This window comes from Erigeron canadensis, chromosome 9, assembly GCF_010389155.1.
Source record: "Erigeron canadensis isolate Cc75 chromosome 9, C_canadensis_v1, whole genome shotgun sequence".
In the NCBI taxonomy this organism is placed as follows: domain Eukaryota; kingdom Viridiplantae; phylum Streptophyta; class Magnoliopsida; order Asterales; family Asteraceae; genus Erigeron; species Erigeron canadensis.
In genome coordinates, this window is record NC_057769.1 from 32,805,938 (window position 1) to 32,866,885 (window position 60,948).

Genomic DNA, 60,948 nt, shown 5'->3' on the forward strand with positions numbered 1-60,948 from the left:
CTTCTTTTAGTATTAGTTATGTTATTTAAAAGTTGATATCAACATACTTAAATCAAACGTCATTTCTATGTCGCATGGAGGAGGTTTTATTTCCCTTAATCTTACAAAAAATATATTTTAATGCGGAAACCATATCGTACGAAATGCCATATCTTATATCTATTCAACCGCTATTTTGCCGCATTGGTGTATTTAGGAATTCGTCATTGCACTTTTTGGAAAAAAAATTCGATTTCTGTATGATAGATTTTCGACTAAAGTATTTCCGTTGAGTTTTTAGTAAGGTCTAAACTGAACACCAAATGAGACATTGTACATGTTCATTTCATGAGTCTAGTGTCCTTCAAGAGGGGTATTCTATGGGTCCATATCAATTTCTCTCCTATCTGATGTTGGTATTTCATAAAGAAATGAAAGCATAAAACAATATTAGAAGTGAAAAGTAAAACTTAAAACAATAGTATTGAATAAAGTTCAATCTTTAACATACTGGTTATTTGGATGTTACTATTAGGGTTTGAATCAATCTAAATTGTAAGTTTTAAATGCATAAATACAATGCTTCTAAAACATGATTTGAGTAGATTTATAATTATATCTCAAAAGTAGGATATATATGTTCATCTTACACTGTTACTTATTTGCATACTTAAGTATTAAAAAATATAAAATTTACTAAAAAGGAGATAAGCTAGCAATCACAAATTCTAGCTCCGAGTCATTGAAGAGATCAACGAGCCATTGAGGAAAGTTATTTGTAGCACATGTACTTTTTATATTACATGTGTAAGTTAACTTACACACTTCTTCTTCCTTCTTCCTTCCATCTCCGACCACCACCACCACCACCACCACCACCACCACCACCACCATGATCATCTCTGACCACCACCATGATCCCCCGGCGACGGCAACCATCTTCGGCGAGACTTACACATGTGTAAGTACAACTTTTTTTTAGCATTTTAGGATTTAAAATTTTTAGGTTTTTTCCTTCGCGAGACAACCACCAGCCACCATCATCTCTGACCACCCCAACCACGGCGCCGACAGCAAGGGCTTCACCCGTACCGTAGCAAATCGTCACCATCTCTTGGATCGCCGCCCATCAAATCCATACGATTCCCATATGCGTCCCTTGACGGTCAGTTTAGAACGGATAAGGGCCTCTGGCCCGTACCGTATCCACCCGAAAATGAACCTGATTCTCGCCGGAAAGTTAACTTACACATGTGTAAGTCTCGCCGGATGATCATGGTGGTGGTCGGAGATGGAAGGAAGACGGAAGAAAAAGTGTGTAAATTAACCTACACATATACTATAAAAAGTACATGTACTACAAATAACCCACCCCACGAGCCATTTTCACTATCTTTAACTCTTCAATATCACTTTTCCTTTCATCAGAAGTCAGACCACTTTAATAAATCATCATCATCGTCGTCTTCTTCTTTTCCAAATCAATCATTATATAAGTCATAATTAACAGATGTGTAAATTTTAATTTTTATGAAATGGGGGTTGTTAATACGTTTGAAGGCAAGGCATAAGAGACAATTAGTGTAACAAATATTATTCTTATATAAGAAATGTTGGAGTTACAAACAAATTATAAATAAAAATTAACACATATGTCACTAATAAAATAAAGAGGAGAAACAGAAAATAGAAAAAAAGTCTCTATTTTCATTGGTCCACATCACCTAACAAATCAATTTGTATATTTGTGTTTGTAATATGTTTGTATATTTAGCATTTCTTCGATGACGTCACATTTTTCAAAAAAGACCTTTTATATTTTACGTAAAAATATATAGTACATTAATTTTATAAGGTTGGTTATTGTAAAACAAATATTAAAGTAAAACAAATGAGACAAGATTTGAACCCCTAGATCATGATAAGATTGATGCACTGAGATCACGAAACACAAATATATTTTAATGCACGATGATTTTCATGATGCATGGTAAATTTAAGTGAAAATAAACTTATTGTTTTTTTCTTACACATTAATTTTTTTTAAAGCGAGTTAGTTGTTAGTAGTTATTAGTTAGCATTCGAGACACCATAGTGACATTCAATTGGGCAATATCTGGAGCTCGAAGTACGTACAATGGTTGTCGGCCTAGATAAAAAGAACATATCCGAACAAAATAATAAATCACAACTTCTTACTAATATATAGACAAATATTTAATTATAGAATGCTGATTTTCAAAATTATCCGAACAAAAATTGTATAAACAATTCAGATGTAAACACTAGATATCGCTCTGGTATATATATATGTATGTATGTATTTATGTGAAAAGTTAATTTGAAACTAAAGTTTGTGAGAAAACCAGAAAACTGATCAAACACATCGTGATTTGAAACTTAACATAATTTGTTTATAGTTGTCCACCACCACCACCAACATCATCTTCGACCACCACCAATACCACTATCATCTCCAATCACAGTTGTTCTCTTTCTCTCTCTTTCCTCCTCCTCTTGGGACACCATGAGCCATGACAGTAAGAGGAACGCCTGTACTGTATCAAACGACCACATTATCTTTTGAACCGTTGCTCATTAAATCTACGCCATTCCCATATGCGTCCGATATCCAACCCCTTTATAAATGCCTTGAGGTCGGCGACTAAGAAAGGGCAAAGCTTCCCTGAACCGTGCAGTTGTTTGATTAAGGGCTTCGTCAGTATCATATTACAATTTTTGAAAATGGTACTAGTGGTGGTTGTGGGCATAAAAATATTGTGTTAAATTTCAAATCACAGTATGCTTAGTCAGTCTTTTAGTTTTCACATGAATTTTAATTTTAATTGATAACAACAACAACAACGATACTCAATCCGGTAAAGCAGCCGGGTTTGAGGGAGGTAAGATGTAGACATCCTTACCCGTACACAAAGGTAGGGAGACTGGTTCCGAAGGACCTCCGGTCTAGGGTTTTACCCCCTGTAAAAATTCTCGACGGCTAGACGGAGCCAAGGCGAAGAGGGAATAGTCTCAATCTCAGATCTACTCTCGATCTCAACGTAGAGAGAGCTCCCAACGGCTCTCTAGAGAGAGAGAGAGAAGAGAGAGACTTTTATTGCTCGGAAGTTTTAATTGATAAACCATGTATATATATCAATGTTCGAAATTAAAGTGTTAAATTAAGACGCCTGGTAACCCGACCACCTTTTTGGTAACTCGACCAGACTTTTTGCAGCGACCCTGATAGGGGGTCCGCTTTTATTCTGCCATATTTACCATTATAGACATGGGGGCCCGCATGTTTTTCACTTTTTGCAGCGACCCTCGCTGCAAAAAGTAGGAATGGTCGGGTTAAAAAAAAAGTGGTAGGGATATGATGGGGCGTAAATTAAACTGATCATAACAAATTAGTAATAAATGAGTGAGTGTCTGTATTCATCACTGACACCCACTATTTGGATCCATCATAATTAAGCTTGCAAATTAATGCTCGTCGACCACTAAGGGTCAAGCGAATAAATAGAATTGTGTATGCGAAAAGGAGTATCCAAAAAAATAAACCTGGATTGGTCCTGAGGAAAATCAACCAAGTTGTTTTCACTGTCTCTTTCCCACCACCCCATCTTAGATAGCTAGCTAGCTGCTTCCTGTATATCTACCAATAAATTAAAATAAAATTAAGATATTTTTGAAACGATACATGGTGTATTCATTGATCAACATGTGTCCTTTTAATTTATTTATTTTATTAATTTAGCTTTTTTTAATTATATATAGATAGAATTTCCTTATTATACTTAAAATTAAACTTTAACTCTTGACTTAAAAACAAATTATACCCTTATTTGATTGATGGTTTTTCATTAATAAAATTGTCTTTTTTTTTTCTTTCTCAATTATTCAACTTTTATTACTTACTTATAATAATAAGTTATTAACATGAAAACTTCAAAAATTTGTGTGTACGTTCCGAAACCACAAGGCTATTTGCCGCATTTCAATATATTTACAAGTTCCGATTTTAATGCGATTGTAAAACTTTAAGGTAGATTTAAAACTCTAACTAAATATATATTATATTTATCATTATTGTTTATTATAATTTAACTTTGATCATCGGTTTATTTTAACCACAATTTATTTCAAATCGATCACGAATCATATAAGAGACATATTCGAATTTCTTTATGATACAATTTATATAGCTACCGTACATCGTACGGGTATTAGGACTAGTATATATATAAAACCACCAAGTGTGCATGATTAATTCAACCTTAAAAGAACAAAGTACATACACACTGAGAGAGTTAGTTAGAGACATGGTGTTCAACATAACCTCTATTAAGACTTCATCAGACGGAGTGTGGCAAGGCGAGAACCCCCTACATTATGCATTTCCATTGCTAATAATTCAGACTACACTCGTCGTTTTCATCACTAGGTTGCTTTCGTTCTTCCTCAAACCTCTGCGAGAACCTAAAGTGATCGCCGAGATACTTGTAAGTTCCTTTATTTCCTTGAGTGGCAGATGAGAGTGCATAGTAGAAAAAGCAAACATAGTTTTCATATATCCATGCATCAAATAATCAAACATGTAGTTGGCAAAGTCCTCATCTGGCCACTTCACCTTTTTATGCATGTATTAATTGAGTTTTAAGAATTGAATATTCAAATATCTCTAATTTATAGTTCTGATTCAAATAAAATTAATATTAATGTAAAATAAATAAGTTAATTCTTTTCTCTTCATTGAAATATTATGCATCAATCTATATATAGTTGTGCTCTATAAATTTTCTTATATCAGTTTTATTAATTATGGTTTAGTAGTGAAGATCTTACTCTATTTATTTTACTTTAATATTAATTGAATTTATATTAAACAGTCCTCTAATCTATACTAAATTGTAAAGTACGAGTATATGATGTGTCTTACCACTTGAAAAGTTAGATACTTACCATTATAGTCATATGTTTAATACTATGCTATCATACATGGTGGTGGCATTTAAGTTGAGTGAAGTCTTTCTCAACACAATTTTTAATATACTTTTGAAAATCAATATGTATTTTTGTTTTTTTTTTATAATTAAACTATTGTCTCACGTAATACGCGAGTGAACATATATAATTACTGCAGTGCTTCGAGTACTACAGACCCTTTGCCATCCATTGCAGCAGAGCCCTTTCATGAGTGGGGGAAGGCTAAACACAGTTGTTTAAATCAAACGTTGAATAAAAAAGATTCTTTTTACAATATCAAAATAGAAATCGGATAAGATAGATGGATCTATCTTTCTATTTATAAATATGACTGAAAAAAGTTTTTTATAGTGAAGTTGCTTATCAAAAAGCCCCAAATTTAACTTAAAATCAATATGTAATTTTGTCTTTTTGGATAACATGTATTAAAAAATTAAGATGTAAAGGAGTATCCAATTTAAATACGTAACAACATCATTTTCACTTTTTCCTAATTATTATATCTATATTATATTTGATACAAAACCGTTTTTTCAAAGCATATGTTCAAATTAGTTAAAACTCACATTTATATTTACTACCATGCATAACAATACATGTAAATAAATCAATTAAAACGAGATTAAGTATCCGCACATTACGGCGGTGAGATGGTGGGGTGATAGGTCATAAAGTGTGATAGGTCATAGAGTGTGATAGTCAAATGCCTTAACCGCAAGTGTTTCGCCCTCGGATTTAAAAATTCGTCAAAAGTATATCGAATGACATCTCTAATGAAAGAGCATGAAATTTTAAGAACACCCATATAATTTTTATAACTTATCGATGTACGGTTTTTGAGATAAAAGATTTTGAATGAATTGGATGAATAAATGATTTATGGAGAAGAGAAAAAAAAAATGATTGGTTGAGATTTGAGGAGAGAGAAAGAGTATTATAGTTATTTTAGGTAAATATAGAATAGATAGGACGACATTTTGAGAAAATAAATATTGAAACTTAAAATTTAGACAGAGGGAATTTGCTTTATAATATAGTATACGTATAGATAAAAGTTAACTTTTTAGCATATATAATACTCCGTGACACTTTTCTACTTCATTTCTAACAAAATCATTATGGACCGTTATATAAAACTAGTGATCGACAAAATCAATAGCCAATGGGCTGAGATTGGGTCAGTTTTGACCTAAAACCGATACCCGATCCGATGTTTTTGTTTTTTGAAAACCAAAAACTATTGGATTCGGTTTTTGTTCGGTTCGGTTTATTGGTTTCCGGGTTCGGTTTATCGGTTTTGAAGGGGGCATTGTACCGCCATTACATCGCCACCATCACCCGGCACTGCGACTACCGTTTCCTCCATTACACTGCCATGTCGCCGCGGGGAACCTTCTAGCCAGTAGTTTTAAATAAAAAACATGCAAGAGGTCTATTATGTGTTAAAAATACACATTTGATTGACGGGGGATCGACTAATTAAGTATGGCCCATTTCTTTCATGCCTGCCAACCCTTTTTTAGCTTTCCTAAATGATCTGTTATATTATACAAAATGATCTAATTTGAAAAATACATTATGCAAGACTTTAACCTGCAAATGATCACAATGCCCACTTGCTCTTGATATACTCAAAGCATTTTGGAAATTTTCAGGGTGGAATCCTGCTAGGGCCATCAGCTTTAGGCCGAAACAAGGAATTTATGTCGTGGATTTTCCCATCTTGGAGCACCCCTATTTTGGAATCAGTAGCGAGTATCGGGCTCTTGTTCTTCCTCTTTCTTGTTGGCCTTGAACTTGATCTCACCTCCATTCGTCGAAGTGGAAGGAGAGCATTTGGTATTGCTGCATCTGGGATCTTGCTACCATTCTTGTTTGGTGTAGGAATCACGTTCCTACTCAGGAAAGCAGTCGTCGGAGCAGACAGAGTTGGTTATGTTCAATCCTTATTATTCATGGGAGTTTCGCTCTCCATTACCGCCTTCCCAGTGCTTGCTCGAATACTAGCAGAGCTTAAATTGCTAACAACTCAAGTAGGAGAGACAGCCATGGCAGCAGCAGCATTCAACGATATTGTCGCCTGGGTACTGCTGGCTTTGGCAGTGGCTCTCGCTGGCGGGAGCCACCAAAGCCCGTTGGTGTCACTATGGGTCTTACTTTCCGGCACAGGATTCATCGTTTTTATGGTAGCTGTAGTCCGTCCAATGATGAAGTGGGTGGCCAGCAGGTGTTCAAACTCGGGCTCTAATGCAGAAGAAGGCTATATATGTTTGACACTTGCTGGGGTGATGTTATCAGGATTCATGACAGACCTTATCGGGATTCATGCCATATTTGGTGCATTCGTTTTTGGTCTAATGATTCCAAAGAACGGGGAATTTGCTGGAAGGTTGATAAGAAGGATAGAAGATTTCGTTTGTGGCCTTCTGCTGCCACTTTACTTTGCTTCAAGCGGGCTGAAAACTGACGTGAGTAAGATACACAGCGTAAAGGCATGGGGGCTGCTGGTGGTAGTAATTATGACTGCTTGCACTGGAAAGATCCTCGGTACATATCTAATGGGAGTATTGTGCATGATTCCAGCACAGGAATCGTTAGCTTTGGGAGTACTGATGAATACCAAAGGTTTGGTTGAGCTTATCGTTCTCAACATTGGCAAGGAAAAAAAGGTTCATTTGTTGCACCATTTCTCTAAACCTTATATGGCAAAACTGGGAGAGTCTTATATGTCGGGTGGACAATAGGTCAAAACGGGTAGCATGATTCAGGTGCTCCTATGCATCAAAAATACATGTAGAGCTTGATTTTCTTGTTTCCTTTTAAGCTGTTTTAACCCAATTTATATGTTTAGAGAGCAAACTAAAGACACTACTATCTATTAATGGACTCCTTCATAATTAAATAGGTCGAAATTGCCAACTCTAACAAAACCTAAAGTCAAGTAAGTTTTTGACATTTTTGAACAGGTACTCAATGACGAAATGTTTGCTATACTAGTGATGATGGCTCTAGTTACTACATTCATGACTACACCAATGGTGATGGCTGTATATAAACCTGCCCGGAGCATCTACTCCATAGTCCACCATCGTTCACTTAAAGAGTCATCCTCCCACTATTTACAGACTCTTAAAGGGGAGCTTCGGGTCCTAGCATGTGTCCATGGGTCAAGAAACTCGTCTTCGGTGATCAACCTAATATATTCTATCCAGTCTCCCAACACCTACTCCAACATGAAGCTCTATATCATGCACTTAGTTGAACTAACCGAGAGGTCCTCATCCATAGTGATGGTGCAGCAGGCCCGTAAGAACGGAGTCCCATGGTTTGATTCAGCGATACTGAAAGCAAACAAAGTCAAGATTCGGTCCTCAACAGCTATCTCAGCACTGCCGACAATGCATGAAGATATATGCCATGTGGCAGATAAGAAGAAGGCATCAATCATCATTATACCCTACCACAAACGGTGGAGAAGGGGTGACATAGAAGAAGAGGTAGCCGACACTGGATTGGGTTGGGAAGTGGTTAACCAAAGGGTCCTTACACATGCCCCATGCACCGTTGCGTTGCTGGTGGAACGTAACATGGTTGCTAGGATCCTTAAAAGGGTATGTGTGGTGTTCATAGGCGGTCCTGACAATCGTGAAGCCCTTGAGCTAGGCAGCAGGATGGCAGCGCAACCTGCTACCAAGGTGACCATCATTAGGTTCCTAATGAAACAAGGGGGCAATGAAAATGGTCTTTCTGAAGAGCCAGAAGTTGCAGATATAGAAAAGGTAAAATTATAATTCGATCTGTCATCTCTAACTAGAGGCGACAATTTTGACTCTCAGTTGGGTCGACTCAGCTTATGTTTTCCTCTAGCTGTTAAAAGAGAATTATAAAGTTAGCTCGAAGTTGAAAATATCTGAAAATGTAAAAAACAACTTATTTTTTAATCATATTTGACATACTAACTCTATTAGATACACTAACTATTTCATAGGAGTCAGCCCGGCCAAGCTGATCCAGCATAATAAACCCACACCAATAGTTGCCTGATTTAACCCAATACCTAACCGGCCCATTTTGCATCGTCTATTTACAAATTGCTCGGCTACTTCATCTAAACAGGAACTAGATGAGATATCATTAGAAGAATTCAAAAGTCAACGGGAAGGAGAGGCAGAGTACATGGAGAAGGCAACTCACAGAATCAAAGAAGAACTACTCGAGATAGGGCAGAGCAATGAGTTTGAGCTGGTGATCGTTGGCAGGGGTAGGTTTCCGGAGGCGTTTGTTTCAGGAATCCTTGAACGTGAAGCTCAAGATTCGAGAGAATTGGGACTTGTAGGAGGCCTATTAGCATCTTATGATCACGGGATTGCATCTTCAGTACTAGTGGTTCAGAAACATGAGCTAGCTAAAGAGGACCAAGGCCGAACCATGTTTAACCAACATTCGGTCTAAGAACATGATGACAGAGCTGTAATGAATAATTCCATGATGGTTTTATATAATCCCGATCATCACAAGGAAAGTGTTGGAAACATAAATATGTGTGTATTAAGTGTAAATAAATAAAAGGTTAATGACACCTGGGAAGAAACACGGCGGAAAGGAAAGGATGCGTTGGTTCGCAAAGGGTCATGATCAACGTACGAACCTACACAATGGATCACTACTATCGCCGCCTTTTCGTTATGTGTGTGTTTGTGTATATACATGATCAACTATCAATAAAGTGTGTATGTTATTATGTTCTCTCAATTCATATTAGTTTCATTACAAATCCGAAGACGCTCTTCAGTTATCACAGATACATTTCGTTTTTTATTATATTTTGAAAAAGGCCGGGGTCAAAAATGCCACGTTTAATTACTGTAGGGATCTAAAAAATACAAAAGAAATAGTGAAAAGACTCACCGACTCCTAGTCTTCTTCTTCGTTGTTCCTATAAAATTTGCTACAGTTCCTATAAAAAAGTGAGTCCAGAAATGAAAGTACCATATGTCCAGTTTAGTTTAGGTAGAAATTTTTTTTGCGCGTATTCAAAAGTGGGTTGGGTCGGGTTTTCACAATACATTATATTAAATCGAAATTCATCACAAACTAAATTAAGCACCTATTAACAATCAATCAAATTTCTCGTAAGATTCGTTAATTCTATCTTGCCATATCATTAACTCCTTCTAGTCCAACTACTATCTTTTTTTGTTAATTCTGATCATAATTAATCTCACATTCTCACTGTCATTTAGTATATTACTTTCGTATTTATCATATCATTAAAACACTTTTTATCTTCATTTAAAATCTAATAAGTTTAATACTAAGTTAAATAAATTATAATATAACAATGTCTGCAATCTTTCAAATATACAATACTAGCTTAGTAACCTGCGTATTACGCGGGCAGATAAAAATTTTTTACTTTAATTTACCGAAAAATGTTTGTAAAAAAATTTATATATATAAAATTTAAAAGAAAGCATGTAATCCATTCCCATGTAGCAATTTAAAATATTTAAAAGTGAAAATATTTATTGAAGGAATAGAAAATCAAAATTTAATTAGATATGATGTCATTCATTAATTAAATAAAAACAAATAATTAGTAAAAAAATATCTTACAATGACAAGAAGATTTTTCTTTAATAAAGATGATATCATCGCAATTTTCCTTTATTTATATAAGAGATTTATTATATAGTGATAAATCAAATGATTAAATGACCGCAAAGAATGATATATAGTAACAAATTATACAAAAACTTTTAACATATACATGCACATTCTAGTAGTAAATTTTTATAATGTTTTTTTTTTCTTCTAAATATTCGATTTAAAGTTCAACTAAACTTACTTTTAATTACGCAAAAGCCAATGGAAAAAACAGCTAATTGAAATACTATGCTCGTCAAAACCAACTAATAATATTGGGTCCATAGGCAGGGGCGGAATTTGAATTTTTCTAATAGGAGGACAAAAAACAATTGAGCTATAAAAATGATCTTAAAAAAACTAGTCAAGAGTAGAATTATGATTTTATTTTTGCCTTTGATAAACAAACTAATGTTATTATATAAATTTATAAGGAAGTTTAATGAAGTTTAATTTAATATGAAGGACCACATATGTACATAAAACTAAAACATGATGAAATTTGTGGGCTCAACTCTTTGCTTTATACTTCATTTTTTTTGTTGGGCTTCTGCAACTTTGAAAACTCCTTCACCGTAATATAGTTAAGGCACAGAAATATTCGTAAAACGTTAATAATATATATTATATTCACCTCAATTCTGGGATGGCCACAGCCTTCTCTGGTCTCTATTACCTTCCGCCCATGCCCATAGGTAATTGAAAACGAAAAGAAAGTAAGGAATATATACATATATTTTTAAAGGGACTAAACTAGACATACATATATTGATAAGGGGTATGAACATAAAATACTAATTAAAAGTCTTTGACCATCTTTTTCAACATATTCTTCCCCCATTAAACCACTCTCACTGTTTGTAACATTACTTTGATATATAAGGATGATTTATAATTAATCCACTTAAAATGCCTTAAAAAAAGCTTACCTAACAATTTACCTATGTCCAGATCTTTGTTTAACATGTGTCCAAACATTACTTTTCATATACTTGCAAAAATAATTCTAATTTAACCTAAGTCCATGAACCTATGTGGTAACCATATAGATCCGCCCTTGGGTACAACCCTAACGATTTCATTCACTACGCAACCGGTTCTGGATGGGCGGGCCGTATTTTCTCCGGTACCTATTCGTTCCCTATCTTTTCCTTATAGCATACCGTCTAGCCTTAAAATTTCATCCTTTACATTCACCCCAACATAGGTACTGGTTTGACGGTTGGTTCAAACTAACTAATATGTCCCTTGGGACAATAACTGTCAAATTATTTATAATTTGCTACCACAACTTTATTTACATACACTTTAACACCCATACTTTGATATTTAATCCAAATGTTAGGTTAACTATCAGTAGCATTCTCCTAATATGTAGTTAATTAGACCGGTCTTAATAGGGCGTCTGCGACGTTCTCTTCCTAATGTTAGCCTAAAATGCTAGTATGATTGGCGCTTCTTGGGTGTGGCGTCGTGGTGAATGTCTTATTTTTCGACGGGGAAGGCACGCATAAAGGTAGGGTCATTCAGTGCCGAAGCTAAGATTTTAAGTCTCGGGTGGCTGAACAGTTTTTAAGACACTAACAAAGGTATAAATAGACGAGTAACTTTAAATTGAGCTGGGATTAGCGTATGACATTCTATGTTTTGTTGGTGGTCATTTAGCTTTGAACTACACTAATATATAGTAATATTATCAGAAATATGGAGTTTTACCAATCCATCAATGTGGGTATACGGATTCAATCCTTAAGGATGCCAAGATCATATGTGGGTATTAAGGATTTACTGGCATAAAAAACCTTACGGAGTAATCATGATGGGGATTGAATGTAGTTCCGGGGACAGGGTGTTCTATATAAAAGTTTTACAAACATTGTGGGGTTGCCACGACCACGCTTAGCGTCCATGTAGCTCCACCACTAGTTCATTTGTTCGATTTTTCGACCGTTGCCAAAATAAATAAAAAAATAATAAATTTTTTTAATTTCTTTCAAACCTAATTACTATGTGCCATATTTTTGTTTTTTTTTTTTAATTTTATACTCCTATTTAAACAACTAATTAAAGCACAACCATTTGAACTCACAATTATATTATCACAAATCATTTTATATAAAATCTTCAAACCATATCATTCAAATAAGACCAAAATTATGTTGAGCTCATTTTCAAGCTAAGACGATTACGAAGTACCAACTATAAGAAGGGTCCTTACGCAAATCAATACGATTTGCAACCCGCAAGTAATAAGCACCTTTGTGGACATCATCAATGTTGAAGAAGAAAAGTTGAAAAGGAAACTGCTTCAAGTTCAAGGGTTCAGTTAAGAAGAATGATCATAACACGAGATCATAACATGCATGATGAGAACGCTTGGAAAACAAATATGAAGAGATACATCGGTAGCATTGATTGTATGCTCTGGTTTGGAGAAACTGTCCAGTAGCATGACAAGGGCATTACACACGAGGCGACACATCCAACAATCATGCTTGAAGCGGTTACTTCATATGATTTGTGAATTTGTGATGCTTACTTTGGCCCTGCAAGTTCGAACAATGATATTAACCTCCTTAATGAATTTGATTTTAGTGTGAGCATGAAAAAATGATTTATGCATGCTAAATGTGCACAGATACATATAATTTCATGAGTTATAAAACTAGAGGTGGCAAGATGGGCAATCATGTTGGGTAAAGGGTATGGGTCAAGTCTTATCTCGAACCATACGACTTATGCCTACCCCCACTTTTGATATTTTAGAGGTGGTGATTCAAACAGATGTACATTTGAATCAGTTACTCCGTGTTGTGCTGTATTTCTAACGGGTCAAATGGGTAAAACAAAATAGTTGGCTAAAAATGAAACGGGTCAAAATGGTAAATACCTTTGGTTTGAAATTATCTGGGCAGTGCATTTCGTTTCAAGAAAGAACATCACTAACTTCCTGTAGCAGGAAAGGCAGGGGTGGGGTACGGGAAAATACAACATATTTTGCACATAAAAAATGTAACAATGTATAGTATATGGCCCGTAAACTTTGTAAATTTTTCCGGTTTGTTGGGTGGGAATTGTGGTTTTCAGTATTCAGTTATTTAGTTAAAAATGAATTATTGATTTAGGCACAATTGTGAAGGTTTATGAAACAAACCAGATCATGCAACTATTTGAAGCTTCAGGTTGGTGTTTCCAGTCCAGGTCAAACCTTTATATCATAATACTATTCATTTTGTACAGCATGACTATCTGATGCTTAATAAAACATCATAGACAAGCCGGAATACTTCGTTTTAAAACGCAATGCTCATTACTGCTTTACTGAGATTGACCGATTCGTCGCTAATCCATGACTGTTACATTACTTGCAAAAGCACTAAGAGAAGGCATATGAACTAAACATAAAGAATAATAAAAAGGTTGGCTTAAATACGAGCACTCAATTATATCATTGCATTGTTTCAAGCAAATACAAGAACATTAGCTCTGGGCCATTCTTTTCTGATATTGCATAAAATACATTTGTTATACGATTTAGTGATATTGATCTTAGTTTATATGTATTTTTGCTAATACTTTTTGTCTTTTCTAGTATTATCTCTGTTATTTAAAAGTTGATATTAACATAGTTAAATCAAACGTTACTTTTATGACACATGGAGGTTCTTCTTCCCCTATTCTTACAAAAAAACATATTTGATTGTGGAAACAATAATGTATGAATTGCCATGTCTCATTTCTAATCAACCACTATTTTAGTGGCACAGTAGTCATGTATCCAAATATTTTTGTAACTTGTAAGAAATCTTAGATTTGGATTTCACTAGATATAAACGTTTTTAAGGTAGCCAAGAAAATAGTATAGGAATAGTCTTGTAGTATTGGGACATTCGGTTATAGGGTATACATCTAAATCAAAAATCCGCCTTCCTCAAATAACATGGAAAAACAATTATCCGTTATCTCTATATATGTCTAAATCCTTTGTAACAATATATGGGAAGAGAATCCCCATTTTTTTTTAATGTTGCCTCTAAGTGGGAATTAATTCATGTTATTCCTTTTTCCATTTTATTTCTTGATCATCTAAAAGAAAGTAGAATAGAATCATGTTAGTGTTAGATGATAACAATTCATTATCAAGGTGTTCTATATTTTTGGTAGATTATTCCTACATTCTTTTGACTAATTTTTTAATTTATAATCAATTTGTTATTAATTGGGAATTATATATTTTTAGACAAATGTAAGATGATACTAAAGTTTACTAGAAAAGGACAAAACAAGTAGAAGTGATGGCAAAAGAAGTAAAGAAGGGAGTCTTATAATTTAATACTATCTTATGAAATATTTTGATTTTTTTTTTTTTTAAGAAAGATATTTTAAACTACCTAAAATACCCTTATTTTTTATTTACTAATTTAAACATTTCTACCTTTTTTTGAAAGGTGAATTTCGTTGAAAATTTCGTGTTGCGATTCGACAGTGAGAGGTCTAACATACGTTGTCTAATTTAAACATCTCTACCTAATATACCTATAATAACTTTAAATCTCAACCACTCATTTTTTCCCCTTTTCAAATCTCAACCATTTATTTTCTTCTCTCTCATCCATAAATCATTTTATAATTTATTCAACATCTTTTATCTCAAAAACCGTATATCGATAAATTATAAAAATTGTATGGGTGTTCTTTAAATTTCATACTATTTCATTAGAGATGTCATTCAATATTTCAATATATTTTTGACGAATTTTTAAATCCGATGGTGAAGTCCGTACGGCTAAAGCATTTGGCTATCATACTCTATGACTTAACCTATCACCTCCACCATCTCACCGTCACAACACGCGGACACTATCTCTCGTTTAAATAAAATTTTGAGAGGTGTAATCTAACAAGCATGTTAGATCAGTTGAAAAATAACTTCTTTTGAATTTTAGGTTTAAGGTTCGATTCTTGCTCCTAGCTCTTCAAGTAAGAATAAGATTGTAAACGTCTTACCTCCTTCATAACTTGTGGATGACAAGATTGCACCGTTGATTTATTGAGAGATGCAATCTATACCAATTAATGGAAAATTAGGAAAGCAGATGATTTGATGTTAGATCTTAGAAAATCATGAATTTTGATACGTTTTCCAGCTGTTGAATTTGATAAAAGTAAATAGCTCTTGAATTATAGCTTATGTACTCGAATGTAACTATTATGTGTGTACAATTTTTTTTCAATACTGCTACTGTTTTGTACCCGGTGGTAATTTATCTAAAGTGAAAATTTATATAAACGGCAAGTCAAAAAGTACCACCATATACATAAAAATAACATTACTTTCAAAAGAGGCTTGAGTTTAATAGACACGATAAACTTTGTATTAAAGTCGAATGATTGATTGCATTCTCAAAGAGAAGTGATATTCCTACAACACATTTTTGCCATCTACAATAATACTTGCATCATGCAGTTGTATATTGTACATAAAAATCTATACATTCGTTGTAGATGACAAAATTCTGTTGTAAAAATATCACTTTCTGAAACTCTAATTTGCCATATCAATTTGAGATTGTTAAAACGTTTATTCGGACTTATGGATCATACTAGTAAAATAAGTTAAACGCTATCTATTTGTGCAACAATATAATTCGATCCACCTTATCCACACTCATTATGCGTATAGAGTACGAGCCTCTAAAATTGATCATTTTGGCTTTTGCTCATAATGTTTAGACTTCCTACATTACAAAAGGTAGTTGATTTGCACCAAACACATTGATAGTGTGATACATATACTAAAAGTATACCAATAACATGCAATAAACAATTGTACCATATGCATAAATTATTATACCTTATGGTAGAATATCAAAAATAACAGTATCAAACTATCAATATCACTACCAATGCATAAAGGGTGTGATAACATGTGCATCGATATAATGGGACTTTTGTTTACTATTCAACCTATTTGGTTTAATTACAAGTAACGTTTTCCGGTTTACTCCTATCTGGATCTTAAAGTGTCGGAAATTTTCGATCATAATAGAAATTACAAATTTCTGGTATCAAGTATGGACAAGGCACTAACATTTTTCCTATCATAAATCTAATGAACATATAATATTAGCATGGAATCACGGTAGGCCTACAGCCGAATAACCTAATCCTTTACGTTCGTTCCATTTCTAGATACACTTACAACGACGATAAAAATCCATGTTTTCACTACCTCTTCCGGGCAAAACACTAGAATCATAAAATCATCAAAGTAATGAATAAAAAACATATTTATACAAAGTATTCTCAATGAAGAAAAATAGAATAAACCACCAAAAGGCAAAACCAACCTTAACACATCCTTCTATATATATGTTCACACCAATCTCTATTCCCACCCAAGTGTGCTTCATCCTCAAAACAAGTACATACATAGAGTTAGAGACATGGTGTTGAACATAACCTCTATCAAGACTTCATCTGATGGAATGTGGCAAGGCGATAACCCCCTGCATTATGCATTTCCATTGCTAATAATTCAGACTACACTCGTCATTTTTATCAGTAGATTGCTTTCGTTGTTCCTCAAACCTCTACGACAACCTAAAGTGATTGCCGAGATACTTGTAAGTTCTGTTCTTTGAAAATTACTCTACCGAGAACCCATCTTTCCTGATGGCACTTTAACTATGACAATAGGCATATGCCCACATTTGTATCTGGTTAAAAAGTTATTTTGCATACATTTACAGATAAAAATTATAAATGTTAAATTTATTTTGACACTATTTATATGTTATAAAACATACTTCAATCATCTCATTTATAAGTGAATGATCAAATTGGTCTCTTGCTCTTGACATACTCAAAACATTTTGGGATTTTTCAGGGGGGAATCCTGCTAGGGCCATCGGCATTAGGCCGGAACAAGGAATTTATTTTGTGGATTTTCCCCTCTTGGAGCACCCCGATTTTGGAATCAGTGGCGAGTATCGGTCTCCTGTTCTTCCTTTTTCTTGTTGGCCTTGAGCTTGATCTCACCTCCATTCGTCGAAGTGGAAGGAGAGCATTCGGTATTGCTGCATCTGGGATCTTGCTACCATTCTTGTTTGGTATAGGAATCACATTCTTACTCAGGAAAACAGTTGTCGGAGCAGACAAAGTCGGTTATGTTCAATCTTTATTATTCATGGGAGTTTCGCTCTCCATCACCGCCTTCCCAGTGCTTGCTCGAATACTAGCAGAGCTTAAATTACTAACTACTCAAGTAGGAGAGACAGCCATGGCAGCAGCAGCATTCAACGATATTGTTGCCTGGGTACTGCTGGCTTTGGCAGTGGCTCTTGCTGGCGGGAGCCACAAGAGCCCGTTGGTGTCACTATGGGTCTTACTTTCCGGTACAGGATTCATCATTTTTATGGTAGCTGTAGTCCGTCCAATGATGAAGTGGGTGGCCAGCAGGTGTTCAAACTCGGGCTCTAATGCAGAAGAAGGCTATATATGTTTGACACTTGCTGGAGTAATGTTGTCAGGTTTCATGACAGATCTTATCGGGATTCATGCCATATTTGGTGCATTTGTTTTTGGTCTAATGATTCCAAAGAACGGGGAATTTGCAGGAAGGTTGATAAGAAGGATAGAAGATTTCGTTTGTGGCCTTCTGCTGCCACTTTACTTTGCTTCAAGCGGGCTGAAAACTGATGTAAATAAGATACACGGCATAAAGGCATGGGGGCTGCTGGTGGTAGTAATTATGACTGCTTGCACTGGGAAGATCCTTGGTACATTTCTTATGGGAGTATTGTGCATGATTCCAGCACAGGAATCGTTAGCTTTGGGATTACTGATGAATACCAAAGGTTTGGTTGAGCTTATCGTTCTCAACATTGGCAAGGAAAAGAAGGTTCATTTTTTCACTATTTCTCTAAACCTTATATAGTGGGTGGAGGTGGCAAAACTGGGGGAGTCACATACTCACGTCAGGTGGATAATAAGTCCCAACGAGTCAGAGTTAAACCAACACCTTTTGTTCAACATTAGAACAAAAACAACCATATCATGTTTCAGGTGTTTCTATGCATCAAGACTACATGTAGGGAAACTTTGGACTCGTTTGGCCAAATTCACTTGTTTCCTTCTATGGTGTATTTAACCCGTTCTGCGTTTAGAAAACACAAAAACACTACCTATAATTGACTCCTCCATAATTAGGTGGGTCGAAATTGCAAACTCTAACTAAATCTAAAGTCAAGTAAGTTTTTGACATTTTTGAACAGGTACTTAATGACGAAATGTTTGCTATACTAGTGATGATGGCGCTGGTTACTACATTCATGACTACACCAATGGTGATGGCTGTATACAAACCTGCTCGGAACATCTACTCCATAGTCCACCATCGTTCACTTAAAGAGTCATCCTCCCACTATTTACAGACTCTCAAAGCGGAGCTTCGGGTCCTAGCATGTGTCCACGGGTCAAGAAACTCTCCTTCGATGATCAACCTAATATACTCTATCCAGTCTCCCAACACCTACTCCAACATGAAGCTCTATATCATGCACTTGGTTGAACTAACCGAGAGGTCCTCATCCATAGTGATGGTGCAGCAGGCCCGTAAGAACGGAGTCCCTTCTTTTGAGTCAGCTGTATTGAAAGCAAACAAAGTGAAGATTCGGTCCTCAACAGCCATCTCAGCACTGCCAACAATGCATGAAGACATATGCCATGTGGCAGATAAGAAGAAGGCATCAATCATCATTATACCCTTCCACAATCAGTGGAGAAGGGGAAACATAGAAGAAGAAGTAGCAGACATTGGTTTGGGTTGGGAAGTGGTCAACCAAAGGGTCCTTACACATGCACCATGCACCGTTGCGTTGCTGGTGGATCGTAACGTGGTTGCTAGCATCCTTAAAAGGATCTGTGTGGTGTTCATAGGCGGTCCTGATAATCGTGAAGCCCTTGAGTTGGGCAGCAGGATGGCAGCACAACCTGCTACTAAGGTGACCATCATTAGGTTCCTAATGCAACAAGGGGACAATGAGAATGGTCTTTTCAAAGAACCAGAAGTTGCAGACACAGAAAAGGTAAAACTAAATCTCGAATTCTCGATCTCCCATCTATAACATTGAATTATATTTTAACCATTTTGACCTAGAAGGAGGTCGACAGGTTATGTTTATCTCTAGCCGTTAACATTGAATAATACGTTCAGCTAGAAATAGATGAGTCGAAGATATCCTACGATATGTAGAAACAACTAATTTATTTGAATTATATTTGACACATTAACTATATTTGATCCACTATTTATTTATAATAAGTTGTTTTGAGTCAGTCCAAGCCGATCCAGCAAACTTAGACCCGCACCAAGAATTGCCTGATTTAACACATTTTCTAACCCACCCATGTTGCATCAACTATCTATAACTTACTCAGCTACTTAATCTAACGATCATCTAAACAGGAACTAGACGAGATATCATTAGAAGAATTCAAAAGGCGATGGGAAGGAGAAGCTGAGTATTTGGAGAAGGCAACTCATGGAATCAAAGAAGAGCTACTCGAGATAGGGCAGAGCAATGAGTTTGAGCTGGTGATCGTAGGCAGGGGTAGGTTTCCAAAGGCGTTTGTTTCAGGAATCCTTGAACGTGAAGCTCAAGATTCAAGAGAACTGGGACTTGTAGGAGGCTTATTAGCATCTTATGATCATGGGATTGGGTCTTCTGTACTGGTGGTTCAGAAACACGATCTAGCTAAAGAAGACCAAGGCCGAATCATGTTTACCCAACATTCCGTCTAATAACATGATGACAGAGCTGTAACGAATCCCATGATTGACATGTGAAATAAACTTACAAAATTATACTACATGTCGACATGTCGTATGACCTATATTCACCTACTCGGATAGAGCCATAACCTATATTGGCCAGGGTTCCACTCAATTACTCAAAGTTAATTCTTCACTTATTGACTAATCACTAATCTTCACTTAGTTCTATTGTCAAATGAATGCCCTATGATTCAATCTACTAAATAAGCACACATATTGAAGACCATTAACAATTTGGGTAAACCATCAAAACTCCCATAGTCCCATAGAAACTCTAACTGACAAAGGTTTATAACCTACAAAAGCACAAAACCAGATTCATAAAGTTTTCAAAAACTGAGCATGACAAATCTGAAGACGGTCTAATTCAACCCAGAAACAATTAACTTCAGTTCTCTTTTACTTGGGCAATTAGCCCACATTGTTGACAATCGTACAATATAAACATTTTTTTGACCCACAAACCCTCACTAATCATCACAAGACGCTCTTACATAAAAAGAGGAAAACTTTTACAAGTAGATTTTTTTAAGAGTGAAAAACGTACAAACCTTATAGAAAGCCTGCCCCAGACCAGTTTCCATCTGATTTTCCGGTTGCAGTTTTACCATCAGACTTGTAATAACTGTCGTATGCATCATCTTTAGCATCATCCCAACCTGCCCAGTCATTCCCGTTACTGGGTGCGGTCCCGGTGGTAGATGCATGCTTCCTGTTGCCATCATTATCCCAATCATCCCAAGAGCCAGAATCCACAGAGTTGAAGTTTCTGCCTGATGAGCTGACAGAACCACCATTCACGCCAGATGAGGGGGCAGCATTGGAAGTTCCATTGGAATTCCATCCTTTCCGTTCCTCCCCGAACTCCTGATAAAACCCATTTCCCTGTTTTTCATTTCTCTGCCAGCTGTCACTTTTCCAGGTGGGGTTTTCTTTGGCCAACTCTTCAACCTTTTGTGAAGCAAATGCCATGACACCTTTCATGAGGCCCCATGTCTTTTGACCAATTTCTGTAGTCTTTGCTGTGACAACATTGACAGTTTCATTCACCTTGTGATCATATCCCCCATCTCTGACCTGTGCAGAAAGTTGCATTCAAGTGAATTTGGTGTATTAAAAAGTACTCATGGTAAACATAGCCCCAGTATAACTGGATATGGTAGGATTAAAGGGTAGTGTTTATAATGTTGCTCAAATCAGAACCATCATGGTTATCATTGGATAACTCTTGCATAATATATTAACTAAGGTGGTGTTTGTTTGAGACTTAATAAATTAAGTCATGACTTAATCAAAAATACTTAATCCATTAAGTCATGAAAAATGTTTGTTTTCTTGACTTAATAAACAAAAAACAATTGTATTGACTTAATTCATACAAACATTATTTATCCATTCAGTCACTTAGTCAATTCAGTCCAAAATATTTGATTAGACATGAACAAGATCAAAAGAATACAGGCCAACAAAGTGGCAGCCGAATATGATACCTTTGTAGTGAATTCTTTCGTGCCAGCTTGGACGACACTGGCAGCTGACTGTGCAGCAGATGCAGCAACAACGGATAACTTACCAAGTCCCTGTACCAAAATATATGATAGATCAGAAACCAATTAAACAGTGAACAAAAAACTCCAAAGGTTCAGGCTTTTAACAGTTATGTACAACCAAAAAGTCCATATTCAAGTCACGTGTTTTACGATTATTCAATACATCATTAGTGCCGATATGAGAATGTCATTAACTCATTATTCAAACCAAGCATAACTACATAATAGCAATAATAGCTTATCTCTGATTAAATTTTTAAGTCATCATCCGATGTCACAAATGGCTGGCTCAAAGTATTTTGCAAGGGAAGTCCATCTTTAACCAAACTCGAAGACAACTTCATCAACCCATGTGTAATCCAAGGATGACAATATGTCTAATGACTTGGATACTTTTAGTGCATCTAAATTTCACCGGAAATCGATTGTATATATACAACTTTAAAGCTTAGTAAAGTATAATTACAATAATCGACATTGTATGTATCTAACTTTATAACTCATATCACAAGTGAGCTGTTTTAATGAGCTCACAATGTGTATGTCTGGCAAATCAGCACATATATCGCCATATCGGTAACCTAACTAATAGATGCAATTTTATGCACATAACGAACTAACACAATACAAGCATTCTTAAGTAACTCCTCATAAAAGACAACAAAATCTACCTGCGTAACCGAAGAAAGCACATCCCCTTGTGCATTACTCCTCGGTACCGGATTCGGACTCGACCCAAACCCAACATACCTCCCTCCTTGCGCAGGCGGCAACCCTTCCGGCCTCGCCTCATTCTCCGCCATTTTCCTAGCGAAAAACCCTTCTTTCCCCGCCGCAGACCTCTCAAGCTCCGCCTTACTATACATATCCTCGTTCGATCTCGACCTAACCGGCCCCACTCCCCCACCCCCACCCCCACTCCTAAAATCCCCAACACTTTGATTCTTCCTTATATTATCAAACCCATTATTATCACTATTATTATTACCCCATTCATTATCCCAACCACCCGCCTTTCGAGGCGGGTGCTTGTTAATATTATTTTCTATTTTTACAACTTTTTCTTTAGGTGGGTCCCGCCACGGTTTACCATCAGCCAGGGTCTGAACCCTGTCACGGTAAACCGAAGCGGCGGGACTGTTATATTTTTCAACAATATCACGAACAACAACATCGTACTTTGCTAAAAAGTTATTAAGGTTGTCGTTACCGCCGCCAGCTTCCATTTTCTTGAGCTGGGTTTCAGACCAAGAATCCATAGTAACAGATCTGACAAAAGATATGTGGACCCCAAGACCACGGTGCTTTCCAGAACATTCTAAACACATAAAGATTCCGTAAGATACGGATGCCCATTGTGGGTTTTTCTGTGAACAGTCTACACAAGTCTTGTTTCCTGGTTGGGATTGGAGCTCACGAAGTCGCCGTGATGCTGACGGTGCTGCTGTTGATGACGTCATGTTTTGAAAGGGTTTTCAGTGTGGTGAGCGGGTGGCGGTTGCCGGAGATCTAGTGGACTAGTGGTGGAGAGTTTGGGTTGGGTGGTGGTTTGTTTTTTTTTTGGTTAAAATGGGTTTCGAGTTGGAAGTCACAATCAACGGTGTGATACTACTGGTACCGAATCTTTTCAAAGTTAAAAACTTCAGGATACGGAAAATGAAAAACTTTTTTCATTTTAAGTTTTTACGCGTGTTTAATTACGGAAAATATTTTTTTGTTTTTCATTTCGAGTTTTATAGAAGATGAAAAAAGTTTTTAAAAATCTAAAAGCAAATGAGAATTTTAAAAATTCTTTGAAAACTAAAAAATGCTATTTTCATTTTAAAAAAACGTGTTCCACTATACCTGATCAAGTGGAGAGTTGGGAATGAGGGTGGGATGGGGAGTTTGGCGAAGGGGGCAAGGGGTAGGAGGTGGTTAGAGACGTTATGCGAAAGTTATTTTAATTAGTTTTGGAATTTTATATAGTGATCTTGAGTTTGGATTTTTGATTTTTAGACTACATACCAATTTAATTATCGTATATTTTAATAAGTTTAAGAAAAAAAATATACAACACTCAAGTTTAAAATATACATTTCAATGGGGTTGGTAACTTATTGGTAAGATCTTTGACCTTGGAGGATTCATTTGGGTTCAAATCCCACTTCATATATTTATGGAGTGGATTAATAGGGATTTTTTTTAGAGTACTGAGTTTCATTCCAGACATGCGTATAGTTTAGAAGTAGGAGTAAATAATGTTATTTAAAAAAAAACTCAAGTTTAAAAATAGGGCATGACAATATTATCATTACACTCAACAAATAAAAGAAAATAAACAACTTTATTTTGTATTTTTTCATAGACAAATATATAATATAGTGTTACTTTTTAATTTAGTTTTTTTTTTTCCAATTTATATGTTAATGTTAATATTTAATAGACTAAGCCCTTAAAATCGATGTGTACACAATTTGCAATTTGCAAATGGTTTAGAACTTTTAATATATTCAAGAGAATAAATTAAATTGTTATAAATTTCATTAAAAAAAAGTCATCCAATTTGACTTAGTTTGTTACATAAAATCTTGGCATAAAACTACATTGTAACTACTTTTGCCATTTTATAACTCAGTGTAGCTTTCCCGACTTTAAGGTCATTTATTGCCAAGTAATTTATAATGAGTTAATGACTAGTCCAACTAGTCAGAAGTACTCTCAAGTTTTACCTATAAGGTCTTGAGTTTGATCTTTAAGGATGACAAATATTGGTTTTTTTTTATCCAAATACTTGTAACGGCCTATAGTCAACATCTTGTTGTCTAGACTATGTGCAAAACTTTATCATTATACGGTAAAGTTTTCCTGATGTCGTCTCCTCACGAAAAAAAAACAGAACTAATTAAAGAACCAAGTTAAACAGCGAGACACATAAAATCATGGGTATATTTGTAATCTTGATAGTATTTTCTCTCAATTTAAACTCCTACGTATAAATAAACCCCACTGCGACTGCATAGTGAGTACCACGTCACTCATATTTTCGCCATTTCCGGACTCATTCTTATTCCTCCGCTTATTTCATCTCCGGGTTGGTTTTTATCAGCGAATGCAATGTTTTAAATTATTGGTTAGCTCTTACTTCATTTATAGTTCGTAAATAAAAATTTAGGGTAAATTTTAATTTTTGGTTATTAGTTGTTAATTAACAATCTAAAACTTTTGTTATGATATAGTAATCTATATATAAGTACAAACAAATTAAAAATATGTAGAAAGCATGATGAACGATTCTGTATTTTTTTTATAAAATGGAGACAATTACAATAAATGCGTTAGGTTTATATATATATAGATATGCTTGTAATGAAAGGGGTAAATAGGTGGGAAACCTCTTGTCTCATAGCGAATATCGTCACCGGTGAGTCACCATCCTTACACATGGATCACAAACACATAGATCACAAGATATATTTTCTCCACTCACCTGAGTTTCAAATATATTTGGTAACAAATAAAAAGTTGCTTATTTTATTCATAATATAAAATAAAAACGGTTCATTGTCGTCTTCCGTGGGTTTTAAGCCGATAGTGTATGGGGGAGGTTATGATGTAGACACACCTTATCCCTATCGTAGAGTGGCTGTTCCAGGTTCTACCTAAATTATTGGAAAAAGAATGTAACTAAATTATTGGAAAAAGAATGTAACATACCCGTGATTTTCTATGAAACCCATGTAGCGAACTTTCTGACAACATATCCCAAGTTGTAAGCTTTAGGTAGGCTAGGTATACAAAGATACCCCAAGGACATACTTGTCCGAATCTCAAAGACCACAATAACCCCTTGATTACTTTCATTTCATTTGCATAAACATAATAACAATATCACATTATGCTTTTATACTCATGGTTTGTAGAGGTTTTTGCATAGATATTGAATATATCCTATAATAATGCTAAATCTTTCACAGAATTTAAGGACCGGGTCAATTCATTTCTGAAAAGCAAACATTCTCAACCATATATCTGAATATGTTTCCCACAAGAACATTGTATTAATTTAAATTCAGATTTAAGGAAACTTTGGTACTTTATGTCTACCGATACATCCTAAATTGTAATAACTGAACTGAGCAGTTATATTACGATTAAACAGGCTTAAAAGCTAAAAATATCGTCACGTCTAATCTTCTGAATGCATCAACTTATCTCTCTTCATCTATTTCTTTTGGTTTCGATTTTTCCATTTTTTTTATTTTTCTGATTGAGATTAGTGTAGTATAGATATCATCACATACAATTAATGTCACGCCTATTATAGCATCATCTTATAGACATCATCTCATAGAGATTAATGTAGTATAGACATCATCTCATACACAATGTAGTATTGATAATGTCTCATACACAACGTCTCATACATAATGTCTCATACACAAATAGACAATATAGTGCGGGTGAAACTCCTATAGCCCATCTCCTGAATTGCATTGCAGCGGACAATAACAGGTGCACATAAACTGCACCAAAAGTTGACCCAAAGTTGATCGGTTTACCTGTGATAGTCGGTAATATTGGTCAACCGTGTACAAAAAAAAAGTGAGTGGGTAAACCTCATCAATAAAAAAGTATAATAGGCAACCGTGTACAAATGGGAAGTACGTTGATCTTCCCGTGATTAATCCCTATAAAAGAAGACAGTTGCTCTAATAACTTATTAACCAATCACAGTTTTCGATTTTTTGTTTTTTTATCATAAAAATAATAACTAAATTTTAAATCATAAATATCTAAGCTTGATAATGTCTGGAGTCCTGTATATTGAACACGGGCCTAAAAATCGATATAACTTCTATTTGAATGTTTATAGAACATATATATCAAGTTCCAGATGAAAATTTAAATACTAAACTAATTTCAATTTAGACCACTGATGAGAAGAAAAATCACAAATTAACAAACATAATATTGTAGTAAAATAGAAAAAGGTGAGCAGAATTACATAAGTAAGTTGCTACGTTTCTATTCCTCAACATAACCTAACAAAACGTTAGAATCATTCTCCCAGCTTCTTTCTCACACGGATTCTACTTTTGTACCAAACAATGCAATGCATTTTATTTCACAAGTCCATTCTCTTTCTTGGCAATTATATTCTCAGCAATTCATTTTTACCAAACAGCGACTAAAATGGATTTTTACCAGCAATGCATTATATTTCACAAGTCCAGTCTCTTTCTTGGCAATTCATTCTCAACAATGCATTTTTACCAAGCAGTGGCCTTCTTGCACTGACTTTGGATCATACATGGATTGTCATTAGCCCCTAAAACATTCAGAGGATGAATTTTTTTCATCCATAAGGGGCGAATGGATCAAGCAGGTTGAATGTGCTAAAAAGAATATTCTTGATGCATACAACCTACTATGTTGCTAAAAAGACTAGTAAATTGTTTGACAAGGCAATGATCATTTATATTTATATTTTTCAACAAAATAGAACAAGAAGTGTTTGGGGAGCAACCCAATTCAACATGTTGGTTTTGACCTGGACTATATAAACAATATCCATTCCCTCCGAAACCTGTTATTACAGTTTGAAATCAACCCAACCTGTCCGCCTTTCCACCTCCTAAATCATCATTCATAACTAGTCACAATCCATCCTAGTGGTTTTCTGTTGTAGTGCCCTATAATGGTATAGAACATACATATTTGAAATTCTAGTGCATTGCCTTAAAAACATTCGACATAGTGCTTCTGCAATCTGGTCGGAAATCCAAGATTCGCCAATGTCATTGGCCCATTGTAATTTTCTTTGATTTGAGGATGTATTGAGGTCTTAAAAGATTTATGATAGCAAAAGAATAAAATGGTAGTAATAGTGTAAAACTATGGAAGAGACTGTTAGCAACTACATAGAATTCCAAAAATTACATTATGTTGAAGCATGATATTCAGAACCACATAATAACATAGTAATGCTAGAGTACAAGGAAAGCAGTAACCTAATGCAAAAAGAGACAATCCTAGCGATTCAGAACCATAACAAGGTACAAAAAGATTAAAGAAGCTAACCTCACCAGTAACCTCTCTTGGGCTTCCGGATACTAAGAAAACGATCCAAAGTCATCAACGCATCTTCAAATTTGCGAACTTTAAGATAACCCATGATCATACGCACTTCATTTTCCGAGAACTTTGCAGTTTTCATAATCTGATCCATTAGCTTAACTAAGGTATCCTCCATTTGTAGGGCACAAAGGCCTTCAGCCAGCATATAAATGGATTGAAATTCAGGTGTAAAACCTTTTGCAGTCATTTCAAATACAAAATCAACAGCTTGCCTAATCGGCCCTCCACCAGAACACAACCCTTTTGAAACAATCCTATATGACACCTCATCGGGAGTACAACCCTTTTGCTCCATTTCTCTAAAAAACTCCATTGCAGCATCTGCACCCCGTTTTTTAAACAATGTTTGTATAACAGGATTATATGCGTATGGTGTCACAACCATGTCTTTTAATTGAATACTTCTAAGCAACCTACAAGCAACATCAATCCTTCCTGCTTTACACAACCCTTGAATTAAAGTCCCATAAGTGACGATATCTGGTTCACATCCGTTTGTGACCATAACCTGAACAATGTCTGTTGCTTTCTTAATATCACCCGCTTTACAAAAGTGAGAAAGAAGGGAATTATAAGTGTACTTATCGGGTTTTACTCCTTCAATTATCATCTGGTCCATAAGCATAGCTGCCTCTTCAGCCCGTCTATTCTTGCAAAGACCATCTATAAGTGTATTATAAGTTACCACGTTCCTTGATATCCCTTGAAGCTCCATCCGGTCAAAAATTTCACCCGCTTCTTCGACTTTCTTGTTTTTACAAAACCCATCAATCAAAGTATTGTAAGTTATCACGTTTCGTGGGCAACCAGTAGATTCCATTTCTCGAAGTAGTTTCAAAGCAGCATCCAATTTACCTTTGGTACAATACCAATCGATTAACATATTATAAGTAAACTCATCTGGTTGACAGCCTTTGCTCTGCATATCATGGAACACTTGAAGTGCATTTTCAAATTTTCCCGACAAGCAAAGACCTTGAATTAGTGAATTGAAAGTACAAACATCGGGGGTGATACCCTTGCTTGTTAAAGAAAGAGCAAGTTCAGAGGCTGCTTCAACTTGATTTTCTTTACACAAACCACTAATTATAGTGTTGTATGTGACCGTGTTTGGAGAAACATCTCGTTCAAGCATTTGATTAAGGATTTCATTCGCCTCTTCAACTTTACCCATCTTACATAATCCTGATATCAACGTGTTGTATGTGAATACATCTGGATCAAAACCCTCTTGAAGCATTACCTCCAAAATCTCTAAAGCATGCTTAACATGTCCTGCTTTGCATAAACCGTTAACCAAAGTGTTGAATGTATACCGATCGGGACAAAATCCTTCATTTGACATCTCTTGAACAAAACCCAACGCTTCTGAAACTTGACCAACTTTGCAAAATCCATGAATCAAAGTGTTTACAGTTATGTTGGTCAACTGACATTGAGCCGAAACCATCTGTTCTCTGATTCTTAATGCCCCATCCATGTTGCCTTGCTCAATATAACCATGCATCAGTGTCGTGTAAGTCTTCTCATCAGGTACCAATCCATAGCTAGGCATCTCTTCCATCATCAAAATCGCAGGCCTCATTTGATGGGCGTTACAAAGAGCTTTAATCAAGATATTAAAAGTCGCAACATCCCTCCTAATTCCTTTACTCATCATCAACGAATGAACATCTTCAACCAACTTCAACTTATTTCCATCAACAAGCACATTCAACAAAAAGTTATAAGTATATGTCCCCGGCTTCACTCCAAACTCTTCTTCCATAATAAACAAAACACAAATCGCCTCGTCATACAAACCAATGTTAGCAAAACTTTCAATCAAAATAAAGAAAGTATCTTCAACAACCTTACACGACGACTGCTTCATTTCATCCAATACTCCCCTAATCGAATCCACCGAACCTAAACCCCCGAGCTTCCTAAACATCTCCTCATAAACACCCAAAGATGGTTCAAAACTAGGTTGCTTCAAAGCCCATTTGAACACATCAAGCACCGAATGCTCATCGTTTTCACTACGCAAGATATCAATAACTTCTTTTTCCGACGTAAGTCGTTCATATTGCTTAGTGGATGCAAACAATACAAAAGGTGAAACCTTTGTAGGAGCGGAAAACGGATGTGGGTGTTTAACATTTAGAGGTAAAGTCCATGGGTCACAACTTAAACAAGACGAAAAAGCCATTCTATTTCTAGCTAATGAATTCAAGAAAACGATAAACGGATGACTTTTTCCCTATTAGATTCCCTATTCAAGAAATAGCCTGCAGCTTATACTATCAAATTATACTGAAAAATTCATTCAGGCATTTCAACAAACAGTTGGTGGGCAAGTATAAAGTTGTAAACTTTAAGCAAATAAACGAAAACCCAGTAACAAAATTCAATAAAGCAATTACCTTATACTTACATAATCTGTATTGCTATAGCTTCAGGATTGTATGTGTATGTATATATGAATTGAACTTTCGGATAAATTTGAAAGATATGAGGGTAGTTTAATGGATAATACAGGAAGCTATATTTGGTAACCTGCAAGTTATCAAAATTCCTATTTTACCCTTGTTAGACTTTTAATGCTATATGTTTTTTTTTTTTTTTAAGAAAAGAAGAAGAAAAGAATTAGATCATAAAATAATTTATGTTCTTAAGTTTATTTTAAATATAAATTTTTTTTGTAATGATAGATAGCCAAATAATAATCTAGTTGATTTTGCCATTGAATTCTTCTTTCAACTTTAAAGATGATCGAAAGGATTTAATATCTTCCAAGCTCATTTTATCACTTTTTATTTTATAAAAAACTTAAAGTTATTACATAAATGTTGGAATCAAATAATTTTTCATTTCTAAATACAAAACTTCTTGTTAAGTTCAAACCTACAAGTAAAGGTGTTTTAAAAGTTTTCAAGATAAAGAGAACATCATTTTCATTTCCTTACCAATTGAAAAATTGAAAAATGAATATGAAAGATTAGAAAATTTTCCTACAACTAAATTTAGTTAATAGAGTATTTCAAATATTCTTCAGATATATATAAAAAAATCTTTGTGTCTCAAAAATAGCAACTAAATGCCTCAAGATTTTATAGAGATAAAAAATCATTTTAAATTAGCTTCATAAACAAAAATGAGATATTAAGAAAACATGTCACCAACCAAAAGCAACCTTAATTTTATGTTCTTTGTGTTGTATATTAGGCGCAAGTGTAACAACATAAAAGGTATTTGGTAAAAGGTTGAAAATTGGGTACCTGTTAAAACTTGTTAAGCAAAAAATGTGCTATGCAACTTTTTGGATTTTTAAAAATAATTGTTTTTAATATTTTAAAGTTCAACATTTAACTTTTTTGATACATAAAGCGACTAACTGTCAAATTCAAATCATCAAAAGCAAATGTTAAATGAGTCATTTTCAAGTTTGAAAGCTGAGAATTTTGTGCGCACCAAACTTGTTAAGACACAATTTGCCAGCCTTAATATTTTGGTTAATACATATGAAATTAGGAGAATGGATTTTATTACTAATTAGAATTAGAAAGTTTATGTTTAGTTAAATAGTCAATTTTCTTTTTTAGAACGAACTAAAGAGTTCAAACTTAGAAAATGGACACCAACCTATGGTTATAAACATATTCAAACCATCATTATTGGTGTGTTTAAGTTTAACGAGAGTAAGTATCCGTGCGTTGTGGTGGTGAGATAGTGGGTGTGTTAGCTAGGTCATAGAGTGTGATAGTCAAATGCCTTAGCCGTACGGCCCCCGCTCTCGGATTTAAAAATTCATCGAAAGTGTATCGAATAACATCTCTAATGAAAGAGCATGAAATTTTAAGAACACTCATATAAATTTTATAGTTTATCGATGTACGGTTTTTAAGATAAAAGATTTTGAATGAATTGGAGGAATAAATGATTTATGTAGGAGAGTAAAAAAAAAATAATTGGTTGAGATTTGAGGAGGGAAAAAGGGTAATATAGTTTTTTTAGGTAAATATATAAATGATAGAAGAGACATTTTGAAAAAGTAAATATTAAAAATTAAAATTTAGACAAGACTTTTTGCTTTACATTTTGAAAAACCCTTAAAACCTGTAAATTTTTTTTTTTTGAAAGTTGAATTTCGATGGAAACTTCATGTCGCGAGTCGACAGCGGAAGGTCTGATATACGTTGTCTGCGCTAGAGAGTTCTCTCGAAGTAGAAATACCTATTTTAAATACCCGATGGGGGAAAAACCCCTACTAATCCGCCCGAATGCAAGACAATTAATAGGGAAAACCTGTCCCCTTAGAATTGAACATGAGTATACCCAAACCAAACTCTGATAAAAGGACTCTTTATGTTATCCTCAATGCTTAGAATTTAATATCTCATGAATAAAGGGATGATATTTAAAACCTGTAACTAATTATTACAATATCATTAAGCCACAAGGTTATGAACAGTGTCACCGCCACGTGGCACTGTTCCGTTGGTTTATATTTCATTCCGTATTACCATTTGAATTTTGCTATATCGGATCCTGTTCGAGTTTTATTCTTTAGGTTTTTATTGGTATTTTTTGCTTCGTGATCTTAACAAATATATTGGGCGCTGACATTATTCTATTCGTCCATATTACTATATATATTAAAGCCCATGGTTATGAACACTCACTATGGGCATTAATATTCTTATACGATACAATCATGTGGAACTCTTTGATTGGATAATGTTATATCCCGCATCATTATTTGAATTTTATCGTATTGCATACCGTTTATAAACATTAAGTGAGTTAAAATTGTTCATTTGTAACCTTAACAATTTTTTTTAGGAATCCTCGAAGACTAAAAAGTAACAAACTTGTCCGGTCTAGATCGAAATATCTTCTTATCCAAAACCCATTGACCAACCGATCGTTGTCCAAATCGGCCGGGCTCATCTCTCAATAAAATAAATTAAAACACCTACACACACACACTTCACTCTTTGTCTTCTCAAATGACATGACCTAAAATAAAGTCATCATCATGTTTCCTCAAATTCTTCTTCATATTTCTTCTTCCTTTAAATCCAAATCAATCGTCTCACAAATCTATTTGCATTATGTTTCTCAAATTAATCAATTAAAAAAATATATTTGAAGAAAAAAAAAGAGCTTAATTTTTTTAAAAACTTTATTTTCTGAAAATAAAAATGATGATGCTCTCATCTAAATTCATTTTCACTCTCATTTACCTTGCATCTTTTATATTTTATGAAAGTAATAATAATTCGTATTATTCACATTCTATGAAACCTCCTACTGTTGTAAAAAGTAATCTTAGTTAACACTCCATTCCACCTTTTCTTTTACCCTTTTTTTTATATATGTATTTGGATCTGTTGTTATATCCAAAAGTATCCGTTTTTAAATCGAGCTTCTTGATTCCTTGTTATCTGTTAATTAGTGATACCTACTGTCACATTTTTATCTCTTTGGTTTCAGGTCTTCTTTGTGGATACCAAAAAGGTATATATAATATTTATATGTTTGTTTGTTTGAAACATGATATATTTATATGTTTTTTTTTTTTTTGGTGGAATGTACAATGTTGTTTATAAGTTTGTATCTGTGAACCGATAAAAATGAGTTGTTATGTACTTATGTTGTAGCTTGATGTTTTTTTTATGTATTCCAGATTGTGTTTTAGGCAATGAATTTAGCCGTGGTATATTAAATAACGAAATTGATTAACGAGAGTTAGAAAGAATTTGCTATACTTGTGAATAGGAAGTTTAGGCTGGTTTAAAATGCAGGGGAGTTGACTGACTCTGTTATGGTTGATATTTGCTTATTTTGTATCTAGTGAGTAGTCCTTACATTTTGAATGAAGTGAGTAGTCCTTACATTTTGAATGTTTAATGCTCGATATTTATGGAGCCACACGGTCACGTAACATTCCTTTTGCTGTTCAAGTTTGGAATTTTGCTAAAACGTAACGTGTGGTATCTTATCCATATAACTACTGTATATCAGATCCGATAAGTCATTAATTATCATTTTATAGTGAGTCCCATCTAATTAAATTTCTTACCGTTTTAGTATTGATAATCGTATTCTAAGTTCAGCGTGTATGTACATGTGGTGTGGGCTCCTTAAACAACCCTATGCCACTTAAGCATATACGCTTGGTGACGTGGGAGTGATTGTAAGTTTTGTCTATTATTATGGAATGTTAACTCTTTTGCTTACAAGGGTTACTTTCATTGTAGGAGATAATTTTATATTTTTATTATAATTTCAGAAGATGATTTGTGGGCTGTTAGGTTATATATAATCTGTGTTTTACTTTCTTCACTTACTTTTTAAAAACCATAATCTGTATTTAGGTGCTCTTATTTGATTAAAGGATTACTATAGCAAAATAATGTGCTTAATGCTAGAATGTATAATGTGTTTCCTGTTAGTTTTATAATAACTCAAGACAGTGCATGTTGGCTGTGAATGTGCCTGTGCATATTGCCGAGTCTCAGTTTTGTACATTTCCCTTGCAGTTGACAACTGATGTCGATGGACATTGATGTGCTGGCTTCTATTGATGTGAACAAAAGCCATGGATTGTGTATGCACACAATCGGGTCGTCCAGTGCAGGCACCGGAGATCTTTCTGTAAATAATCTAGGGAATGATATGTTCGAGTTTCAGAATATCCAACATGACAAAGCTGCGGCTTCATGCTCAAAACCACTTAATGGCCAAAATGAGTTTCAGAAGAAAGATGGAGCTACTGAGAAGTTCTTTATCAAGTGTGATGCATCTCCTTGTTCAAGCAAGACCACATCCTCTAATGAATCATGTGTGGAAGTTGAATTTGGTGCTGAAGCTATAACCGGAGAAAACTCAACAGATCATGACAACATTAAGTTTCCGCCTGTAAGCTGACTTATTTGCTTTGGTTTTGTTAATGGGTTAGTTAAATTCTGGCATAGGTCAAAGTAAATCATGTTGGGTTGTCTCTAAATAGATTTTGCTAAGTTATTAAACTTCTTAATGGATTATAATAATAACAACAATACCGAATCCCAACGAAGGCGGGGTATGGGGAAACTCTTCAATAGATTCTTCGTACTAATACTTGGAATGTCATTTATCTGATACGAAAATATAATATATAACTAAAAATCAAACAGGTCAGATGGGTTAAGCGGGTGAAAGTCGTCCAAAGTGTCTTTTAAATGCATACAACTTCTTTTAATCAAATTTTTGGATAATTATTGTTGTGAAATTTTATTGTAATTATATTTAGCATGTTGGCTTTAATTAGAAATTATTAGAACATGAACATAAATTGTTTGATGGTTGACCCACTCTGACCTGTTAACCAACCCACTCGTTTTGTCAGTTCTAGTGTGCAAGTTCTATGTTCAAAATGTTTTGCAATCATCTGGGTATACGGTTAAGACTATCACTTCTTATTTTATTATTGTTCTATGACACTTTGTTCCCGACAGACTTTGACACTTTGTTTCCCCACAGACTACTTTTGAGCCTGTATCAGCCATGAAAGGTAGCCGGGAGAAACGAGGAGCCACCCCATCTCAAAAGCTGGCTGTGAGGTGGTCACCTGACGTCTATGATCCAGTTCCAACTTCAGTTTCACATGTGGTAACAAACAACAAGCCTCAAAAGCAGAGTAAGAAGAACTCCAAGTCCAAGCAGAAGAAGGGAAGCAAGTCATCACACAAAAATAAGTACAAAGACAAGTTGGCTGGAAAAAAAGGAGGCGGCTGATTATTGTGAGCCTACATATTGCCATGGACATTCGTGTCGGCAGTCTAGATCAATTATGTGAGATTTACTTTCTTAAGAGATATGGTAGGAACTTGCAACTCTCCAGTTGCTAAAGCTAGTTGGCCTTTTGGTTATATTAAACCAGGTATGTCGTTCTACTTTAATATTGTAAATAAATAAAATGGTTGAAGCTTTTGTGGATTTGTGTTAAGACTTGGTTCTCTCTAAGAGCATGAGCATGAGTTTATCATATGGGACTGTTGTATATATTGGTCTAGAAGTGGTTATGAAGAGTCTAGAAGTGAGTTTATCATATGGGACTGTTGTATCAAAGCTGTGCAAACTAATCTGACTTATTTAGGCCTATCAGGCAGGAAACATTCCATGGCTCCATATCTGTACTGGATGTTCATTGCTCCCGTTACTCAAGACTGAAACTTGTATTTGTATTACTGTATATTTTTATAATATATACATATATTAATATATAAAAAGAAGTTCTGACTTATGAGTTTGTAAAGAAAAACCAAAATGGCCCTGTGTCATTCCATGTCAAACGGCTTCAAGACAAGCGAGGACGCACATCCGGACAAGGTATGGTCCCGGTGGCCAAAAATTATGAAACCGAGCTCCCAATGGTATGGTGACGCCAAAAGCTCACTATGACGATAGTGTATGCTTAAGCTTTAAGGTGTAACATATGATGCATGGATATCCCAGTACCAAACAGAGTGTCACTTCAAATCTACTTAAATTATATATTCATACACACTAGGATATCTTTATCAATCAAATTAAATGGCATAAATTATATGATTTTTTTATTTTTTATTTTTATTATTTCTATTTTTTTGTAAAATATGCAAATTTCAATAAATTGAATACATTTTGCTGAACTTCTTCCCATTTTACTTATAATTTACACAAGGATTTATAAAAATAACTAAACGTACTAAATAATCTATTTTTTATTTTTGTAAAAAGACAAAAATGGATTAAGGTATAAATCATTTGTCTTTAAGACCAAGGAACTTGTCACAAACCAATTCCTTTGGCCTATTCTCTCGTGAGCCAACTAATGTAAATTGAACACGTGTGACAGGGCCAGGTCAACAATCCAAGTGGGACCATTCTCAACCAATCACAATCAATCCGTCTTTCTATATAAACTCAACACTCATATTTTCTCACACAATACTCTCATGAAATCAATATTTTCTTCAAACGAAAATGGCCCAAACAAAAGCAGGGAAGAAACCAGCAGCCTTAAAAAAACCATCAACATCATCATCATCATCAGCACCACCACCGGCCGAAAAGAAGCCAACGAAGGCCGGAAAAAACCTTCCGAAAGAAACCATATCGAGTAGTGTGAATGTAGACAAGAAGAAGAAAAAGGTGAAAAAGAGTAGCGAAACGTACAAAATCTATTTGTTTAAAGTATTAAAACAAGTGCATCCTGATATAGGTATATCAGGTAAAGCAATGGGAATTATGAACAGTTTTATAAATGACATTTTTGAAAAACTTGCTCAAGAGAGTGCTAGGCTCGCGAGATACAATAAGAAGCCGACTATTACTTCTCGTGAGATTCAAACGGCTGTTAGACTTGTTTTGCCTGGTGAGCTTGCGAAACATGCTGTTTCTGAAGGTACTAAAGCGGTTACAAAATTTACGAGCTCTTAGAGATATTGTGGTTGGATATATATATATGAAAATATTCGGTTCTTATGGAAATGTTTGATTTGGTTCCTATCTGAATCTTTCAATTCGGTTATTGTTTTGTTTACGAGATCTGGATATCTTATTTTCCATTGCTAGAATTTTGTTTATTTTGATGGACGATAATATATATTACTTGAAATGATCATTTCTGATGTTAAATCTAAATATCGTCTATGAAAGAAACATAAAAAACTCTATAATGATCGATAATATAGATTTGCGCACGCTTATTATTACTAGTTGGATACCTTGTGTTTTTTTTCCGATCATGATGTGACGCAAAAAGGCAAAAGCCATCTCGATAAGCTATTCACGTGATCGACCTCAATTTTCCCGGTGGATTAAGGGTATGTTTGGCTAAAAGTAATATCATATGATTTTAATGAAACTAAAACATATCGATCTTTCTTCATGAATTTTGTTGGTGTGAATGAAATACATTGAGGATATATATATTTTCCGTTCATTGGATCATGAAATCTTTTAGGATCATTATTAATGAAAGTATATATTATCGTAACGACTTAAATCGTAGTTAAGAGTTAAAAGGATGATTTTGATATACTAAAAGGCCAATTAGCCAAATCCTTTCAAATTTTCAAGTATTACAACATATTTTTTTCATGAGTAGTTGGATCGTGCAAACAGTCCAGTTTAGTTGGGGCAAACAGGTCGAGGCCCGAATCGAATATTAAAAGAAAAAAACAAATTATTTGATTGATACTTGATAAACAAAACAAGATTTTATTTGTAATGTAACCATCAAAGTTGAATCTTCAGTTCACACGTTTGTTGTTATGGGCTTGGACCCTACTTTCACCTATTTTTGGGTTGATTATCGGAAAAATCTTGTAGCAAAAACCTTTTAAACTTATTTGATTTAACCTCAAACAACCTAACACAACCTCTAAAGATGATTTTGCGATTCACCAAGAAGATTTTGCGATCAGGTAAAAAAGGTCTAAACATTCTTCTTCTTCCGTTAATGAAGAACAAGGCGGAGAAGATATAATAAGCAATAAGTTACCCGAGGCGCTTCTTATACACATCTTGTCTCTGCTTCCTGATCCTTTAGATGCGATTCGAACATGTATTCTGTCCAAAAGGTGGAAGCACCTCTGGGTCTTTCTCCCCAATCTCTACTTCGTTTTGCCATACTCTTTTCAGTCTGATGAACAAGTGAAAATGTTTCATGATTCGGTTGATAATGCCCTTGCTCTGCGTGGTGGTATGCTCCTTCGGAGGTTCTTTCTTTCCTGTTCTTTACACACCTATGATCGTGATCGTGTTCTTAGATCGCTTAGCATTGCTGTGAAGTCCAAACTTGAATTCTCGCACTTAACTTTTCATTTAGTAAGAAGCTGAGTCTTTCGTGGATTTTCTCAAAGCTTGTAGTACTACCCTCGTTGAGTTAGGTGTATGCGTGTTAGATGTGCCTCAAGCCGAGTTCCTTTTCCCCTGTTTAATGAAAGTCAATCTTACATCTGTTAGAGTATTCGGGTGATCAATCACCTCAAAATCTGATTTCCCGTTGCCCAGTTTTACAAGAATTGTGTTTGGAAACTCAATGGATTGGGGATGATTTCAACTCAATTCCTCTTGACAAAATTAAGATCTCTTCGCCGTGTTTGAAGACACTAAGGATTCAGCATTGCAGCTTTGAAGGTGAGGTTTTGATTGACGCTCCTAAATTGGAATACTTGTACATAGAGGACGATGAAATTCGTACAAAGTACTCTCTGACGAATCCATGGTCTCTTGTTGAAGTTCATATCAACAAATTTTGTGATACGGTTGTTGAACTGCTGACATGCGTCTCGGTTGCCAAAAGGCTGATGCTAGCTTCCCAGTCTTTATGGGTATGGTTACTAATCAGCTTTAAGTTTGCAGTTCTATTAAATAATTCACGCAATTTTTAATGTTTGTTATTGTGCTGTTTCGATCTGTAGGCTATTCGTCATTTTCATCACGACAACGTTCCCACCATGTTCCCGAACTTGGTCAAACTTGACGTCGATATCCATTGGAGCTGGGAGTCGTGGAGTGTGCTGTTTAATGTCTTACACAAAATGCCACTTCTTGAGCAATTTACCATTTCATATGTAAGTTTAATTATGTGTACCAACCAACATGTATATGTAGTGTCTTTTTTTGGTTAGTCAGACTAAATATGTCAAACTCTAAAACATGCTGAAACACATCAAATCATCAATACATGATCCTCTTTTAATGACCATCTAAACTATTTGACATGAGTTTGTCAAAAACTGAAACAGCAAAGTTGTGTTTGTTAATTAGCTAACTATTTGTGGTGTGTTTGTTTATCGTCAGCTGCATTTACCTGGAGATATAGATCACACAAGCGGGATCCTGCCATTAGAGACACCAAATTGTCTACGTTTTAAGATGAAGGAAATCACTATACTTAATGAAGGAGTTGTAACACGGAGACAGGTCATCTTAATAGGTTATTTGCTCAGACACTCGACTGTTTTGGAAAGGGTCACACTAAATGCTAATAATATTGAGCCGGAGCTGCGTAAGGAGTTACTGAACTTCCAGTGTGGTTCCCATATGTGCCGGATTGAATTACTTTGAAGATTCTACTAGATTCAAATAGTAATTCCCAAATTCAGGGATTGTTAAGTCCTTGACAACTCGAGTATTTTCAATCCTTGGTTGGCTTTGTTTATATTCATTGGAAATCTGTTATAAACTTATAATTGATAGCTTTATAGCTGATACCTATAAGATCGAGATCATATATTGCAATGAAGGTGTCTGTAAAACCAACTTAATTCAATGTTTTTTTCATTTATCAGTCTGCATCTTGGGTTTTTATACATTTGTAATGCATTTACCTATGCAATTTAAGCTATATAGGTGGTTACTGACCAATGTGTCAAGGGACCCAAGTAGCGGCTGAAGGTTTCAGGCCCCTTCACTCGCCCACACAAACTGCACTTACGTATATATGAATGTCTAGATTATATTATAAAGCAAATAGCCCCTGTCTAAAATTTTAAGTTTCAATATTTACTTCCCCAAAATGCCCCTCCTATCTATTTTATATTTACCTAAAATAACTATAATACCATTTCTCTCTCCTCAAATTTTAACCACTCATTTTATTCTCTCCCCACCATAAATCATTTTATTTCTTTAATTCATTCAAAATCTTTTATCTTAAAAACCGTACATCGATAAATACATAAAAATTAAATGGATGTTCTTAAAATTTCATGCTCTTTCAATAGAGAGGTCATTCGATCTACTTTCGACGAAAGGGCGGAGAAGTATAACTAGCACACTAGCAACTCGGTCAAAACTACCTATTCTTGATTTATTCTCATGCATTAATCAACCTAAGAACTTAACTCAACTTAAAACATACCCATAAACAAACACATTAGACCTGACCCATGAAGATTACCCAACAACAGCACCTTAACCAAGTTGTGATTATCAGATTAATGAACGTCTTATGTAGCTTTTAAGCAACAGAACATGGGTGCTGTAAGAATGGTTGAATCTATCACAGATTACTAGTGTTGGTCTGGTTCTTCTTGAACGCGCTTGTGAAAATCTTAATCAAAGTAATAACAAAGACAAGCAAGGAATCTGCATACTTGACACTCGCAAGTGAACAAATATACCACACATGTAATTTTTAAAAGACGACATAATATGTTTTAAACCAAAAGATGGGTATACCTAACAAGTTCATAACACAAAAGCTGGGATTGACCAACTACAAATTTCATCCACGCTCCTTGATTGACCAACGGGAAAGGGGGAAACAGACTGGAAGTAAGCCCAATTTTAAACGATCCTAACTTTGTTAGTGATAATAGCTATGGGCCGCTCTGTATATGGATCAAAAGCCCACCAAAATAAGAACGCATCTATCAACTGCCGGGCACAACTTTTGGATCCATTTTTGCTTTGTTTGAATTTGAAATTCCGAGTTATATTTGAATCTGATTGTAAAAACGCATAAAAACTGGCCGGCTTCTAGTAATTTTGCTTGTAATATTGGCTATCTAATTCTCATTTGCTGTGTTTGTTTCCTTACCTGGGGAAGGTCCAATGAAAGCAAAACTTGCATTGTATCTTTGTTCAATAATTAATACAAGAGTAGGGTTAATTTGTGTTGATTAGCACTTGATAATTAAAACTATATGATTGACTAGCACTTGATAATTAAAACTATATGATTGATACGTATACAAGAAAAGATTAGTTTGTAATATAAATTATGCAAGTTGAATCATTAGTCCACACGTTTATACGTTGTTATGGGCTTGGACCCTTAACCTTATATGTGTTGATTCATAATGATCGTTTATCTTGTATATCAAAAAAAAAAAAAAAAAAAAAATTATTTGATATAACCTGATGCACGTACACCAACACAACCCCTAAAGATGATTTTAGGATTTAGTAAAGCTCCGATCAAAAGGTTTAAATATTTTTCTTCTGAACAAGGCGGAGAAGATATAATAAGCAATAAGTTACCCGAGGCACTTCTTATACACATCTTATCTCTGCTTCCTGATCCTCTTGATGCAATTCGAACATGTGTTCTGTCGAAAAGGTGGAAGCACCTCTGGGTCTTTCTCCCCGATCTCTACTTTGTTCTGCCCAAATCTTTTCAGTCTGCTGAACAATTGAAAACGTTTCACGATTCGGTTGATAATGCCCTTGCTCTTCGTGGTGGTATGCTCATTCGGAGGTTCTTTCTTTCCTATTCTTTACACAAGGATGATTTAGATCATGATCGTCTTTATAATTCGCTTAGCATTGCTGCTCAGTCCAAACTTGAAATACTTGAACTTAACTTTCCAACTAATCATAATAAGCTTATGCTTTGGTGGGATTTTCTCAAAGATTGTAGTACTACCCTCGTTGAGTTAACTTTGAAAGGTGTATGCGTGTTAGATGTGGGTCAAGCCGAGTCTCTTTTCCCCTGTTTAAAGAAAGTCAAGCTTACATGTGTTGACTATATGGGTGATCAATCACCTCAGAATCTGATTTCCTGTTGCCCAGTTTTACAAGAACTGTGTTTGGAAAAACAAAGTTTGCATTCTCCTACCATGAAATCTAAGATCTCTTCGCCATATTTGAAGAGATTGAGGATTCGGGATAGCAAATTTGGTCTCGAGATTTTGATTGACGCTCCTACCTTGGAATACTTGTCCATTGAGGATGATAATAACACAAAGTACTCTGTGAGGAATCCATTGTCTCTTGTCGAAGTTCATCTTGATAAATATTCTCGTATGGTTGTTGAACTCCTGACATGCGTCTCAGCTTCCAGAAGACTGATGTTAGCTTACCAGTCTTTATCGGTATCCTTACTAATCCGCTTTAAGTTTTCAATTTTATTAAATAAATCTTCACGCGGTTATTTGAATGTCTATTATTGTTTGGTTTCGATCTGCAGGCTATTTATAGCTCTCGTAACCAAAATGTGCCCATGTTTCCGAACTTGGTCAAACTTGACATCCATTGTAGCTGGAGGTTCTGGAGTGTGCTGTTTAATCTCTTACACAAAATGCCACTTCTTGAGCAATTTACCATTTCATATGTAAGTTTAATTATGTATACCAACCAACATGTATGTTGTTTTTTTTTGGTTGTTTGATCTGTTACTTTCTTAAACAGTGGTGGAGCCAGGATTTTAATCCTGGGGTCGCCGAATAGTTTTCACGATAGTAATAAGTGTAAAGTTAAACTACAAAATTCAAAACTCTAGTCTGGGGTTGCCAATTACCTTAAAACTGATTAAATATTTACAAATAGTACTCGAAATATAGAGTTTTATAAAAATTGTGGGGTTGTCATGGCCACCCGTGGTCACCACATAGCTCCTCCACAAGTTCTTAAATAGTCAGACTATATATATTTGTCAAACTCTAAAACATGCTGAAATACATCAATACATGGTCCTCTTATAATGACCATCTAAACTATTTGACATGAGTTTGTCAAACACTGAAACAGCAAAGTTGTGTTTGTTAAGTAGCTAACTATTTGTCGTGTGTTTGTTTATCATCAGCGGCATCTACCCGGAGCTATAGACCAAACAAGAGGGATGAAAGGAGAGGCACCAACTTGTCTACGTTTTAAGATGAAGGAAATCACTATACTTAATAAAGAAGTTGTGACACAGAAACTATTAACCGTGATAGGTTATTTGCTCAGACACTCAACTATTTTGGAAAGGCTCACACTAAATGCTCATGATATCGACCGGAAGACGCGTCAGCAGTTATTGAACTTCCACCGTGGTTCCCATATGTGCCGGATTAAATTTGTTTGAAGATTCTACAAGATGCTAATGGTAATTCTCTTATTAAGGGATCGTTAATTAGTCCTTGTCAGTTCGAGTTTCTTCAAACTGTGGGTTGGCTTTGTTTATGTAAAATGGAAATCTGTTATAAACTTATAATTGATGGCTTTACAGCGGATACCTATAATACCGAGATCATATATTGTAATTAAGGTGTCAGTAAAAGCAACTTAATTCGATGTTTTTTGGTTTATCGGTCTGCATCTTGCTACATATATATTTGTACTGCATTTAGGTATGCAATTTAACTAAATGGGTCAGACCTCCCAAATGTATCATTATGTGGTCATATCTCAAAGTTACATCATACAATTTGGTTTGGTTGACAAACCCGGTAAAGGGCCAAGTTGGGGCACAGTTTAGTTGGGTAAACAAGTCCAGGGTCATGATTGATTCATAAACAGAAAGAAAAAAAAAGGAAATTTAGATGTAGTAGTGTTGGTCCGGTTTTCTTGAACACAAATTTAATCAAAGTAAATAACAACATAAGCATTGAATTTGCCAGATACAACAAGGGCCAACGGCAAATCCATAATATGTACGAGTAAAAGTATTCCAGATTAGGAGCATCAATCGCAACTTCATAATTCCCGAAAGCAAAGCACTAACTATTTAATCTTGACAAATATGACCAAAACACTTTCAAATCAGTATTTACCACTTGTATCTCCAAACACAATTTTTGTAAAACAGGGCAAACGGATATGAATGAACAAAAAAAAAAAAAAACATGGTCAAGACATTTGAGAACAGTAACTTGCTAAAGATGTAACTGAAAGTCAGGCAGCAGTAAAGTAGGAAGGAAAAAGCCAAAGCTAAAAGATCAACTACTAGTGGACACCTACTGTCAATATATGTTTGCCTTGAATATCTATTTTTGTTTTTGAGCCACTATTGGTACGTGCAACTAGTTTCCAAAGAAGAGATATGATGGTCAATGTAATTTTGAAAGGATAGGGGTGACAGATGAAATTTGTAGTAAACCACAGATACTATCTGCGTAATTTACTCTATACTCCGTATTTAATTTATTTAATCATCTAAATAAATTAGAATCTTGAGTCTACACGTTAATTTGTTATTATGGGCTGGACCCTTTACCTCTAATTTTGGGTTGATTCATAATTAATGATCGGATAAATAATATTGTAGCCATTTATCAAAACCCTACAAATTTATTTGACTCAGTTTTAACCTCAAACCAACACAACTTGTAAACATGATTTTGCGATCAGGTAAAACTCTGATAAAAAGGTCTAAATATTCTTCTTCTGAACAAGGTGGAGATCAAGATATAATAAGCAATAAGTTACCCGAGGCGCTTCTTATATACATATTGTCTCTGCTTCCTGAACCTCTTGATGCGATTCGAACATGTGTTCTGTCCAAAAGGTGGAAACACCTCTGGGTCTTTCTCCCCAATCTCTACTTCGCTCTGCCCTGACTCTTTTTGGTCTGCTGAACTAGTGAAAACGTTTCAAGATTCAGTTGATAATGCCCTGCTCTGCGTGGAGGTATGCTCGTACAGAGGTTCTTTCTTTCCTGTAATTCACTCAAATATGATCATGGTCGTATTCTCGATTCAGTTAGCATTGCTGTGCAGTCCAAACTTGAAATACTCGAACTTAAGTTTTCAACTTATAAGAAGCTTAGGCTTTCATGGGATTTTTTCAAAACTTGCAGTACCCTCGTTGAGTTAACTTTGAGAGGTGTATGCGTGTTAGATGTGCCTCAAGCCGAGTTCCTTTTCCACTGTTTAAAGAAAGTCAAGCTTAAATCTCTTGACTATTTGGGTGATCAATCACCTCCGAATCTGATTTCCCGTTGCCCAGTTTTACAAGAATTGTGTTTGGAAAGTCAATGGATTGGGGATGCTTTGAACATAAATGGTGTTGAGAAAATTAAGATCTCTTCGCCGTATTTGAAGAGACCAAGGATTCAGTATTGCAACTTTAAAGGTGAGGTTTTGATTGACGCTCCTAGATTGGAATACTTGTACGCTGAGTCTCATAGGGTATTTGCAAATAAGTACTCTCTAACGAATCCATTATTGTCTCTTGTCGAAGCTGATAGCAAGAATTATTATAAAACGCTTGTTTATCGGTTGCCAGAAGACTGGCCTTAGCTTACGAGCCTTTATTATGGTCACTTATCCGCCTTAAGTTTGCAATTCATGTTGGAGTGTGATCATTTTATTATAAATCGCATGTCCGGGAATAGTTTAAGCCTACGGGATCACATGAAATGACACGGTAACTCTATATTATTAATTAGTATATTAAAGTAATATATTAATTAATTAGATCACGATTAATTTAAATATATTAAGGGATTAATTATATTTAATTAATTAAATGGAGGATTAAAATGTGAAATATGGAAATTAGAGTTGGGCTCTAAATCCATATGGAGGGGGCCGGTTTTGAGAAGCCTTTTAAGGGCCTTGACTAAACTTGTCCATCAAATTTTAAACCCTAACATTTATCCCTATATATAGGGGTTAAGGTTTAAGGGTTTAATAATACAATTAGATTGTACCCTAAATATTTAATCCTCTCACGGTCGAAATCAATATCTACGGCTACGAATTGAGTTTCATTTGTGAAACTTACATCTATCATTTAATTAATGTCATGTAGCATTAATTATGATCTTGGTTTTATTCGATGGCAAAAAAGGATTTGGGTTTACGGTTTGGACTACAATTAAAGGGGTTATGTGACAGTGATCGGGGTACTAGCATACGATATAGGGGTGTCTAGTGTGCGTTCATAGAGGGGTTTACTTTAAACCCTATATAATAATAATCTTATTATTAATAATATTATTGGAAGCTTTGCGCAAAGGTACACGTTTCGATTATTTCTTTGTTAATTAATTTGATTGCATATACGTTTCTTTTTTGCTGCGTACTCGTGAATTGTTATATGTTTATGTGTTCATATTCTAACAATTCATTGAATGATTCTTCACTATGATTATTTTAATGTCTGTTTGTTTGTTTAAATTAACTTGACCTCTGATATCAAGTGTGAGTTGGAATGCTGGAGTTTGCTGTTTAATCTCTTATAATAATTCACCATTTCATGTGTAAGTTTCTTGATCATTAAGAACCGCGTGTTAGCTATATAAAGTATAAACCGCGAGAAAGCTCAGGAAAAAAAATCCAATGCTACGTGTTTTCTATCGATCTGTGGGTACAAAAACGCCTATAAATGAGATAATGCAACTCACCCGCTGACCACCCGCAGCTAGTTTCAATGCATTCCCCAGTTTAGCAAAAGTCTCCATGGTCAATCAGAGTAATTGTCTCTTGTAACGGACTACCAGCTAATAACCACAAACACAAATACATACTAGTAACTAACTGTACACGTAGCCATTAATATTGGCTTATTTGGTTTTGGCTCATCTTGGATAAGCCTATTTCGTTTTAGTGAGTCTTATTTTTGGGCCTTCAAAGCTTATATGTCAATTTTGAGTCACCATATAATACAAGTCAATAAGCATAAATGTCAAAAAAAAGAGGCCACATTATGTCATCCTTGCGATTCTTTGCATCAGTTACATTTGAATAATGGGTAAGCAAGCAACAAGTTGCGCCGCTATTCCTTGTTGAATCGAAAAACCTATTCTATTGAATACAAATCCTTGGTTCCTCGGGCTTTGTGAGTCTTTTTCAGGGCCGGCCTTGACATCGGGCGGAGCGGGCGAAAGCACAGAGCATAAAAAATCAAGGGGCAACAAATTTTTGGTTCAAGCGATAATATACTAGGTTCATTTAGAAGTCAAAATGATGTTATAATAGGTTTATTTAGTCATTAAAGTTATTATATATTAATTATAGAGGCTAAATCTTAGGGAAAAAGACTTTTGTTCGGTTTTAATGGCGATGTCGGCGAGTTGATCGGAAATGTCAACCAAGGATGGAAGAAGAAGGCTTCCTAATTTATTTTAACTTTACATTTACACCCCTTGATTTTCACAAACTTAAAAAAGTTATCCATTTTAACCCTGATGCTAGAATAAAAGTTCTTTAATATTATTTATAATTTATGATAAGTAAATAATGACTACCTCCATCAATATTTAACTATTACTGTAATTCGTTATATCTATTCTACGTATTTGTATGTGGTTACGAGTTTCTACCTACATTTATATCTGAAAATATTATTTAGTTAAATACTATTATATATATGAATTATTAATTATTAATAGAATAATAGGCTTTGTTCCTGTAATTATCTTTCTCTTTCTAATTTAGGTAATTTTATCTTTGAATTACCAGAATTACCCTTATCTTTTTATGTTTTGACCTTAATGAATTATAATGTACAATCTAAACATTTATTTTATTAATTTACACTAAGCCCTTAACTTCGAAAAATTTCCACTATAGTATCATCACCGGACACCACCACCAATAATTAATAATTATATCAACCTACACCACTTGACACCGCCACCACCACCAATAGTACCATCACCGGACACCACTAAACCGCCTTCTCCACCACCGCCGCCGCATTACGCGAGTACCATGCTCGTATGTAGTTTAAGAGTTTCGACCACTTCAATTCATTTGTATTCAAAGAACCTAACTGTTATATTATGTGTATGAAATATTATTTGTTATTGTTAATTAATACAAATTGTAATCTGGATAAAACTTTATATAACATGAAATTTTTAATTCGTATCATATTTTAGTTCTTCAACATGTAAATTTGTAATAATTTATTTATTCAATAATAACTGGCATAAAAATAAGATATTTAGACATGTCTAAACCCCTAAATTGTTTAGCAGCTACAAAATTTCGGTACGGGCATATATAGCTATCTTGCCCTGCGCATCGAATAACTCAGGACCAACCCTGATCTTTGTGGACCACCTTCTGTATCTACTCTAAAAAACGAACTGCCTCAAAGTCTAGGGATCCAAATGTGTAGTTAAGAAAAAAATTATACGGGTCACACCCTTTTATATTACGTTCATTTAATTGCTTGCATCATGTAGATGTTGCCATGTGGGCATACCTGGTTTTCAGTTATAAAATGTCACGTCACACGGAACATTTTTTCTTTTAAATATTCATAATGCCTTTATGTTTTAAACTATTCACTAGACGTAGACCCGTGTAGAAACACGGAAAATACGTAGACCTTTGTATATATTTATTTTGACGTTACGAATTTGATATGGCTACGTATAAAAGCAACTTCATCCATTATATATTTGTTTACGTAACTGGTTATAATAATCTTATGATTATCAGATTATTGAATGTCTTGTGTAGCTTTTAGGAGCAACAGAAAATGGGTACTGTAAGAAGGGTTGGATCAGTAGTAGTAACATAAGATAGTTATATAGTAGTGTTGGTTTGGTTTTTCTTAAACGCTTTTGTGAATATCTTATGTGGTGTTTGTTAATGTCTTAATAGAAAAATTCATGATTTAATTAAAAACACTTAATCCATTAAGTCATTAAAAGTGTTTATTTTTATGACTTAATAAACATAAAACAATAGTATTGACTTAATCCATACAGACAGTATTTATTCATCAATCACTCATTTTTTTTCCTCTCTTCCATAAACCATTTTATTCTTCTAATTTATTCTAAATCTTTTATTTCAAAAAGCGTATATCGATAAATTATAAAAATTGTATGTGTGTTCTTAAAATTTCATGCTCTTTCATTAAAGATGTCATTCGATATACTATCGAAGAATTTTTAAATCCGAGGATAGCCCGTATGGCTAAAGCATTTGCTATTACACTCTATGACTTATCACATCTTAATTATGACCTATCACCCCCACCATCTTACCGCCGCAACGCGCAGACTTTTTCTCACGTTATAAAGCAAATAACGTTTCAACTTTCAATTTCAACACTGTACACATGATAAAATTTTTTTTAGAACAGCAAAGGCCGGATCACGACTATCCGGACTGGATACCGTAGACCTACCCGACCCCCCCCCCCCCCCCCCCCCGGTAAAAGTTTCACGAAAGCCAGGACAAAATCCTGGCGGGCAATCGCAGGCCGAGAGTATCGAACCTATGACCTTTTGGACAAAATTCCGGGTGTCCAACCACTGAGGTAATCAGTGAAGGACTACACATGATAATGCATGATGTACCATATATCAATGTCCCACAACTTTCATTTTCATCTCTCTCCTCAAATCTCAAAAACTTATTTTTATTTCTCTCCTCCAACATCACCACCCGCCATCACCTCCATCACAGTCGTAACGCACGAGTACCTTTTTCTCGTATGCATGTATAGATATAACTTGTACAGAGAAAAATGAGAAAGCTTTCTGTTACTTTCAAAAGGGGAAACTTGCGTTAATTCAACAGAAGGCAAATGTCTATATATATAGAGAGACTTACAATAGCTAAACATGGGAACATGAAAAAGTATAACTAGCACACTAGCAACTCGGTCAAAACTACCTATTCTTGATTTATTCTCATGCATTATAAATCAACCTAAAAAATTTAACTCAACTTAAAACATACCCATAAAAAAACACATTAGACCTGACCCATCAAGATTACCTAACAACGGCACCTTAACCATGTTGTGATTATCAGATTAATGAACGTCTTATGTAGGTTTTAAGCAACAGAACATTGGTGCTGTAAGAATGGTTGAATCTATCACAGATTACTAGTGTTGGTCCGGTTCTTCTTGAACGTGCTTGTGAAAATCTTAATCAAAGTAATAACAAAGACAAGCAAGGAATTTGCATACTTGACACTCCCAAATAAACAAATATACTACACATGTAATTTTCAAAAGACGACATAATATGTTTTAAATCAAAAGATGGGTATATCTAACAAGTCCATTACACAAAAGCTTGGATTGACCAACTACAAATGTCATTCGCGCTCCTTGATTGACCAACGGTGTGGCGGAATTTTGTTTTCCGAGTGACAATTTGTTATAAGGGTAGACATGGTAATTTAGTCTTGTAGTGTGTAGAGGGACATTTTGGAAACCATCAATATGCTGAAAGTGGCTTTTTGAAAGAAAAAAAATATATGCTTAATTTATGGTATATCTTAAAAAATTAAGCATATTTACTGCGTAAAGAAATGTTTTACTGCATAGTTTACAAAATATACATGTTTTACTACATAGTTTATAACTGCGTAAAGAATAGATTGTTGTGGATGACAAATAATTGTTGTAGATATATCATTTCCCTCTAGAAAAACATAAAATAAATCTAAAAGGGCTTTCATCAAATTCATGATACGGCCCATCATTTTTCAGGCCCATCATATTTGAAACTCCTTTCCTTTTCTTCTTTTTGGAACTACGAGCCAAAGTTCCACGGAACTCTTGTCAAAATCAGATCGACTTTCCCAATCCTCGTTGGTCGTTATCAAACCATCGGATGAAATTAATAATAATAATATGATTTATTAAAAATACAATACAGTCCATGGAAGCGGTGGGCCCTAATTCCAATTCCAACAACCCTACACAAGAAGAAGAAGAAGAAGAAAGTATGATCAATAGAAACACTAATAATAAAAATAATGAGGGGGTGGTTATGAAATTAGAAGAAACAGATTTAGGAAATGCAAGCGACGTCGTTTACGTGCCACGGTTTTTGAGCTACGAAAAATCATGGGAATATTTTAATTATTTGGATAAAAACATTCCTTGGACCCGACCCACCATTCATGTTTTTGGCAAACCTTTTTTACAGGTTCTTTGTTTACGAATCTTTCCTTCTCTGTTTATTTCATACAGAATTTGAAATGTTGTACACTCTGCTTCTTAACTTGTACATTTTGATATTTAGAGGGCCGTTGGATAGTTAGAGGGACAATGAGGCAACTAGCCTCCTCTTTGTCACCACAATGCTATTGAAAGTATCAATAAGAAAACCTAGTCCTAGGCATGTTTGACTATACCTTATAACTCTCAATGTAAGAGTCATCTTGTTAGTGGGAGGTCAAACTCGTGTCCACTACTTTAATGAACCTATGAGGGTCATGTAAAAGTTCACCATAATGGTTGTTGATTGTCAGAATCTGACCAAATTGGTTAACAGTCGTTAAAAAGTCCAGAGAATCTGAATGCTTGCGCGTTTGGTTCATAGAATGTTTTTGGAAGGAATGGAATTTTTCAAAGGAATTGGAATCTGAAGGAATGAAATTTGACGGAATGTTTTTGATTTTTTGAGAATTCAAGTGACGGAAGGAATCCAATTCTTTCCTCCATCCCCAAGGAATGGAGATTCCATCAAATGATGGAATGTTTACTTTCCTACGGAATGAGATTCCTCCTTCTTTGAACAACCAAACGCACTAAGGAATGAAATTCAGTTCCAATTCCATCATATTCCATCAAATTCTGTAAAACAAACGCAAGAATTTCTCGCGCCAAGATCTTTGGATCAAATAGGACGATATGCTAACAACAATAGCCAATCCTACACGTATGCAGGGTGTATAATTGTGAACACCACAATGCTTTGAGTCACATTGGAAGCATAGTACTAGAGCCAAATGGATTTCCTCTCATATATTCTTCCGAAATACACAAAGAATTATATGTTTATTTCATTATGAAAAACTATGATGGTTGTTGCCTTGTGGTAGTCTCAGCCTGGATTTGGTCAGAAAGCAGATTATTTCATATTTGATGCAGGGTGTTTGTGCTGAATTTCATATTTTTCCTTGTTGACTTTTCTATATTTTGTTTGGGTTTGATTACTTTAACTATTTTTTTTTTACGGGGAAAATTTGCAGTAAACTGGCTCATTCTTCATAAGAAGTCATAAGTAAATGTGCAGTAAACTGGTTCATTCTTCATAAATCATAACAAAGCGTGCGTGCTTTTTTAACATGACTCTAGATTGCATTTTTCACGTTACTTACAACTGTTTCTTGTCTGTACAGCCCAGAGATGTATGCTATATTGCTAGCAAAGGATTGAAGGAATTAACATACAGTGGGTATACGCCACGTGCCTATTGTTGGGATGATTTCCCACCTGTTAAGGAGATCCTGGACGAGGTAAATTTGATATTCTGTTTTCTGTATAAAATGGATAATCACAAATCATAGTTGTCAAAGGCGAAAGCGAACTCAAAGCGCAATGACCCCAAATGGGCCTAGGCAAGAGGCGCAGAAAAAGCGCGGGCCCGAAAAAAAAAAAGGCGTAGAAAAGTATATAAAATTTCAGTGTCTCTAACAAATGATAATGAGGAAAATTTCAGGTAAGAAGGTATATAAAATAGCAGAAGAGTCTTAATAATATAAAAATAGAAGAAAACTTGCATTTTGGTTAAAGTGTTAAACGAAGAATAGTATAGTATGATTAATGATGATAATGATATATACCAAGTGATTTTTGGAACAAAGATTCTGTTGTGGTATCCCTATAATATACGTGATTTTTTATGTGGAACAAAGGGTTTTATTTATATGGATAAGTGTAGACAGGCGCTTCATACAGTTAGTGGGCCTTGGGCCTAGGGTTTCAGGCGTTAAGGTTGGGCCTTGCCCGCCTTTTGCGCCTAGGCGCAAGAGGCACTTGCCTTTGACAACTATGTCACAAATGATGGTTCAGCTTCACTGGTAAACGCCACATGTTGGTTTCTTAGGTACATATAGCCTTTCCCGGGAGTCATTTCAATAGCTTGCTTTTAAATAGATACAACAGCGGTAATGACTATGTTGGTTGGCATGCTGATGACGAGAAGCTTTATGGACCCCATCCAGAAATTGCCTCGATTTCCTTTGGATGTGAACGAGACTTTTTCTTGAAAAAACGGAGTACTCATAATAAGAAAGCTCAAGGTACTGTGACAAGCACCTTGTATATGTACATCAATTAGTAGCTTTGGTTTGTCTTCTTTCCTTCTGTTGTGGGGTTTGTTAATGTATATCATTTAAGATAAGTTTTTCCAGTTATGTCGGTACTCAGTGGAGTAGAATCATGCTTGTGTCTTCCCCGTATGTTTTAGAAACCATGTTAGCTTGTATATATTGTAATTTGGCACCATGTTTCTGTGGGTGCAGCTGAGGTCGAGGGAGAGCCTTCCAGCAAGCGTGCAAAAAAGAACAATGATGTGGAGAGACACAGTTTCAAGTTGAAGCATGGGTCTCTGCTGCTTATGAGGGGCAATACACAACGGGACTGGCTCCATTCAGTGCCTAAACGAGCAAAAGCGGAGTCTGCACGAGTTAATCTAACATTTAGGCGAGTTATGTAGTTATCTGACTGCTTAAGTAAACCCTAAACAGTTTATTAAAGTTTAAACTGTAAGCTCTTGCCTTCTTATAAAGTTTTTGTATGAGGTAGAAATGGTCCATTGTATTGAATTGCAGCAGGTGCATAATCAAAACAGCAGAAAAAGGCCGATGACCTATTGCCGCCTAGCCGGTTGGTATTGGTAATGCATCTTTCCCACAAAATTGCTCAAGGTCTCGAGTGGTTTGAGCCCAGGCATCCTCATAACCAGTAGTTGAGTGTGTCAGGTACCCCTATATATATTACAGATAGGCAGTCGATTGTGGATGGGTTTGGGTTGTCTGTTAACAACCTTTTCCCACAAAAACAACAGAAAAAGAAAAGAAAAAAGATGAGCAATGTTTTCATCATAGGAAAAACATCAACATGACAAAAGAAGAGATGTGTAAATTGTCGTTTTCTTTTCATGAACCCGTATTGAAATTGCAGTGGGTTAATGCTGCGCTATTAAGCTTTTGGGTCTATGTGGAAGCACCACCACCACCACCTGGCTAGATGACGAGGGATGTAAAGAAATCATTAAGTTTTTCTTAAGTTCAAACTACACGCCAAGGGCTACTTAAAATAGTTTATGGTTTAGCAGCTTATGGATATCATAAGCTACTTCAAATTTGGTAGCCAAACAATGGTCCTGACTCAAAGCTTATCAAACCATAAGCGTAAGTGACCATATAGTCCTATAAGCTACGTGGCAAACTACAGTTTGATAACTTGATAGTAAAATGGAACACATACATGTAATTAGAAAGAAATTAAGAAAAAGCAGAAACTATTTTGCTGAGAAACATATGAACTATGAAGGAATGTTTTAATCGAAATTTGTCAAACATGACCTCAGTCAAAGGAGCGTATTGTCCTATAGGACTTTGACTAGAAGTTTGCCTGAAAAGGACAATGGGATATTTCATTCTTTTTTTTCCAATGACAAATTATCATTTTTTTCAAATAAAACCAATGCTTAAACTAAAACTTCTGGACATACCCCAAATAGCCCCGCCCACCCACACGAATGTAGGGTGAGAAACCCGTATTAATAATTTACCAATGAGCCATTAACCTAATTGATTATATTATCCATGTATTCATGGGTATTATTATTGTAGGTTTTTGAGTGGCAATGAAAAAGGGAAACTCTATTGTGGTCTTGCTAGAGGCATGAAATGGGTGTCCTTCAAAATTTTGTATCCTAGGATCACATATTTGGCAAGTCAAACTTGCTTAACGAGCTAGGCTAGCTTTCTTTCGTGGGTTATAGAGCTTGTTCCAGTCGGTTATCTGAGTACCTCCGTACGTCGTTGTACGGAGTATAATTTCTTATAAATTAAAATCAATCACAAATAGTAATCCTATCTTTATAGGATTATGGAAAGTGACAATAATCTTTTGTTTTCAAGTAACTATTATTGGTGTATAGTAAGAAAAGCTTAAAAATAAAAATGAACATTTAGTTGAAATCTTATTACTAAACTTCATTCATTACAGTTAATTAATGAGTATGTTTATTGTAATAAAGTAAATGTTTGGTCACATGATAATCACTAGAAAAATTAATCACACGAATTCAATGTGTTATTGTAATGAAAGCTACTACTATCCCTTGACCACTGTCAAAAATACACAAAAAGCCAAGTCAGACTTTTCAGAAAACAAAACCATCACCTGACATTTCATCACCACCTTCAACAAACCCCAGTTCTCGAACCATACCCTAATCACGATTGAACCCGACACCAGTCATATCTGATCGAATTCTAGCTTTGAGAAGCTATGCTTTTACGATCGGGTAAAAGTCTGAACAAAAGGCCTAAACTTTCATCTGCTGATGATGAAACTGAAAAAGAAAATCAAGATTTTATAAGTGGATTACCTGATGCAATACTTACACATATCATAATGTTACTTTCTGAGGCTGAGGCCAATCGTACGTGCATTCTGTCCCATAGGTGGAACCCCATCAGGGCGTTTCTCCCAGATCTGCGTATCGTTATGCCTAAATGTGAGTCAGATGGACAGATAAAAAGGTTTCACAATTCAGTTGAACGAACCCTAGCAATTCGACGTGGTAGTACTATTCCCATTCAAAAGTTCTTTTTTTCTGCATCTAAGAATTGTGATTATCATCGTGTCTATGATGTGCTTTGTAATGTTGTGAAGTGTCAAGTTCAAGAAATGAGGCTCAGTTTTCTGGATGATTTATACAAGGTTCGTTTTTGCTGGGATATGTTTAAGACCTGCAGTACCCTGGTTGTGTTAACGCTGAAAGGTGGATTTGTGTTACGTGTGCCTAAAGCCGATGTGCTTTTTCCATGTTTGAAGAAAATGAGACTGTTGTCGATCCGTTATTCAAGTAAGATGTCTCTTCAACATCTGATTTCCGGTTGCCCTTTGTTAGAAGAATTGCGTATCGAGAGAAAACATGTGTTGAAGGATGGTTTGCAGATACTTAAGGTCTCGTCACCAAGTTTAAAGATATTAAAGATATATGTTATGATGCGTGTTGCGTGGGAGAATAAGGTTGTGATTAATGCCCCTAACCTGGAATTCATTCACTTACTGGATAATATGGTTTTGGAATACTCTTTGATGAAGCCGCCTTGTCGTATTAATGAAGCTAGAATTTACACTTTTAGTAAGGAGGCTGCTAAACTCATTAGATGGTTTGCGTCATCTGCCAAAGTATTGATGCTGGGTCGTACAACTGTAATGGTATGTTTACTTATCCATCTTATAAGATATTAATCTTGTAATATAATATAGTACTAATATCCTGATATAAATTGCAAATTCTATTTATGCTTGTTTAATTTTGCTGTGTTGCCGCGTGTTGATATTAATTAAATTTCACAATAACGTAAAATGATCAGAGTCCCTGATATGGTAATGTCCATTATTTGGTTTATATATGCAGACTCTCATGAATGGCAATCGTTTAAACATCCCTATGTTCCCTAACATTGTCCAGCTAAAAATTCATGTCGATTGTATGGCTGAGTGGGATTTTCTGCGGCGTTTCTTATACCGCCTGCCTAATCTTGAGTATCTTACCCTTTCTGGTGTAAGTTTCCCTCTACCTTGAACTTTTTCTTATAGAAACTTCACAAGAAGAATATGTTGATGTTTGATACACATTATACTATATATTGTTTCCTGGATATCTTTGCGTTTATGGTTTTAATCTCATTATCTCACTATATATAGTGACTTTATGGTTTTCATCTTCCATAAAGATCAAGACTTAGACGCACCTATTAATTATATATATATATATATATTATGTGAGACTTGATCCCATAACCTGCAGGTCGAAAGATGAACTGCATACTGCTACACTATTTAATTATGTTCCTTTGTGTCTATGTTGGTGTTTGGATAAACATTTTTATACTTCTATTTGTATGGTTCTAAATGGGTATATAACTAATTTTTTGGATGATCACTTCTAATTTCATGCCAACTACAACAAAACCTGTTTTTGCCCAAAATGTAATTTGAGAGACTTTTCTCTATGTTTAACAACATTTCCTTTTCTTCTCACAGTTATGCCCTTTCGGTCATTTTGTGTACTAGTTATCTTAACAATTGACAACGGTTTGATCTTTCCTTTTCTTTAAAATCTAGCTAGTACACGTCCAATTGGACTAAACACTACTATATGTTAGAGCAAGTATTTTTTTTCCTTATAGTTGATCATGTGGTTCTCAAGAGTGAGTATGGCACCTAGCTAGCTAGTTAATATATTAAGATTTGATCTTTCTGGTTATATACTTGCTTGCAGTTTGCATACCGATCCGTATACTTCCAATGGAGCCCACCAGAGGATGCACATGCACCGACTTGTCTGCATTCAAAGATGAAGAGAATCACAATACTCAACAAAGAAACTGTCACCTACGAGGGGATAATCTATATAATGTATCTGCTGAAACACTCATACAATTTGGAGAAACTGACGATAAATGCTCATGGAATAGATCAACATTGTCGTGCGCTGATAATGAATTATCTCCGTAGCTCCATTTTGTGTCAGATTGTCTTCGTTTGAAGTCTCTACAAGATGCTGATAGTTGTTATATTAATAAAGGAATGATCTACAGATGTTGTGCTAGATCATGTTGTCAAAAGATTTAAGTTTCATGTTTTAATTTGTTACTTGTTGGGTTGGATCATATAAGATCAATATTTGGATGGTTTTTTAATTTTATGAAAAGAGTGGCATATATATATGTCCTATGATAAATAAATCAGTTCACCCGAATATATTCTATTAAAATAGCTCGATATTATATTACTCTTTCTTTTTTTTTTTACATCAATATAATTCATTCTAAATAAAGCCTCCATTACTCAAAACCCTAGTAGTCGTATAGTAACCCTGGTTTTCAATTCTGTTAACAAACTATGAAAAAAAAAAAGATATCACAACCAAGCTACCAAATGAAGTCCTTACGAAAATCATAGCCTTGCTTCCGGATACGGATGCCAATCGTATGGAACGACAAGTACCTCTGGGCGCTTCTTCCAAATCTGCATTTTGTAATGCCTGTTTGTCAGTCTAAAGAACAAGAAAAGAAGTTTCATGATACAGTTGATAGAACCCTAGTTCGTCGTGGCAATTTTCCAATTCAAAGGTTCTTTCTTGATTGCTCACGGAAATGTGATTATGAGCGGGTTAATAATTATTGGCTCTGCAGTGTCGTGGAGCGTAAAGTCCAAGAACTTGACCTTATGTTTCCCGGTGATAGATACAAGGTTAGGTTTTGCTGGGACTTATTCAAGACATGTGATACACTGGTTGTGCTAAGGCAAATTCACATTAGATGTGCCTAAAGCTGACCTGCTTTTTCCGTGTTTGAAGAAACTAAATCCGATATCAATTATATATTTGGGTAAGCAGTCATTTACAAATTTGATTTCCGGGTGTCCTGCTGTGGAAGAACTTTTTGTGGATAAGGCAGTATTAAAGAATAAGTTGGAGACATTTAAAGTCTCTTCCTAGACTTTGAAGAGATTGCGGATATCTTTTCCTCAGCGCGAATTACTTTGGCCTTCTAAGTCTATAATTGATGCTCCTAATCTGGAATACCTTCACATAGAGGATTATATTTCCGCACTTTGCACTTTTACGAAGCCAGAGTCTCTTGTTGAAGCTCACATTGACTGTATCGACTTCGATTCTGAAATCTTTTCACGGCTCTCATCTTCCAAAATTTTAACATTGAGTTATACATCTATAGAGATCTATCAACTTATCAACTTAAAAAAAATCAAGTTCAGAAACTTATAAGGGGCCCCAGAATGTATAGGAATTTGGTGGAATGGAATTGGAATTTTATTCGTTATCATGTTAGGCTAGCATAAGAAATTTTAAATTCCATTCCATCGAATTCTCACACATTCTGTGAACCAAACTCCCCCTTAATGAATTGTTCACTAATGCGTGTTTTTCTTGTAGAATCTAGAGATCCTCAGGCTTTCTCATTATTTAGATGTGCCCGTGTTCCATAACTTGATCAAGCTTGAGACATGTGTCGGTTCGGATGCGCACTGGGGTTTGCTGCTGATTTTGTTGATCAACATGCCTAATCTTGAGCATATTACCCTGGGTGTTAGTTTTTTTGCACATTGAACTTTCTTTAATTAGAAATAAAAATTTGGCTATTCCCATTAATCTGGCATCGCGCCTAGACATCTTGGTTTGTTTTTCATTAATAATTAAAAGAAACGTACAACTGCCATCAAATCTTGAAGTCAAAAGTTTTGACTTCAGCATCGGGTAGCAGGGATGAGGGTGGTCAGTCTCACTCTTCACAGTATCATACTAATTATTCGTGTTTTTATTGTGAATCATTAGGTGCTATTAAGTGAAGAAAGTATCAATGACACAATTTGGAGCCCACCAGAGGAGGTACCAGCTTGTCTGAGTTTTAAGATGAAGGAGATCATTATACTTAATAAGGAAGCTATCAGAGATGAAGAGTCTATCTTCATAAGGTTTCTGCTAAAAAATTCGAATAATTTGGAAACGTTCAGAGTAAATGCTCATGATATTCGTCCGCGGATGCGTATGAAGTTGATGAAGTTCCATCGTGGCTACAACTTGTGTAAGTTATAATTTGTTAGAAGGTTATAGATTTAGTTCTGTGTTTGGAGAAAATCAGTATGTTATTTACTTATTTACTACTCGTATTTACTTTTGTGATCAATTCCTTACAAATTTGATTTTGAGTTTCCCTGTTTTATAAGAATTGCTTTCTGAATGACGAGAATCCAGTGACAAATTGCTGACGATTAAGGTCTTTTTGCAATCTTTGTAGAGATTAAAAATATCTTTCACTCTGTATACAACTTTCATATCATGGGAAGGTTTATACTTGTATATCCAGTGATAAATTCTAAACGCGCGCTAATGTACGTTTTCATTTTGGGTTGTTGCTGAAATCATTACCTGATTCTCATATACCGAACAGTCAATGCAAAGTGGAAAAAAAAAAAACTGTCTGTGTTTGGTTCCCAGGGGATCTAACCTCAGATCTTGAATTCAAAAGGCGAATTCAAGTTAGACTTGCTTGAAGCTGAGCTGCTTTTTCCGTGTTTGAAGAAACTAAATCTGATATCTATAGTATATTTGGGTAGCCAACTTACAAATTTGATTTCCGGATGTCCTGTTTTAGAAGAACTTTTTGTGGA

General features: G+C 35.1%; 8 protein-coding genes across 9 annotated transcripts; 6 read left to right on the forward strand and 2 right to left on the reverse strand.

Moving 5' to 3' along the window:
• Window positions 1–4,304: 4,304 nt before the first annotated feature.
• On the forward strand, window positions 4,305–9,590 carry LOC122583032 (cation/H(+) antiporter 20-like). 2 transcript variants are annotated; one of them, XM_043755468.1, is made up of 4 exons: window positions 4,305–4,484; window positions 6,624–7,637; window positions 7,935–8,747; window positions 9,085–9,590. In XM_043755468.1, exons 1-4 carry the CDS (start codon window positions 4,305–4,307, stop codon window positions 9,418–9,420), a joined length of 2,343 nt encoding a protein of 780 aa, XP_043611403.1. In that variant the 3' UTR covers window positions 9,421–9,590. The 2 variants fall into 2 exon arrangements, with proteins under 2 accessions (XP_043611403.1, XP_043611404.1); XM_043755469.1 differs by having other exon boundaries at window positions 7,935–8,700; window positions 9,026–9,590.
• Window positions 9,591–17,034: 7,444 nt separating this feature from the next.
• On the forward strand, window positions 17,035–20,568 carry LOC122582563 (cation/H(+) antiporter 20-like). Its single transcript, XM_043754970.1, has 4 exons — window positions 17,035–17,240; window positions 17,504–18,517; window positions 18,891–19,703; window positions 20,084–20,568. Exons 1-4 carry the CDS (start codon window positions 17,061–17,063, stop codon window positions 20,417–20,419), a joined length of 2,343 nt encoding a protein of 780 aa, XP_043610905.1. The 5' UTR covers window positions 17,035–17,060; the 3' UTR covers window positions 20,420–20,568.
• Window positions 20,569–20,795: 227 nt separating this feature from the next.
• On the reverse strand, window positions 20,796–23,636 carry LOC122581367 (probable ADP-ribosylation factor GTPase-activating protein AGD6). Its single transcript, XM_043753588.1, has 3 exons — window positions 22,674–23,636; window positions 21,943–22,032; window positions 20,796–21,529 (listed from the first exon to the last, which is right to left on the reverse strand). The coding sequence occupies exons 1-3, from the start codon at window positions 23,460–23,462 to the stop codon at window positions 21,005–21,007; spliced, it is 1,404 nt and encodes a 467-aa protein (XP_043609523.1). The 5' UTR covers window positions 23,463–23,636; the 3' UTR covers window positions 20,796–21,004.
• A 2,727-nt stretch (window positions 23,637–26,363) lies between these two features.
• LOC122582302 (pentatricopeptide repeat-containing protein At3g53700, chloroplastic) lies at window positions 26,364–30,567 on the reverse strand. The gene is made up of 2 exons (XM_043754672.1): window positions 28,066–30,567; window positions 26,364–26,543 (listed from the first exon to the last, which is right to left on the reverse strand). The coding sequence occupies exon 1, from the start codon at window positions 30,311–30,313 to the stop codon at window positions 28,067–28,069; it is 2,247 nt and encodes a 748-aa protein (XP_043610607.1). The 5' UTR covers window positions 30,314–30,567; the 3' UTR covers window positions 26,364–26,543; window position 28,066.
• Window positions 30,568–33,312: 2,745 nt separating this feature from the next.
• LOC122581849 lies at window positions 33,313–36,338 on the forward strand. The gene is made up of 3 exons (XM_043754156.1): window positions 33,313–33,624; window positions 34,650–35,028; window positions 35,632–36,338. Exons 2-3 carry the CDS (start codon window positions 34,660–34,662, stop codon window positions 35,884–35,886), a joined length of 624 nt encoding a protein of 207 aa, XP_043610091.1. The 5' UTR covers window positions 33,313–33,624; window positions 34,650–34,659; the 3' UTR covers window positions 35,887–36,338.
• Window positions 36,339–37,053: 715 nt separating this feature from the next.
• Window positions 37,054–37,695, forward strand: LOC122582619 (histone H2B.3-like). The gene has a single exon (XM_043755037.1). The coding sequence runs from the start codon at window positions 37,117–37,119 to the stop codon at window positions 37,570–37,572; it is 456 nt and encodes a 151-aa protein (XP_043610972.1). The 5' UTR covers window positions 37,054–37,116; the 3' UTR covers window positions 37,573–37,695.
• A 1,101-nt stretch (window positions 37,696–38,796) lies between these two features.
• LOC122583608 (FBD-associated F-box protein At5g18780-like) lies at window positions 38,797–40,209 on the forward strand. The gene is made up of 4 exons (XM_043755994.1): window positions 38,797–38,839; window positions 39,103–39,470; window positions 39,561–39,713; window positions 39,943–40,209. Exons 1-4 carry the CDS (start codon window positions 38,797–38,799, stop codon window positions 40,207–40,209), a joined length of 831 nt encoding a protein of 276 aa, XP_043611929.1.
• Window positions 40,210–51,331: 11,122 nt separating this feature from the next.
• On the forward strand, window positions 51,332–54,315 carry LOC122582703 (DNA oxidative demethylase ALKBH2). Its single transcript, XM_043755129.1, has 4 exons — window positions 51,332–51,706; window positions 52,905–53,021; window positions 53,612–53,807; window positions 54,030–54,315. Exons 1-4 carry the CDS (start codon window positions 51,437–51,439, stop codon window positions 54,221–54,223), a joined length of 777 nt encoding a protein of 258 aa, XP_043611064.1. The 5' UTR covers window positions 51,332–51,436; the 3' UTR covers window positions 54,224–54,315.
• Window positions 54,316–60,948: the final 6,633 nt, after the last annotated feature.

Coding starts and splice junctions, on each gene's coding strand:
- LOC122583032 (XM_043755469.1), top strand. CDS start 4,305: ATGGTGTTCAACATAACCTCTATTAAGACTTCATCAGACGGAGTGTGG. Junction 7,638..7,934: donor ACATTGGCAAGGAAAAAAAG/GTTCATTTGTTG, acceptor ATTTTTGAACAG/GTACTCAATGACGAAATGTT. Junction 8,701..9,025: donor CCTAATGAAACAAGGGGGCA/ATGAAAATGGTC, acceptor TTAACCCAATAC/CTAACCGGCCCATTTTGCAT.
- LOC122582563 (XM_043754970.1), top strand. CDS start 17,061: ATGGTGTTGAACATAACCTCTATCAAGACTTCATCTGATGGAATGTGG. Junction 17,241..17,503: donor AAGTGATTGCCGAGATACTT/GTAAGTTCTGTT, acceptor GGGATTTTTCAG/GGGGGAATCCTGCTAGGGCC. Junction 18,518..18,890: donor ACATTGGCAAGGAAAAGAAG/GTTCATTTTTTC, acceptor ATTTTTGAACAG/GTACTTAATGACGAAATGTT.
- LOC122581367 (XM_043753588.1), bottom strand. CDS start 23,462: ATGACGTCATCAACAGCAGCACCGTCAGCATCACGGCGACTTCGTGAG. Junction 22,033..22,673: donor TGCTTTCTTCGGTTACGCAG/GTAGATTTTGTT, acceptor ATTTTGGTACAG/GGACTTGGTAAGTTATCCGT. Junction 21,530..21,942: donor CGAAAGAATTCACTACAAAG/GTATCATATTCG, acceptor CTTTCTGCACAG/GTCAGAGATGGGGGATATGA.
- LOC122582302 (XM_043754672.1), bottom strand. CDS start 30,313: ATGGCTTTTTCGTCTTGTTTAAGTTGTGACCCATGGACTTTACCTCTA.
- LOC122581849 (XM_043754156.1), top strand. CDS start 34,660: ATGTCGATGGACATTGATGTGCTGGCTTCTATTGATGTGAACAAAAGC. Junction 35,029..35,631: donor ACAACATTAAGTTTCCGCCT/GTAAGCTGACTT, acceptor GTTTCCCCACAG/ACTACTTTTGAGCCTGTATC.
- LOC122582619 (XM_043755037.1), top strand. CDS start 37,117: ATGGCCCAAACAAAAGCAGGGAAGAAACCAGCAGCCTTAAAAAAACCA.
- LOC122583608 (XM_043755994.1), top strand. CDS start 38,797: ATGTTTCATGATTCGGTTGATAATGCCCTTGCTCTGCGTGGTG. Junction 39,471..39,560: donor TAGCTTCCCAGTCTTTATGG/GTATGGTTACTA, acceptor TTCGATCTGTAG/GCTATTCGTCATTTTCATCA. Junction 39,714..39,942: donor AGCAATTTACCATTTCATAT/GTAAGTTTAATT, acceptor GTTTATCGTCAG/CTGCATTTACCTGGAGATAT.
- LOC122582703 (XM_043755129.1), top strand. CDS start 51,437: ATGGAAGCGGTGGGCCCTAATTCCAATTCCAACAACCCTACACAAGAA. Junction 53,022..53,611: donor TTAAGGAGATCCTGGACGAG/GTAAATTTGATA, acceptor TTGGTTTCTTAG/GTACATATAGCCTTTCCCGG. Junction 53,808..54,029: donor TCATAATAAGAAAGCTCAAG/GTACTGTGACAA, acceptor CTGTGGGTGCAG/CTGAGGTCGAGGGAGAGCCT.